Consider the following 72,089-nt stretch of genomic DNA (forward strand, 5'->3'; position numbering starts at 1 on the left):
CAGAGATAGAGACGTACACAAACAGACTGATAGATTCAAACATTCAGACATATGTATATAAAGAAATATATATAACTATACACACATAAACATATATATATATACTTATTTATTTATATTTATTCATATACACCCACATATTTATTTATATACGCACAAAGAGCGAATAAAATATGGTATTTAGTTACAGATAACCATGCTGATAGAATCATACGGAGATAGACAGATATATTGATAATTGCACAAGGAAGTGTATATCATTTGATTTTTAGGTGATCTGACCCGTTATTTTAGTTCAAATTATTTTCTAGTTCATGTGAAAGAGTACTAAATACATATATTGTTATTTTAGCAATACAGATTGCTAGATAATATGATAGTATATCCTTTGATTTCAAGGAATTATTCCTCTAACCCGTCATATCTCAGTGCAAGTTATTTTTGAAGTTCGACTCAAAACGTGACAGACGTACACACAAAGTTATTTTAGTGATGTACATTGTTGTCCAACCCCCGCTAATATTTTACATTAGCATACATCTAGTTACTCATATGAATATGTATGAATGTTGTTATATGAATATGTATGATCGCCCTTATACATATAGAAATGCATGAGTATGTACAGGAATATGGGAACGTGTATATGTATAGGTTATATCGGTGCATGTGCGAGAACGCACTATTTTGTGTACATGTATGCGTATTAATTTCAATAAATCATAAGAAGATGCACACTAAAAACGCCAATGGATAAAACATTTCATAGTAAATATAATATTTTTCACACACAAACACACAGATACACACAGTACCACATATTTGTAAAAGATATACATAAGGTACAGATACACACAAAATACGTATCTGTATGAAGATTTCTTTCTTTGAAATTTCCACACATGCATTCACAGACACGCAGATATTTAAAATATTGATACACGTCCAAGATGGCACTGACCAGATCGAAATCAACGACAGATTTTTAACTCAAGTGACAGAATTTTGAAGGAAATCCCGACACACTAGAAAAAAATTTCTTCCGGAAAAAGATTAATAACATCCTCCTTTTCATAACATTTTTAAAATAATTTGTTTAGAAAAATCAGTTTTCCACTTGAAAAACTGTAATAAGTAATTTTCATAGACTTTCAAGTATACGTAAGCATATATATATATATATATATATATATAATATATATATATTATATATATATATATATACATATATATATATATGTATATATACATATATATACATATATATATACATATATATATATGTATATATATATATATATATATGTATATATATATATATATATATGTATATATATATATATGTATATATAATCGAACATCAAATGTAAGAATAACAAAACAACAGGAGGACGCGCACATGGAATGTATTAGTTCAAACATTGCTCTTCATCAGAAAAGAAAACGGAAAAGTAGAGAGGGAAAATATTACCAACAGCATATATATATATATATATATATATATATATATATATATACTTATATATACACACACACATACAATAAACCAGTCTTTTTCCATAATGCCTGGCTATCTTTGGCAAATGCCTGGATCTTGAGATTATCTCCCCTCGTCAAGTGAAGCTTGTCGTAAGTACTATTTGACAATTATGATGCATCCTTAACTATCATAGGTCCTCTTGGGGCGAAGATTATTTTGATAAATCAAGAATTCATGGTGCATGATGCATCTGCATTAATCTATGTCGTATGAGCGCGCGAGCGCGCGTTTGTGTGTGTGTGCGTGCGGTCTGGCACGTACCAAAATGGCACTGTTCTAGATGTGGGGGCAGTATTGCTTTGTAGGTTGCACTTGAACTTTTTAAGAGGTTAGCATTTGTTAGGAGTTGATATATTCTCTGTTTCTGCAGAAATAGGCCAGCATTTTGTGAAAATGTATTTGTATATATATAGTTGTACATAACATCAAACGTTCTTTACTATTTCTTCACAAAAGGCTCAGTATTATTGAAAATTAACCTTTTGTTGTATTCGGACACTTTCAATATATGAAATTATTTATATCTCACATTTAATTATCACTATTCCAGATAAGATTATCTTTTTACATTTATAATCCTATTAATCATAGCAGCAGCATTTTTCCGAAGTGCCACAAGCAAAACTCCGTGTACTTAAAAGTTCTTTATTCAGCTTAAATCTATTGATTCCAGTAGAGTTCAGAACCAGACCATCGTCTCAATTTTATGATCTTAGAAAAAAACACTGATTAATGTTTCTGAATAAGTGACTAATGTTTCAAGGAGTTATATTACTAAATTTGATTGTTCAAGCTGTTGTTTACAAAAAGGAAGCTTTTTGACAAGTATTCTTAATCTTGCCATCATGTTGTTAAACATTTTAATTGCAGAAGATAAATCATGTATCACCTTCAGTTGGCTTTACTTGTCGGTCGTAAGTTCCTTTAATCTTCTCGGATATGTTTATAAATACGAGAAGGGAACAATTTTGAAATAGTCCAAAACTTGTTTCCACTTGAAAGAGATGAGTAATTCAATAATGAAAGGTAATGTCCAGCCAAACCATCTGAAAACACTTTAATACAAGAAAATGTAGAGCAGTAACCACTGTCACATCCAACATCTGATGCTTTGACCAGAGATTTCACATATCATAACAATAACCAATATAGTCTGTTGTAGATTAGATCAGTGTAATATATTTAATGCATAGAGAACTAAAAATATTAACTACAAATAATTATGTGGTAAGGAAACGCAAATTTAGGCGACGAGAAATGTCTCTAGCAATTGTTCAAGAAACAAAGGGATAAAATCCCAGATGTTTCGATATTTTTTATATTATCAGAGAAGGACTGCCTTCACCATACTTGTCAAAGTAGAGAATATTTTATCACTAGGTAAATGACCGAGTTTGTACATTTGTTAACATAACAGACAATGGAACTGTTGCAAGTATAAATAATTCAAGATCTGTCTCAAACGGTTGTTGTAATCGTCGAAACAATATCCTGAATTTGCAAAATACGTACGCTTTTTAGTAAGTTGATTGACAATGCTTCTACATTTTTCAGAACTACGAAAATTGCAGCTATAAACTATTAAAATATAGCATTAAAATATTCCATACAATTATAAACACATTAGTGCAGGAAGTTTGTGGATGCTATTTTTATACAGAGCACAAATGCTTTTCTTTTCTTAACAGACAGAATACAACAGCTGAAATATTACAACAATAAGCTCAACTATGAACTTTGACATATTCTGGTCATGTAAAATTTTTACGTCAGACAGAAGACGAGCAAAACTACATATATGCATTTCTTTTGACAAAGCGTATAAAATGTACAAGGAATTTGGAAATTATGTTTCGATTAAGAAGTGATGAATGGTTGAAACATGGACGTTAGGAACAATTATTCTTCAGCATTAAAATGATAATATTATAATCTGCAAACTTGGAAAGCTTCAAGAATTTAAAAGAAAAGCTATCGTAAGTTTGCAGGGTTATCTATCTCTCCTTCTCCCTCCCTCTGTCTGTCTCACTCTCCCTTTCTCTCTCTCTCTCTCTCTATATATATATATATATTATCATATTATATATTATATATATATATAAGCAATATATATATATTATATATTATATATTATATATTATATATATATATTATATATATATATATAAGCAATAGAAAGCTCCAGCCAAGTCACAAGTATATACTCACAACCAACTTTTATTTCCTGTCTTACAAGTGTTCAATGTGGCCACCACCTGCAGCACGTGCGACATCAGTGCGATAAGAGAATTCCTCCTAGACGCGTATCAACATATCACGATCCACTAAGTTGATCGCTATTGTTATTCGATGCTTAAGTTCATCGAGATTAGTGAGTAGCGGTGCAACATAAACGCAATCTTTTACATATACCCACAAGGAAAAAATCATACAACAGAGATCAACTCAGTGGATCGTGATATGCTGATACGCGTCTGGGAGGAATTCTCTTATCGCATTGATGTTGCCTGTGTTGTAGGTGGTGGCCACATTGAACAATTGTAAGACAGAACATAAAATCTGATTGTGAGTAAATACTTGTGACTTAGCTGGAGTTTTCTAATGCATTTCCTTATTAAAATACTGCATAATGAAATCGCTTCATTCCTTTTGAATAACCCCGTACATATATATATATATATATATATACAGGTGGGAAGCAAAGTTTACAATGAACGTTAAGTTGTTTTTTCTCAGCAGGCACTAAGTCAATTGTTTTGAAACCTAGCATATATTGATGTCGTAATCATACCTAACACTATTATCCTTACCTTTTCAGAAACTTTTGCCCCTATAAGTAATCAGGAAGGCAAATGTCAAAGAGTGTGTGATTTGCTGAATGCTCTCGTCACACCAAAGGAAATTTCAAGAATAGTTGGAGTGTCCATAAAGATTGTTTATAATGTAAAGAATAGAATGACTATGAGCAAAACTATTATGAGGAGGTCTGGAAGTGGAGGAATTAACAAAAACTTACCGAAGCTTTTATTAAAGTTCTCAAATCCAAAATCCTATAGGATCCAACCAAATCCATGAGAAAAATGGCAATTGAAATTGAGGAAGTCAACAAGACCATTAGAAATGCAGTAAAATAGGATTTGAGGTTAAAATCTTACACGAGAACACCAAAATACTTCTTGACAACAGCTATGAAGGAAAAGAGATTGGAAAGGTGCAAGAAAATTATTACATGGTTCAAAAAAGAGTCCTCCATTGTAACGATCTTTTCAGATGAAAAGATCTTCAGTGTAGATTCTGTTCTGAACTGCAGAAATTACAGATTTATTGCAAAATCAACAGCAGAAGTTAAGGGGACATTCAAAACAAAACATTCTGCTCAAGTTATGGCTTTTGGTGTTGTGGCTTCCGATAGAAAGAAAGTGCGTATAAATCTCTACAAATCCGAATAAAAGATCAATGTTAATACTTACTACAAGACTCTGAGATACCAGGTATTGCCATGGCTTAAAGCAACCTACCCAGATGGTAATTATGTATGGACACATGATGGTGCTCCAGCACACACAGCTAGAAAAATACAAGATTTCTGCAAATCCAACTTTAGCAATTTTTTGCAATCATGTTTATGGCCACCTTCTAGCCCAGATCTAAACCCTCTGGATTATGCTATTTGGGGCGTTTTAGATCATGCCACCAATAGAACATCACACAGTAATGTCGACTCTCTTCAAGATACTATTAAAGAAGAATGGGAGACTTTGTCTCCCGAATATTTGAGGAACACTTGCGCAAGTTTCAGGAAGCGTGTGAAGGCAGTTATTCAGAAAGAAGGGGGACACATAGAATAAAAATATTTTCTGTTATGTAAATTTTCTTGTGGAAAATAATCTCATGACTTTCAATAAACTAACTGGTCCTACAATGTCTTTCAATCCCTGCCGCTAAATATTGTAAATTTTGCTTCCCCCACCCGTGTGTGTAATATATTATATATAATATATATATATATATATATATATATATATATATATCTATATATATATAATATATATATCACATATATATATATATGTATATATACAGGCACACACAAACACCACACACACACATATATATATAGTAATATATATATATAATATATATATATATATAAATATAAATCTTTTATCTTTCATCTTTTATATGTTTCAGTCATTAGACTGCAGCCATATTGTAACACCATCTCGAAGAATTTTTGGATCTATTCAGTTTGACTTACAGATTTTTAAATTACTTTTTTTAAACTAAATACTTCAGATACTGGTAGAATGTGTCATGGTAGAACAGGATTTACTCTTAACGTTTTTGACAAAATTTTGTATTCTAGAAGTTATTTCGTGTTAAAGTTGTCGTATTTGGGAAAGTTTAACCCATCAATGACGTGTATTCAGCTGCAGAAAATTACTGCTGCTATTTGCGATCAACTTCCGGGTCCATTCACAAAACGATGATTCTCCGATAACAGAAAAATTTAAGCTGAAAATCACCCCAAACATTACCCTTCTTTAATAACCAGAGATGTTTTTATAGTAACATATATGGAGATGTGTCTATCTATCTATCTATTATCTATATATATATATATATATATATATATATATGCCACCTTGAGCATAATCCTATGAACCCGGAAAAATTTAAAACAGAGAGTTTCTTACTTGAAAATAAATGAGTTAACATGTGACATTATTGACCGAGGTTATCGTGGTCTTTTCCGTAGGCTTTTCTTTCCACAGATAAACCTTATCTGCTTCCCACTTTACACTTTACATCATGACATTTCTGTGATACACGATCCCTATTGATCGTTTTCCTTTTCTCTCTCATTTTACGATCCCTTATGATCGAAAGCCTACCCCCTTTTTATTTTTTTTTTTTTTTTTTTTTCTCCCCAAAAAGAAAAGCTCTACTTTGTCCCCTATATATTCAGCCCTGTGTGGCTAATAATGAAACATTTCTGTCTATCTATCTATTCGTGTTTGATAAGTGCCAATACACGAAACTCTCAGCTTTTGATTAACTCTCTAACTTCTGCCGATGACATATATGCATACATATATCTCATCACACAATCGAACCAATGAAAGAGCTTCTATCTGGTCTATTGACACGCTAAAAATAGCAGCCAAAGTATCCCCCGCCCTAAATCATTCGCCCATTGTACGTAATGTCCTAGATTATCCCTAAAAAGACGGTTTTCTGAAGGCTGAAATGACTTTGAAGATAGGTTTGCTGTATCAGGGTTGATTTGAGGCTAAATAACAACAAAATTATTACTGAGACAGACCAACCACGTTGCCTGTATGTCGTTGGATGATCTGCTAGAAAAAGTAGCTATGACACATTCTACTGGTATCCGAAGTTTCAAAGTGTTAAGTTAAAAAAATAATTAAACAATCTGTCCGTCAAATTGAATAGATCCGAATTTTTAGTCGAATGAAATCGACTCCGAAGCTTATTTTTCTTGTAAACCTGGTATTTATTCTATCGATCTCTACTGCAGATCCGCTAAGTTACGGGACGTAAACACACCAATACCGGTTCTCAAATGATGGAAAGGTGGCAAAAATAAACACAAAGATGCATACACATATCTATCCATATATATATATATATATATACACACACATACATACACAACCACATATAATATATATATATAATATATATATATATATATCTATATATATATATATATATATATATATATATATATATATATATACGACGGCTTCTTTCAGTTTCGGTCCACCAAATCCACTCACAAGGCTTTGGTCGACCCGAGACTATAGTAGACCATGTGGTTGGGAAGCAAGCTTTTTACCACCACCACATACATATATACATTATCACACACACGCATACACACATGAACACACAATATACATGTATACAGATAAATACATATATATACATCTACATATATAGATGAATCAGTACATCAATGCATACATACATACATACATACATGCATACATACATACATACATACATACATACATACATACATACATACATACATACATACATACATACATACATACATACATACATACATAGACACATACACACATATAAAAGGAGAGAGTGATAGCAAGATAAATTTTCGGACAGATAATGAAAAATAAAAAAAGATCAGAGACTGACATATAGACAGATTAGTTGAGATACAGCCAGAAGAGTGGTGAAATAGATAGATAGATAGATAGATAGATAGATAGATAGATATAACCCTCATAATAATATTCATGCATGCATTACTAATTTGGTTTTAGATTAAAAAATCAAGAGTATCGTGTTAAAAGTTGATCAAATATTTAAGCATTTGCTGGGTTTTTGTGCACTAGATTTTTCTCTTTCTCTCCATCATATCTTATTTTACGTTTCTTCTTTTTCCATTTTCTGTCACTTTGTGTGTGTGTGTGTCTCTCTCTCTCTCTCTCTCTCTTTTTCATTCGATCTTTCTCTTTCACTCTTTCAATCACTCTCCCTCTCTTTTTATTTCTATCTTTTCTGGTCTTACTTTCTTCTTTTAAAATCTGATTTAATACATTATTCTGTTTTTGCTTTGATAAGCAATAAATTTTGATGACTGACATAAATTTAAGCAAAACAGTCAATATTTTGTGACTAACGCAAGCTTGCGGCCGTATGTGATGGAATGAGTGTGTGCTTGTATATAGCGTGTTTGTGCAAGTATGTTCATGTACACGTGCTTGAGTGTGTACATATGTATGGATTGTGGGTGTGTGTGTATGTATGTACGTACATATATGTGCGTGTGAGCTTTCGTGACTATGTGCGTCATTTACTTTCTGTTGCTGTGAATGATATTTTTCCTGAATTAATGTATGTGATTGTATATCGTCCTTGTGTTCGAACTTGTTGAATTCTCACATAAGCTCCCCCTGTCGCAAATAGAATCTAACAACCTTAAGTCTCCTGCGTCTTAAGGCCGGTTGTCAATCTCAAAACATGCCACTAATGGTTCTTCTTCGAATTATTGTTGGTAACCTTTTGTTAAAATCAACGTTTTTTTTTTACTTTCATAGGACTTGGGAGTTATTTTTAGCTCTCACCTAACACATAGTGCAACTATAATATATAGTTAGTTATTAGGCTATCGTTGAAGATCAAAAGTATAGAACGTACTTGAGCTAATATCATATAGCTTCAACATTCCTACATGAAACCTTTGAATATCAAATGGTCACAATATATTGACAAACAAGGCAGTTATTTTCAAAGTTCTCTTGGTCAGTATCGGGGTCATAAACCTTCGTGTCTTCGGCAGTTGATCAGATTATCTTTTATCGTTACTTTTTTATCTGCTTCACTCATTGGACTGCAGTGATGATGGGGCACTGCCATGAAGGGTTTATTGGAACAAATCGAGTCCAGTACTTAAGTTTTTAAGCCTTTTACTTGTTCTATTAGTCCCTTTTGCCGAAATCAATACCGATTATCAAGCCGCGATAGGGTACACATACAAATACAATGACACACAAACACACACACACACACACACACCACACACACACACACACACACTAATATATATATATATATATATATATAAATATATATATATATATATGTAAATATATATAAAGAATATGAGGGTTTAGTTCAATTGTGATGTAAACGAATAGGTACGTTGTGTAAGAGCTATAGCTGGTCGACCCTTAGGTTCCAAGATCCCAGCTAAGGCAGTTGCTAGAGATCTGTATTAAGGTTCTGGTATAGAGAAAAAATTATAACTCAAGCAGAATGAGTATCTCAAGTCATTTAGAATAATTCTATTAGGGTAAGCTGAATTTAAAGTCTTAAAGCCGTTTCTGGGATAACCCAAGCGGTAGGTTAGTATGTCCACGCACTGGGTATTCCGTTGTAAGAAACAAGATATGAATACTTTAGACAGGGAAAATTTACAGTTTACAAGGAATAAAATTCAGCTAAGGAATAAAATAGAAGAATAAAGAGTAAAAGTAGTTAGAAGAATATAAGCAGGGGAATAATGTTCACAACCCTTCTTTTCCCACACGATATGGATATTGGCCGGTACTCCCATGAATGTATAGATTCTTAATTAAAATTCTAGATAAATTCAGGCGATATTTTGGCAGTATTTTGAATTATGTATTCATATTGTAAATGTGTATACAGAGCGAGAAAGTAAGATAGACATAAATGGGTTTTGTGAGTGGGTGTATAAAGGATAGGAGAAAGAAATAAAAATAAGACAAGAGGTAAAAGAGTAAAAATAAGAATAAAAAATAAAGATATAATGAAAGTAAATGTAATGAAAGTTATATGATAAATGTTTTTTTTTTTTGTGAGAAAGCAGAGTAAAAGAGAAAGAAGTAAAAATTAAAATGTGATAAGATAATAAAAATAAAAATAAAAAGGCCAGCTATTCTCTTGTGGGATATGCCTGAAAGCAGCCTTCTAAATATTATGCATAATTCACCGCAATCACTAAATAAACAACACGAAGATTTTTCTACATGTCATAGATTCTATCACACCTTTAAATTCTGCCATAGGTCCAAATGCAAACAAATTCAACACCCATAACACATACATCCATAGTTCTATATTTAAGAGATGAGGAATTATGTACATTATTTACATTTGACGGATATTTGTCCTCATCTGGTTGTTATTATCATTATTATTATTATTATTATTATTATTATTATTATTATTATTACAATTATTATCATCATCATCATTATTATTATTATTATTCAGGCCACTGCCTGGAATCAAACTCGGAATCTTGGGGTTAGTAGCGTGCGCTCTTAATAATAATAATAATAATAATAATAATAATAATAATAATAATAATAATAATAATAATAATAATAATAACAACAACAACCACAACAACAACAACATCGAAAAATACCTTAGGAATGAGAACCCAGGTTCGAAATTTCCCCAAGACCCCTGATGAAGGCTAGAGGGAATATTAGCCGAAACGTTGTGTTAACAACAAAGATGAAGACAAATATCCGTCAAATGTAAATAATGTACATCCATTCATGGTCGTTACAAGATATATGTATGTATATTTGTGTGTGTATATATGTGCGCTTATGCGTGTGTATGTATGAGTACATGTATGTATATATGTGTATGTATGTATATGTATGTATCTATGTGTGTGTGTGTGTTTGTGTTTGTGTGTGTGTGTACACTTTCTTTTTTCCTCTAATTTATCAACATAAATATCTTGGAAGCTAGCTAGATTTCCTTTTCTTCTACCTCTTTATCAACATAAGTTATCTCTGAAGCTACTCTTTTATTTATTTGTTCGAGTTATTTGACTACAGCCATGCTGTTGCACTGCCTTTAAGGGGACCAGTCGATTAGATCGACCTCCATACGCAACTGGTACTTAATTTATTGACCCCGGAAGGATGAAAGGCGAAGTCGACCTCGGCGGAATTTGAACTCAGAATGTAAAGACAGACAAAATACCTATTTCTATTTCTTTACTACCCACAAGGAGTTAAACACAGAGAGGACAAACAACGACAGACAAACGGATTAAGTCGATTATATCGACCCCAGTGCGTAACTGGTACTTATTTAATCGACCCCGAAAGGATGAAAGGCAAAGTCGACCACGGCGGAATTCGAACTCAGAACGTAGCGGCAGACGAAATACCTATTTCTATTTATTTACTAACCACATGGGATTAAACACAGAGAGGACAAACAAGGACAGACAAACGGATTAAGTCGATTATATCGACACCAGTGTGTAACTGGTACTTAATTTATCGACCCCGAAGGGATGAAAGGCAAAGTCGACCACGGCGGAACTTGAACTCAGCACGTAGCGGCAAACGAAATACCTATTTCTTTATTACCCACAAGGGGTTAAACATAGAGGAGACAAACAGGGACAGACAAAGGGATCAAGTCGATTATATCGACCCCAGTGCGTAACTGGTGCTTATTTAATCAACCCCGAAAGGATGAAAGGCAAAGTCGACCTCGGTGGAATTTGAACTCAGAACGTAACGGCAGGCGAAATACGGCTACGCATTTCGCCCGGCGTGCAAACTATTCTTCCAGAATAATAATTTTTTTTATTTCTAGTTCTAATTTTTCTTAGTTTTTGATTCTAGATTCTAAGTCATATTTTTTAATTTAAAATTTTAATTTTAATTCTTAATCATTTATCCCGTATAATTTAATTGCTATTAAGCTTCAAATATAATTTTAAATATCCGTACTAACCACTATATTATTGTCCTTTGCAACCTTACCTAGATTGGCTTTCCACCCCAACTTTACTGAAACTTAAACGTTTGACCTCTGACCCCAATGCAATACTGACATATCTCTATCATTACCCTTCATTTAATTTAATTTTATTTTTATTCTTATTTTACCCTTTTACCCTATATTATTTTTATTCCTTTCTCCGGTCTCTTTCTCCTCTCTGTCACACACCCGTTTATGATATCTCTATCATTACATTTACGTTTATTTTATTTTATTTTCTTATTCTTATTTTTACTCTTTTACCCTATCTTATTTTTATTTATTTCTCCTTTCTCTCTCTCTCCTCTTTCTTTCTCTTCTCTCTCTCTCTTGTATACACCCACTCACAAAACCCATTTATGTCTATCTTACTTCCTCGCTTTATATGCACATTTACAATATCTTATTCCTTATAAACTGTGAATTTTATTCCTTGTAATCTGTAAATTTCCATTGTCTAAAATATTCCCACTTTGTCTCTGATGACGAAATACTCAGTGCGTGGACATACTAACCTACCTCTTGGGTTATCCCAGAAACGGCTGTAAGACTTCAAATTCAGCTTACCCTTATTAAATAATTCTAAATGATTTGAGATACTCGTTTGGAATTTTATTTTAATTCTCTCGCAAGAAGGCCTAGTTGACGATGTGTCCTGTCTTGCCTTCGAAACACGCCTGAGTTAACTAGCGACAGCTGATGACGGTGGATTTTTCCTTGTGTGGCATGTCCTGTACTTGTTTTCTTGTTGTAAAATTTTTGTTTTTCCAGTTTCTACGTCCTATTGTGGTGTCCTGTACTTACGTATATTTATTTATATATGCATGTATATATACATGTAGATGTAGGTACGTACATATATGTTTGTATGTATGCATATATTTTTATTTATTACACACACATATATATATATATTATATATATATATATATATATATATGACTGGCTTCTTTAATTTCCGTGTACCAAATTCACTCAAAATGTTTTGTCGTCCGGAGCTAGAGTAGAAGACACTTGCCCAAGGTACAGCTCAGTGGGACTGAACCCAAGACTACATGGTTAATAAGAAAGCTTTTTAACCATACAGTCACGTCTATGCCTATATATAGTCAGTTATATGATTTTGATATAAATCAATTCAGTGCCATCGAAGATTCTGTCATGAGTACACAAGTATACAGCTCCGACATAGTCATAATATTATTCAACCATACAATCCAGATATCACAACGATATTTTGCAAGAATTGTATATAAGACAAACCCATAATCTCCAAGGTCACAAAGGAGTCCTTGTATAGAAAGAAAACCAGAGATATAAAAATCAATTCCACTATAGTATGATAAAAACTAGAGTACGATAATTCACCTAATGGTTAGTGTGGCAAAAACGTTAGCACGCCGGGCGAAATGTGTAGCCGTATTTCGTCTGCCGTTACGTTCTGAGTTCAAATTCCGCCGAGGTCGACTTTGTGTTTCAATTTCGGGGTCGATAAATTAAGTACACCAGTTACGCACTGTGGTCGATGTAATCGACTTAATCCGTTTGTCTGTCCTTGTTTGTCCCCTCTGTGTTTAGCCCCATTTGGATAGTAAAGAAACAGGTTAGTGTGTTGAATTCATGATCATAAGATTCCGATTTCTATATGTACCACAGAATCCTGGAAACTAGCCTTAAGTACCTAAGGCTCGGGAAGAAATTTTGATCCTTTTTTGGTGGGTGAGAAAATTACAAAAAGGAAGAATCATACTCTATTAGCTGAGATAAACAATGAAGGGCCTCAGTCTATCTTGCTAGAAATATTGGCCAACTTTTGCCATCTTAAACGGTAAAAGGAACATTGTGTAATGTAGTTCAAAATATGAGATCTGAGATTAAGACAAATGGGCTGCCTTTCATCTGAGGTTTGCTTAATTAGAACAGTAAAAGGAAAAGAACAATGAACACTATAACGTGAGCATAGAAACAGATTTCGAATAGAATCGCACACAACCCAAAAAATAAATTAACATTTTCGTATTGGTGTGTGTGTATGTGTTTAGCTTTATAAACGCTCAAATACATATATATATAGATATGTATTTACAGTTCTATATTTAAGAGATGATGAATTATGTACATTATTTACATTATTTTCAATTGGCGGATATTTGTCCTCTTCTTGTTTATTGTTAACACAACTTTTCGGCTGATATACCCTCCAGACTTCATTAGGTGTCCTGGGGAAATTTCGAACCTGGGTTCTCCTTCCTAAGGTATTTTTCGGTGCTGCTGCTGTTGTTGTTGTTGTTGTTGTTGTTGTTGTTGTTGTTCTTATCATCATCATCATCATCATCATCATCATCATCATCATCATCATCATCATCATCATCATCCCCATCACCATCACCATCACCATCATCATCATCATCATCATCATCATCATCTTCATCATCATCATCATCATTATTATTATTATCATTATTATTTATAATAGACAGAGAACATCACTGAAAAATACGAAAACTAAAAGAAGCAGCACCTATGCCGGGACACAACAATCTCCTAAGCAGACCGAGTGCAGATATGAACAGCATATGGGAACCGGTATGAAGGATGGATAGGAGAATATTAGATTTATAAGCCCTAAACTTCACTCCATAATTGCCCACGGGGATATGGCGTAGTGGTTAACGCGGGCTATTAATCCTAAGATTACGAGTTCCATAATAAAAATAATAATAATAATAATAATAATAATAATAATAATAATAATAATAATAATAATAATAATAACATCGAAAAATACCTTAGGAATACCCAGGTTTGAAATAGCCAGGTTCGAAATTTCCCCAAGACACTTGATGAAGGCGAAAGGTTGTGTTAACAACAAGAAAGTTGAGGACAAATATCCGTCAATTGTAAATAATGTAGATATGTATTTGTAAGTATGTACGTATGTATGTGTATTTGTACGTATATATGTGTGTGTGTGAGTGTTTATGTGTGTGTGTGAGTGTTTATGTGTGTGTATGTATGAATTAAAATATTGAAATGTTAGTAGTTGTGGTGATGGCCATCCTTGCTAGTTATTCTGAAGGTCAGCCGTTAGTTATTAACAATAGCTTTGTCATTGATGGGGACTTTTTGTAAATAATGTGGTGGTGGTGGTGGTGGTGGTGGTGGTGGTGGTGGTGGTGCTGGTGGTGCTGGTGCTGGTGCTGGTGCTGGTGGTGCTGGTGCTGGTGGTGCTGGTGCTGGTGCTGGTGGTGCTGGTGGTGGTAGCAGTGACAATGGCGAAAGTAGTTTTAGCGTTGATCGCACTTTAAGTGTTGGATTTTGACAGCCTGATGAGTAAGGGGAAATAGCTTTGGCTTGAACGTGTGATGTTTTTATGTGAATGAGTCTGAGTGTATTGTCTTAAAGATCGCAAGTCTAATTACATCCCAAACAAACTGTCACAACCACTTTAGCAAACATAGCGGCTTCAGAGGCAGAACTGATGGGATTATTGCTTAGACAAAGAGAGAAGAGAACGAGAGACGAGTGTAATTTAATAAAACGGACAAATTTCCATCTCAATGTAATAACAAATGTTTTCTCCCTTTCAAAGGAAATGTTGCATGTCGTAGCAGTAACGTCAAGACTACATTTAAAAAGTAGTGCACTTACACAAATATAATGCATTTCTATGATTTCTTACATAAAATGCATGTTTATGTCATTAAAATCAATGAATAAAAACAGAATTTTTCTAAATATTGTACATTTTTCTAGTGTTTATTGCTTTTTAAACAAATATAATTAAAGAAAAATCATAATAAACGCAAAGTATCCTTTAAGTATGTATTTGTTTTTCTCGGCGTGCATAAACGCAAACACACACACATACACACACATTCACACACACATACACACGTGTATGCGTGTATAGTGTGTGTGTGTGTGTGCGTGTGTATGTGTGTGTGTGTGCGTGTGTGTGTGTGCGTGTGTGTGTGTGCGTGTGTGTGTAGTGTGTGAGTGTGTGTGAGAGAGAAATGTTTAGGTTGATATATGTATAATGATGTTTATATCTTTATTTATGAATTAGGATATATATATATATATATATATATATATATATATACACATACATACATATATATGTGTGTGTGTGTGCGTATATAGATATGTCGATATTTGTGATTGTGTATAGCATGCGCTAAATTATCTCGTGTGTACACGGACATATGCGTATATATGGAGATATGTTTATGCCCGTTCATGCAGTATATACACACATTCGTATATGCTTGAACATGTGTTTGCTTATGCATGCATGTATGTACGCATGTATGTATGTATGTATGTATGTATGTATGTATGTATGTATGTAGTATGTATGTATGTATGTATGTGTGTGTGTATGAATGTATGTATGTATGTATGTATGTATGTATGTATGTATGCATGTACGTGTGTATGTGCAGATGGGTAGGTACGTACGTATGTATGTATGTATGTATGTATGTACGTGGAAAACAGGCCTGGAAAACGATTATTTTCTCGTTCAAAAAGCATTTTGTGCAATCGACTTTCTGGTGAACATTTTATCATTTTAGACTCATAGATGAATGCAGTTGTCAAGCTTTACGTATGAGGAAGTCATACTGCTTACTCAAAGATCGTTATAAAAGTCATCACACATTTGTAATACATATGTTTCGATAGACCACATTTACGGATTTTCGCCGAAGATCTTTTTAAAACAGTACTATGAATCTATGCATGTATAAACGTCTTAATATTTATAAAGAAAAAGACAGAGAGTGAGAGTGAAAAAGGAAAAAAATGCGTAAATAGGAAATTTTTTTAATAGAAAAATGTAACAAAACGCCTATGTACATGTGTGTATGCGAGCGTGTGTGCATGTGTGTATTGCTTACGTCTATGCGTGTGTGCGTGAATTCATATCTAATCAAATCCATAATCATTGATTGAATGGTGCAGGGTTCATATCCGACAAAAAGATCAAGTCACCTAAGCTTTGATGACTTCACCCAAAACGCTCTGGAAAATGTAGGTCTTTTATGCATGGAAAATACAAGAATTGGTAGTATCGCAAGTGAGATTTCCTTCATTTGGTACGCTTTGTTTATTCTTTAACCCTGATCAGCCGTCAACGAGCACATTGTTTATTAAAGATGTATCAGTGATGACTCGTTTGGTTAATGATATTCAAATCTATGTTATCTGGCGCATCATTCCTTTATTTCACAACAGAGTGTTAATTCAGGGAGATTTAATAGCTATTTTAGCAAGCCATACTACCACATACAATTTTTCTCATTAGGTCTTTTACCAACAGCCAACAAGTAAGTGAACCAGAGAAAGACATACAATAAAACAACGCAAGTCCTGCATTCAATTTAAACACAACACTTATGGTAAGAAAGTTCGGATAGATGAACTACTTGACTATCCTGTCTTTGCTAGCTTGCAATATTGCAAACAGCTGCAATATTTATGATGTTCCCGTGGCTTGAGTTAACGAAATTAAAGTTCCTCTGCTGGATTACGCTTGAAGTGTAATATGCTCCGACAGGTTAAGATGACTTAGATAGTCGAGTCACTCAAGTTGTGCCATGATATGTCAAAAGCTTATAGAACTCTTTTTATACTTAACAAAGGCGTGTCATTATTTACAGGAATTCTTTACCAAAGTAAAATTCCATATGCTTCAGTTTTAAATTGTTAATATATAACGGGTTAAAATGTATAGTAGTTAATTAAGTTATATCTTCATTTTGAGACTAAATTAACATGTCATTGATTAATAATATAAAAATTGCTAACGTTTCTTAAGAGCTAAATTAATTCGTTGTTAAATTATTTATTCTTATTCAAATAGTAATGCTCGTGTAATTTAAATCTAGAAACAAGCTATGATTTTAACCTCCATCTAAAGTAAAGATCTTCAACCTATTGTAGCTCTGCACAGCTTTCTTGAGAACAACATTTTATAAAAGACCGTGCTTCTTGTTTTTCAAAATGAAACAGTTATTTCAATCAAGCATAAGTTAATTTAGCAGAGGAGTTTATTATTTATATTTTCTTATGGCATCTCTTCCACTATGTTCCTCTCCTGTGTTAAGTTTTGGTGAAAATCATTAAATAAACCAAAGACTCAGAGATCGAAAATATATTACACCATCGAAATTCGTCATAACAAACTCACTGATAACTCAACGAGAAGGGCTTTCGTTTATATTTTTGAAGCATAAGTATTTTTATTTCTAATAAAAGTTACGACTACAGTAAAGATTCACCACCGATAACACTCTTTGAGCTCACAACACTTGCAAGGGGGCGCTAGTATCTGAATTAAAAAATGCAAGTGTAAAGAAGGTGGTGAGCTGGCAAAATCGTAAGCACCCAGGGAAATATGCTTAGCAGCATTTTGTCCATTTTTACCTTCTGATTTCAAGTTGCGCCGACGTCGATTTCCATTTCATCTTTTCGAGGTCGATAAAATAAGTACCAGTTGAACACTGGAGTCGGTGTAATTGGGAGCTCCTCCTCTGAAATAACTGGTCCTGTACCAAAATTTAAGAGCAAAAAATTACATATTAATACCTACGAGGAGACATCTATATATTGATATAGGTTTCAAATTTTGGCATAAGGCCAGCATGCTCGGTGAGAGGGGGATAAGTCAATTACATCGATCCCAGTACTCAATTCGTACTTATTTAATCGACCCCGAAAGCATGAAAGGCAAAGTCGACCCCGGCGGAATTTGAACTCAGAACATAAAAATGAACGAAATGCCGAAAAGCATTTTGCCCGATATGCTTAACGATTATGCCATGTCGCTGCCTTTATATATATATATACACCCCACATACACACATACATATATACTTGAAAACATATAGGAAAACTGTTGATGACTCATTTATTCAGTCAAGTTTAATGTATGCTTCACAACATCAAATTTTTAACTAGAAATATATTTCTGTATGAGTCAGTCTATTAAGGCTTTGAGTGGAGCAGTTTCTTAAAAATTGCTGCTATTTCCCAATGTTCAAACCCGTGGATATATTACTATTATCAATTATCAATTAAAAATGTCATCATTAATATTGACATTTACAGATCTATACGCATGCAAGCACTTATACTAATATAACTGTGAGTGGAGGCTACCTTGAAAGTCAATTAAGTGGCTTCAGTAGACGATACTGTCGTTTGAATAGGACAAATCAACTCACAAGCAGTATTAAACTACAATAATATATTAGAGAACGAAAGAAATAAAGGAGAAAGATAGATAGATAGATAGATAGATAGATAGATAGATAGATAGATAGATAGATAGATAGATAGATAGATAGATAGATAGATAGACAGACGGACAGACAGACAGACAAACAGACAGGCGGATATACAAACTGATGGATAGATATTAATATGAAAGATAAACTCGAACAAAAAACCTTACGGGAAAAATTATCATTCACTACATTCAATAAAAGACGAAATTAACGAAAAGAGGATGGAAAAAATAGCATGCTGGTAGGCAAAGTAAGACATTACTTTACATTAACAACAAAAAAAAGAGCGAAAACTCAAAATGAAAGGAAACTAAAATAAAGTTAAGAGGGGACAACATATTTCGTAATTGGTATCTTTAAATTATCTTTTTCCCCTCGTTTCCCTCTTTTCTATCGTTATCTCTTTCAATGTTAACGTTCCTTGTTCCACAATAAAAGCTAGCTACTTTGTAAATATAATTACTTCAAACATAATTTGAAATTACATGCATAATTATTTTCGTTTTTATTGAAGAAGAAGAAGAAGAAGAAGAAGAAGAAGAAGAAGAAGAAGAAGAAAGAAGAAGAAGAAGAAGAAGAGAAGAAGAAGAAGAAGAAGAAGAACAACAACAACAACAACAACAACAACAACAACATCGAGAAATACCTTAGGAATAAGAACGCAAGTTCGAAATTTCCCCAAGACACCTGATGAACGCTGGAGAGTATATCAGCCGAAACGTTGTGTTAACAACAAACAAGATGAGGACAAAAATCCGTAAAATGTAAATAATGTAAATAATTATTGTTTGTAAGCCTAGTACTTATTCTATTGGTCTCTTTTGCAGATCTGTTAACTTACGGACACATAAATACACTATCATCGGTGGTCAAGTGATGGTGGGCAGACAAACACAATATATATATACATACATATATATATATATATATATATATATATATATACACGACGAGTTTCTTTCAGTTTCCGTCTACCAAATCCACTCACAAGGCTTTGGTCGGCCCAAAGCTATATCAGAAGACAATTGCCCAAGGTGCCACGCAGTGGGACTGAACCTAGAACCCTGTGGTTGAGAATCTAGCTTCTTATCATACAGCCATACCTATCTATCTATATATATATATATATGTGTGTGTGTGTGTGTATGTTTATTTATTTATAAGCAAATTTGCTGCTGAAAATGCATCTAAATTTGAAAAGCTTGTAATTGCTTTTCAATTTCAAGGAGAACACTTCTAGACAAAAATCGGGCACGGCGATGGGAACGAGGGTAGCCCCTACTTTTGCCAACCTTGCCATGGCATACATGGAAGTCCAAATATATGAGCAAGCAAATCCAGGAACACACGACTAGGAAAATTCTTGTAAGCAAACACTTAGATCAATGCCTCGTAGACATAAACCCGAAATACAAAATCTTCCCTCTCTATCAACGCCCCGAAAACACTTAACCCAATTCCGCTTAAATAAGGAAAACGTACTCATTAAAAATATAATCTGCAGCTGAATATCCTTTAGAAAGAAAAAGCACCGAAGAGAAAAAAGACTCAAGTTCTCCACCAAAAACAACCAGGAGCTACAAACAATTTTAAAAACTTAAGTAACAGTCTTACACCTGGGTTTCGAAACCGCAATTCCAAATCACCATACAAACACTAGTCACCTATCTCTATACCAATGAAATTTTACAAACGCCAGTTGTAAATCAAAACCGCACTTCAGCAAATACAAGATGACTCTTTAAGAGAATCAACCAACCGGAACGACATGTGACCGTACACCACAGGGCCGCCAACAAGGCAGAACGACAAAGTTGAACACCGGAAAAAGAACACGTCAACAGTACTTTTCCGCTCCCGGAAAAAATTATAAATACACCGGATTCCAAAGCACACCACTACGAGCGAACGTTCCTACACACGACGGAAAGAGGATCAGAGAAATTGTAAACCAAATCCCTTTTCTTACTATCTTCATTTCTCCCTTGTTTATTTCCTTCTTAACTCAGAATGACTTAAACTTTGATGATATTCATTTCTTGTCGATCTCTACTAACACTACTGAGCTTTGTACATTTAAACAAATTGATGCAAAGTTTTAATATGAACGTTTAAACTTATAAACATTGAAATTTCTAAACATGTCTTACTAATTCATAATTCTAAATTTGCCTGTTATGAATATTTCAATTTGTCAACATCGAAACTTTTAAAGATGCTTTTCAAATTTATAATTCAAATTTTTACCATTGATAAACAAAAAATATTGTTGAACTAGTTTGGTATATATGTAAATAAATTTGATTTATACAATTACAAGTTTTTCAAATTTAGATGCATTTTTAACAACAAATTTGTCTATTTTTTCCTGCGAGGAAATATACCCCCTCTTTTGTTATATATATATATATATATATATATATATATATATAATATATATATTATATTATATATATATATATATATATAGATCAATAAATGGTGGGGTTGTGTTGACCGCACGTGGAGAAATGATAAGCAAGGAAAAATTGTAAAAATGCAGAATGCTCGATTGAAAGAAAATTTTAATGAAATGAGAAAATGAAAAAATCTCATTTCATTAAAATTTTCTTTCAATCGAGCATTCTGCATTTTTACAATTTTTCCTTGCTTATATATATATATATATATATATATATATATATATATATATATATATATATACACGTTTATTAATTCGTTTTGCAAGATTCTTGATTTGAAATCGTGTGTTGAAACAGATATTCTTGTATTTCAGGATGGTATTTATTTCTTTTTTGCCAAATAAACACACGCACTATATGTTTATTATTCACTTTCGTCACACATCTGTGAGCTCTTCAGTGACTCTTTTCGTTTTCGTGTGTGTTCTTGCTCCACTTACTCCATTCTCTTCTTCTAAGATATGTATCCTTATGTGCACATGCGTTTGTGTCCTTGTTTGTGTGTATGTATGCGTGAGTGGTGTGTGTGCGTGTGTGTTTGTGTGCGCGTGTGTGTATGCTTGTGTGTGTGTGTGTGTGTGTCATAGTTTTTAGCACCAATGAGGCCATCTCCTCAGCCCCATTCTCTCACCTCATTGTGCTGCTGCTGTCCTAAGACCTCAAAAAAAGAAACATTCTCATAAGTGACTTCGTGATACTGATGATGAATGTGTATCGCATGTGCAACCCTATGGAATTAAAAAGGCACATACAACACTTCTCTGGTTAAAACCAGAGGGACAGGATTAGAGTGTACAAAGGAGCCAGGACTAAGTCCAAAGCCATCATAGATAGTGATGCTAAAGCGATCTGCCCGCTGTACAGGAGTAATTCCTAAAACAGCACAGAAAGGACCAGTAATAATATAAGGCCAACACTTGGTACGACAACAAAAAATACCAGTGTCATATCTTTTTAGGAAAACATTAAGTAAGGCTAATCGACAAATTAAAGTAGTAGAGAGGCCTAGTGCCCCTTTAAAACCCTAATCTGCAATACCTGTCCCTTTGATAAGTCCCCCTGTACGGAGTACAATTGTGTTCTATGTAGGATGAAACCACGGGTTAACTAAGTTTAGAAATATAGTATTAGCTTACGATGTACTGAGGGACGGTTGTAGAAACATGACAACTATCTACATTGGAGAGACTGCACACAGCATAGGAGACTGTATAGGTGAACATTGGCGAGAGCTCAAAGAAGGGAAAAGCTCGTTAGTGCTCTACCAACATACTCAGGCAGAACATGGAGGCTCAATTAATAGCATAGAGATTAAAGCACTATTGACACATAGAAGTGACACGACACCTAGACAGACCACAAAGGATACACATATAACCGTAGACAGACCGTGCCTAAATAGAAATCACGAATGGAACAGTAACACCCACCATTACACCACATGACTAAAGACCGAACGGATGAGAAGAGAGAGGGAAAAAATCGTAAATAATACACAGAATCATACAGGATAATGCACACACAATAGACATATATGCATTTACTTGTGTTACTTATGAGAAATAGAGATAGATGTATAAAAATAAATAAATAGATAAATAGATAAATAAATATATAGAGATATATATTTGTTACATACCTGTGATAAATATAAAAAAATAGAGAGACATATAATAAATAAATGAAACTATATAAAGGACATAGATACATACAACATACGAAGCGAAGTCATACACACACAAGAAATTTCATGGACGGCCATAACAATGCCAACAACACAATTAACAACGACAGCAGCGGCCGTGACAACGATGGCTGTAACAACGACAACTACCACGATGGCAACACCGTGGCGAACACACGTACCATATTCCTTTATGGGGGGTTTAAGACAACAGCAGTACAATGGGGTGAGAAGTTGAGGTTGAAGGGAAGGCCACACTACTGCTAAAAAATGTGACACTCACACAAGCATACACACACATACGCACATACACACGCGCGCGCGCACGCACACACAAAGACATAAACGCATGCGCACATAAGGATACACATCTAAGAAGAACAAAATGGTCTAAGTGGATCTAGAACACACAGGAAACGAAAAGTGTCACTGAAGAGGTCACAGATGTGTGAGGAAAGGTTTCCGGACTATGGACATGAGTTAAAATAATAAAGTAAGAACAGCAATAAACGAGTGAAGAAAAAAATATATTGTGCGTGTGTTTATCTGGCAAAAAATTTTTTAAATGAACATCCCGAAATACAACATTATATATATATATATATATATGTAGGAGCACTCAATCGGTTACGACGACGAGGGTCCCAGGTGATACGATCAACGGAACAGCTTGCTCGTGAAAATAACGTGCAAGTGGCTGAGCACTCCACAGAAACGTGTACCCCTAACGTAGTTCTCAGGGAGATTCAGCGTGACACAGAGTTTGACAAGGCCGGCCCTTTGAAATACAGGTACAACTCATTTTTGCCAGCTGAGTGGACTGGAGCAATGTGAAATAAAGTGTCTTGCTCAAGGGCACCACGCATCGCCAGGAATCGAACTCACGATCTTACAATCGTGAGCCGAATGCCTTAACCACTGAGCTACTTCCTTCCAAAGCAGTGGACTTAAACAGCTCATTTCCAGGATTCTCTATTATATATATTCTCTGTGGGCGGGACCCCAGTCTGTTACAAGATTACTAACATTTGTCAGCTGATGTGACCTGATGTCCAGTATTTCATTTCACGTCACATCAGTGGAGGCGCAATGGCCCAGTGGTTAGGGGTTATACACAGAGGGGACAAACAAGGACAGACAAACGGATTAAGTCGATTATATCGACCCCAGTGCGTAACTGGTACTTATTTAATCGACCCTGAAAGGATGAAAGGCAAAGTCGACCTCGGCGGAATTTGAACTCAGAACGTAACGGCAGACGAAATACTGTTAAGCATTTCGCCCGGCGTGCTAACGGTTCTGCCAGCTCGCCACCTTATATAAAGAGTACAGCAGGGGTCACCACCATCCCTGCCGGAGCCTCGTTGAGCTTTAGGTGTTTTCGCTCAATAAACACTCACAACGCCCGGTCTGGGAATCGAAACCACGATCCTACGACCGCGTGTCCGATGCCCTAACCACTGGGCCATTGCGCCTCCACTGATGTGACGTGAAATGAAATGCTTTGCTCAACGAACACAACACATCGCTCGGTCCAGGAATCGAACCCACAATCCAATGATAATGAGTGCAACGCCATACCAGGACCTGCTCATACACACACATACTATTGTACATGCCTGTGTGAATGTATGTGTGTGTGTGTGGTGTGTGTATGTGTGTGTGTGTGTGTGTGTGTAAATTGGTCCATATAAATTTTAAAGTGAGTGCTCGGTTTTGTAAAAACTTGTTATACAACATCGGTTTGACGGGAATCTTTATAAACTTTGTAGTTTTCGTTGAGTATGATGACAACGACGAGTAGACCCATGAAGAAAGATGTTCTGCCCACTTTTTTTTTATAAAAGTGATAGGCTACATCACCCAATGTGCTTCCTTTTCTAAGTCAGTAGGGTGTGACGTGAGAGCGATTTGGCTGCTAAATCTACAAACCCATACAACCACGAAGGGATACACATGTTATCTCATGTAGAAAATATAATTGTATATGCTTACGAACAAATGCATTCCAGCCTTGGCCATCACAGTTTTGTGTGAGTATTCTCGGACTACACCAGCCAATACTTTCTTTCCTTTGTGAAGATTAGAGTGTGATTTAAGAGATGTTTTGTTTCTAGTTCTAGCAGCTTTTGTGAAACATAGATACCACCACTTCGGAATGTGCGTTGATGCTGTTGCTGTTACGAATAAACAATTATTTTTGTTAAATATTCCCTTTATTTTTATAAACTCTAGTAATGGCGATAAAACAATTGAAAATACAGTGGTTGTAAAATGAATGCTATTTTGTCCTTAACAACGCTAATTTTCTATCAGTTGTATGCTTTATTACATTACTGATAAGATGTATAGTTAAACATTTTTTTAAAAAGAAAATCCTGCTGCATTGTCCAATATAATGACTTCAAATTAATTTTGAAAGTTCACTGGCGTCTTGTAGACATAGTCAAACTCATTTTTATTTATTTTTTTGAAACATTGGGCTTAATGCCAGTGTTTTGGAATAGCCTTACTATTAATGCGATTCCACTGAGGACGAACATTCGAACTCAGAGAAACAAAATAACTGGAGCAAATTTTGCAAGGCACCTCGCCTACGCTCTGACATCTCCGCCAGTCCACCGTCATGGACTGGAAGTTTATTAATAGAAACGTTGGTATTTGAACTCATAGCGCAGGGAGCTGAAGCAAATAACGATGCTCAAAAGCCTAAGTTAATTTGTCGCCTTAGAGTCTTCATTGCATGTAGCTATTCTGGTAAATTCTAAAAGCAATTCCAGTGTGTTTGCCAGCTGCACAATGTAAAAAGCATCGAGGCATACTAAGGTTTTAGAAAAATTACTTCGAATCAACAAAAGAGGCAGGTTTTAATACTTCGGGAATGCTACGCTCTTTCTTTCTCTCTCTCTCTTTCTCTCTCCCCTCTCTCTTTCTCTCAATGTCTCTCTTTATTTCTTTATTTCATTTCTTCTTAAATGAACAAGAAACCTACAACTTTAATAGGAAATGGTAATAACCAATCTTTCTTGAAAGACAACGCTAGAATTGTAAAGAAAGCTGTTTGAATTAAGGATTCAAATCAAGTAACAATCTTGATTTGACGAGTATTTACGGACGCGCTTAAGATAAATAAATAACAACGGCAACCGTATTGAATTCTTGAGCTTTTTAATTAAATGAAAGATAAGATTATTGTAACTGAGTCAATTCATTCTAACTATCCATGGTTTATACGTAATAGGATTATCCTGCCTTCTTGTCATTATGCCTCTGATAACGTAGCTAGATAAAACATTCAGTCGCTATTACTTTCGTATAAAACCAGAACTTATATTGGACATGGAAATTATTCTTATTAATAAAATCATAACTTTATTGGTTTAAAGTGCAAAAGATTGCCATAAATATTCATAAGCACTTGAGTAGAGAAAGAGGAGATTTTACACTCAGACAAAATATCTAATGGTATTCGATCATTTTTCTGCTTATCCCCATCAATGGTAGCAAAGATTTATTTGCAGTATCGCGAAGCTGTAGCCAAATTCCAACCACTTGGGATTTGTACGAGATTACATTTTCTCGAATGATTTTTCTTCTTATTTATTTATTTTTTATTTTTTCCTTTGCCAAACTTGTTTGATATATTGTCAAAGGAAGACATAAAGATTACTTTTCAGGCGAAATGTATGAATAAGTTCAAATGATATGCGTTTGTCTGTATACAAATATAAATATAAATCTATGTATATGTCTATATGTATGAGTGTATGCATGTGTACATATATATTTATGGATGTCTCTCTCTCTCTGTGTCTCTCTCTGTCTCTCTCTCTGTCTCTCTCTCTCTCTGTCTCTCTCTCTCTCTCTGTCTCTCTCTGTCTCTCTCTCTCTCTCTCTCTCTCTATATATATATATATATATATATATAGGAAGGTATAATATATATTAGTGTATAATGTGTGTTCGTATGCATATATATATATATATATTATATATATAAACCAATATGCACGCATACACAAACTTATGAATATGTGTGTGTGTATTATGTATATATGTGTGCTTGTGTGCGTATGCGTGTTATTCTAACATACGCAGAATTACTCACATATACAATCGTTATCTCAATATTTGTTTTTCGTGGTGACATAGTCTATAAAAGTTTGTTTGTATATTTCTCTGTATGTCCAGTTTGCATTGTAACATGTGACTTAATTACCTAATATTTATTGATTTCATTCCAAGTTATTTTCGGGATGTCTGCATGCCTCCAATTGCCTGTTACCATCTCCCAACCATTTATTACTCATGGAGAGATGTTCTTTTGCAATAACCATATCACTAGAGTTGTCCCTCGTCTAAGAATCTTAATAGTCGCTATCCAAACATACTTATATTCAATTACTCTAATCTGCATTGTCGACATTGTCTAAGGATTCAAGAGCAGTTGATGGTAGAATTGGTTAAATTAAATGCTGAAAGCAATAACTGCTACTGTTTATTTAAGACAGCAAACTGACAGAATCATTAGCACGAAGGCAAAAATGTTTTGCAGCATTTCACCCGTCTGTGGGATGACGACAGCAGCTGGGGAGCTGACTGGAACTTGAGGCTGACAGGAAGAGTAAGGGGCAGGAGTGACGCGCGCGCAGGCAGGGGAGCATTGGGCCTTTTCGATTTGGGTAACCGAGTGAGCTGGACGTGTGAGCGCTTTGTCAAGGTAGGGGAAAAGCAGTTACTATTTTTAGTTTTCCGGTCGGGCCACGTTGAAGGGCTCGTTACCGCCGGGGAGGTCTGCGTCGACGAAGAGAAGGTAGGTGTCTTTATTTCAAATCTTCCGCATGTACCACACCGTTTTTACGTTCTAAGTTCAAATGCTACCAAGGGACCCAAGTTCATCCTTTGGCGTCGATAAAATAAGAACTATTACTCAACTGGGGTCGATGAAATCGACTAGTCCTCTCCACCATAATTTCGGGCCTTGTGCCTATAATAGACAGAATACTGTCTAAGGATTTCAATCATCTGATTTTATAGGGAGTTACCTCCCTACATTTTAAAAATCAGGCATGGTTGTGTGGTAACAAGCTTGCTTTCCAACCACGTGGTTCCAGGTTCGGTCCCACTGCGTGGCACCTTAGGCAAGTGTCTTCTAGTATAGCATCGGGTTGGCCAAAGCCTTGTAAGTGGATTTGGTTGACGGAAACTGAAAGAAGCCTGTCGTGTGTGTGTGTGTGTGTGTCTTTGCATCATAGGAAAGGTGAGTGGTGGGGGAGGACGGGGAGGGGGAGAAGTATGGAGAGGTGGGTGAGGGATAGGTGGGAGCGGTATAGATGGGAGGGGGTAGGTAGGAGGGGGATAGGTTGAAATGGATGGGGAGTGAGAGGTGGTGGTGAGTGAAATATGTGATTTTTTCTGAACTAAGTTTTTCCTCCGTTACTTACTTTGGCTGTAACGCTTTCAAGTGATTAGTCGAAGGGAAAGGCGAAGAGCAAAAGAAAAAAGAGAGCGAAAAAGAGGATAAGATGAAGAGTGAAAGAGAAAGAGGGAGAATACAATGTATTAAGTCTATAAAATTGTGAAGGAAATATATTAAGTGTATATATAAAGTGCATTAAGTAATTATTGTATTCCAATTTCCTTAATTATTCTATGATTAGCAGATGAGTGACTATCATTTGGTACAGACACAGCACAGGTTACATTCTAAGTTTTTTTTTTTTTTTTTTTTTTGGAGAGGAGGTAAAGTTTTCAGAAATAACTCAATAAGTTTAGCATTAATTCTGTGAAATATTCAGGGGTCCCACTTGTCAATATTATTATTATTATTATTATTATTATTATATTATTATTATTATATTATTATTAAGGCGGCGAGCTGACAGAATCATTAGTATGCCAGGCAAGATGCCTAGCGGTATTCCTTCTGTCTTTACGTTGTGAGTTCGAATCCCACCGAGGTAGACTTTGCCTTTCATACTTCCGGGCTCGATAAAGATAAGTACCAGTTGGACATTGATTTTGTAGTAATTGACTTACAACTTACACACACCCCGAAATTGCTGGCCTTGTGCCAAAGTTTGAAACCAATATCATATTACTTATTTGAGCAATACTATAAACTCTACTAAATTATATGTCCTTTTCCACAAATAAATCCAGGCCCCGTGCATTCTCTACGCAGCGTGTGCCAATTTTCAAATTTCGTTCCTAAAACTAAGACACGAACAACATACCAGATCTGTTAGATGAGAAAGCATGCTTCTCTACGGCTAGAGTGTCGAACAAAGAATGCATATATAAAGTCGGTTTTCACACTTTACATTGAGTAATCAATGTCTGGAATGAGCTCCAATAATTTATGACATCACAGCTGGTGAAGTGTTTCATATTTTTGAGTGATTACCTTACTTCCTGCGAACAAAGTAAGGATCACATTTTGAGATACAACTGGATTTCCTTCCAACATTTTACCGAGAGCACGTAATCTATAGTCAATACTCTAGCTTCGTTCATTTGTGCATCAGAACCGACGGTCTCAATATGTTGTTGTTGTTGTTGTTGTTGTTGTTGTTGTTGTTGCTGCTGTTGCTGTTGTTGTTGTTGTTGTTGCTGCTGCTGCTGTTGTTGTTGTTGTTGTTGATGTTGTTTAGCTCGGCGTAGTATATGACTGAACAAAAAACTAAAGTGCTACTCCGTCGCCTACGACGGAGAGGGTTCAAGTTGATCCGATCAACGGAACAGCCTGCTCGTAAAATTAATGTCCAAGTGGCTGAGCACTCCTAAGACACGTGTACTCTTAGCGTAGTTCTCAGGGATATTCAGCGTGACACAGAGTGTGACAAGGCTGGTCCTTTGAAATACAGGTACTACTCATTTTTGCCAGCTAAGTGGACTGAAGCAACATGAAATGAAGAGTTTTGTTCAAGGACAAAACTCGTCACCAGGAATTGAACTCACGACCTTACGATCGTGAGCTGAATACCCTAACCACTAAGCCACGCGCTTTCACTGAACACATATATACAATCAAATGTAATCCCTTCTAGTCATGTTCACTCCGTTTTTCTTTCAAACATGAAATTTGTATCTCTCCTATCAAGACAGGGTACAACTTAAAATAGATTTGGCTGCTATTTCTTGCAGGTCTATGCTCCCGTTTGTTATGTCTGAATATAATGTTGAGAAGGTACGTGGCAGAGTTGTCAAGAATTGGCTATGTGCCTCATAGCAATGAGTTTCGTCGTTACGCATTCTGAATTAGAATACTACAGAAAGTCAGCTCTGGTATTAATCCCTCAATAAAAACGGGGAGATTAAAAGTAGTTCTAATATTCCAAGGATTATGCACTCGGTTAATTTCCTATCAAAGTTGTAACGTTGAGCCAATGTACGAAATTAATATACTGTCCTGAATCATGAATCATTTTAATAGAATAAATGACATCTATCGACCAAACAATAACAAAAATAAAATTGATAATTTTGACATTTATAATATAGAGAATCTATTTGCGATATGGAGAGAACTTTATTAGTTGTTAGGCACCGTAGCATTGTTTTTTTAGCTTCCGTTATTTATTTCATATGACTCGCGATGTTTTCTCTAAGCTTTGCATTTATGCACACGCTTACGTTTTACAATTAGCTAAGTGGAAAAACTGGACACACAATTTTTTTATGATGAAACTGAGTTTCTTAAAAAGGTTGCTTGCATGGATGCCCACATACTTAGCAAAGAAAAACCAAATTTGCACACAAGTAAAATTTCCACAGACATCCACAGAGAAAATTATAGGGTACATGTATCCCTTGTCGTATGTCGCATAGCTAACTCTTGAATGCAATGTACTTTTATTTTCCATACGTTCCAATGAAACTCTTCAAGATTGAGAAATCAGTGCCACTTTCTAGAATTCGGTCGATTTAGACGATTAAAATAGATGCATAATGCAATACTTGCGATAATCTTAATTAAATGTCATTTAATTATTTTATCACTACACACATACACACACATGTATACATATTTCCTTATGTGTTATGTATAAAATATAGCTACAAATCAGTTCTCAACATTCTTGTAAAATGATTGATTATAATAAATTTTGGTAGAACCTTTTTAATTAAGAATATAATTAAAATATCGTAAACATCTTTCACTCTTTATGACAAGTAACCTTGATGTAAAAATGACATTTCTGAAAGGCTGATAGTATTCTATTATCAGAGGAATATGCTGGAAGTAATAAACCAAAATCAAATCTTTAAGAAAATATGATAATCCATTGTATTATAAAGGTGGAGGCTATAATTTTAAATCGAATGAATTATTAATTGCTTTATTCAACAAAAAATGAAAAGAAATTATAATAGATTAATAATTCAAAAAGACAATTAGCAGTATAAAAGATTCTTTTATTAAATAATGGAGGCCAGTGAAATATTTAATAAAATCAAAACAGCAATATTCACCATTATGTAAGAAAAAAAGCTATCAAATCCAATCAAAATTCTCCAACAATATTCAATAAGCTTGCAAAAAGATTTTCAGGGAAAATCACCGAATAACTTATAGCAATTATTAAGTAATAATGAAGTTACGCTTGTATGCCCCTTTTTGCAGGTCTTTCCTTAATAGAAATATGCCAGTTTCTATTAGCTACTGACATCACAACATAAATAGACAGGAAACGATTAACTAGCAATCCTTTTTGTGATTTTATTTCTTCTTAGTAATTATTATTTTGCTTTTCATTTGAGTTAGCGGGATAATCAACATTCTTCTAAAGAAAAAATTTTCGACTAAAATAGAATACTTCCTTCTGAACTGGTTAATGGATCTAATCTCTAAAAAACCTAAGTTCCTATAGATGTTTTGTGTGGGCGCCTAATGTGACATATTTTGGGGAATTTTCTTTACATATGCATATCTATTGTCTTTTGAGCCAAATCTTTAATAATGTAGGGACTGGCCTTTTCGTGCGGATTACGAATCAAAATTATTATTCATAAATAAGTATTCATAAGTTAAATTTAACTTACTAAGCAAGAAAATGCTTGTATGTGTTTGTACTGGACTTACAAGAAATTCAAATAAAATCAGCCCAAATTACTCTCCCCATCGACTTAAATAAGTTAAACAAGCTACAAAAGAAATGTATATATGAAAAATTCAAAAGTCGGTCGAAAGGTGCGGGCGTCATCAAACAACAGCAGAAGTCATGAATCAGCTTGAATCTGTTTACAAGTACTCCATGAAAATTAACGACTCGAAAAAATAACACTGGCGCACGCCATAGCAACGATAAATACAGGAAGTACCATTTACGGTATATCTCTCTTTCCAAAGTCACAAGACCGGCAGAATACATTTACAAACACACCACACAATCTGGCACATATAAAATGATAGGTATCACTACATTGCAGATATTATTTAAGAGTTCTATCCAGAGATACACCAAATTGTAAATCCTAGCCAATGAGTTTCCAAATGTTGTGCTGTTTATAAATCCAATAGAACATTAGTGAGAGAGGTTTTTAAAAGATATTTTTATTTACAGGATATAACTCAGTTAATATTTAACTACCTATTATTCGTAAACGAGTCCTGTAATATAAACTTTCTCACATTTTTACATGGTTAATGTATATTCCAATATACAATTTATTGAATATTTTTAATACGTTGTGCATTTTGATTTTTGTTGAGTCTTTTTTCTTTTCGAATAGTTTTTGAATAAGTTCATTTTCCCAACAGTACGCAATGAGAAAATGTCCTTATTATAATTTGAAACTGATAGAAAATGACATCCACATTTATAGAAAGTCTGATACGAATAGGTGAAGAAAATTTGCATTACAAAAGGGAGCTCAAATAAAATTGATAATTAAATTAAATAGGTGAGACATATTCCTACATAAAGAAAAAAATTAAGAAACTAATAATATTCGAATCAGTATTTATGAATATTTATTGCATTATTTCTTTCACAATTGCGTTGGTGTTTGAAAATAGATCTAGTTGGAAGAAAATATTAACTTAAAGATTTATTTATAGATTTGCAATGAATGGTTTTATCTATAAGACCCTGGGAGTTTTATTAAAGAAGTATAATGGATATTATGATATTTGATTATCAAAACTGAAAGGCAAATAACTTAAGTATTAAGAATAAAGATGACACTTAGCGAAATAATTCCATGCTCAATTCTTAAGAATCTTAGAATAATTTGACTTCTATTACATTTGAAAAAGTCGTGTGTATTTAAAATTCCAAAATGCACAAATAGGCCAAGTCATGAAAAATCTTTAGAATCAGGTTTTGATATTAACGCTATATATGCCTTTATATAATCACAATTAGATATCATTTTATACGAATTCTATGGATAGTTTTGTGCGCTTCTCACATCTTATCACTCATCTTTATCGCAGACGAGGAAGTAATCTCTCAAACGAAAGGGAACAAGAAAGATATGGTGAAAAAGGCATGAATATTCGAGTGCGTGCCCAGCTTTTCCAATTATATGTTGAATTCACTTCAATAATATACCTTATATCCAACTAACCGGCAATTCAAAGCTTCGGTGAGGAAATATAAGCAAATTTATCTTGATGTACAATCTCGACTTTAGTTTTATTTATTTTCCGTAGTTTCTGAAATTACGGAACAGACTTCATGTAATCAATCAAATGGGACCTAATATGAAATAAACATTGGGGCCAATGTTTTGAGTGATATCAGTATATTTGTTGAAAGGATTAATGATAACGAGAACCAATGAGCACTACAAATAGAGATATTAAAGAAGACCTATCACAAGCTACAAATGGTCTATAGTTGAATAGATAAGATAGCAATTCAGTGAATTTCTACAGCTTTAGGGTTTTGGACAAGATACATTTACCTGACTCAATCTGACTCATAAAGTGTGAGATGTCAAGTGAAAGGTATTTCCGTAAATAATAGAAAAGGAAAGATAATTGCTAAAATAAAATATTTCTAAATTATATCAATAAAGTTTGAAAATGCCAATGTTCTCAAAAGACATTGCCCTGCTCGAAATAATAATTCCACGCGAGGAGAACTAGAAGTAAATCAAATTTTAATTTTATTGAAATAGGTTCACTTTTTGCTGACACAACTTTTCAGCACTGAAATGTACATACATAAATGGAAAAACAGTAACTGTGTCTGATCTAACAAATCATGTTTCAACTTTAGCAAATCTTTGGTTGTGAAAAATTGGAAGAAACTTATTTATCGGATTTGTTATATGACTGCAAGTTTTTCTATACTCTAAGTTTCAAAAGTAATTATCAAGTCACACTCCTTCCGCTACATGACGAACAAGCTGGAATCGTATATGGCGGGGGAAAACTCTTCCTTCCATCTCGCATTTTTTGTTTCCTTTTTTGTTCTTCACTACCTAGCTGACCGAGCCTATATAGTAACTCCATCAGTAAAGAGATAATGTACTTCCAGTCAACAAGTCCGATATGAAATGTAAGAGTATAAGAGTATGTTACGAAGTCCATCGGATTAATGATTGGATGACACAACAATTAAGTGAAAGACGACAACTCCTGAATATTGTAAAAAATAAAATCTCATTCATTTTGGCTATATTCGAAGAAGCAGAAGTTTGAGAAGTTTGGGAAACGTTATCATGGAAAGTAGAGTAGAAGGCATTAAATCAAGAAACAGGCAAAGAATGCAATACATTGACAATATCAGGAGCTGTTCGGAAAAGTGTGACAAGGCAGCTGGAGAACTCGTGCTTAATCAGGAAGACCTTCGTTATAGTGTCAACAATGCGCTGCGTTCGTATGATACGTGACGACGTGTACTAGAGTACTTGAAATCAATGATAACTCCCTGACCGCCTGTATGCCATAACCAATGGTATAATACTTGACTATATAAAATATGTATACAGTCAACAGATGAGATCCAGAGAGTCTCAGTATAGAAGACACTTAGCAGTGCTCAAACTTGGACTTAAAACACCTTTCTTCTTTAATTTTCTGTCATTTGTTCTCTGTGTAAGTTGGACCTATTAATATAAATATCTATATACGTATAGATAAATATTCACCGTCTGAAAGTCTCCACCTTTTGCTTTTTCTCAGTTTGCATGTATATATATATATATATATATATATATATATATATATATATATATAAATATTTCATACCCAAACTGTTATATTTAATACATCTAATTTGTTTATCCACATAATTGCCTCTTTCTATATGTGTGTGTGTGAATTAAGGCTGCTATTGGTTTCTGACACATGCTTCATCTCTCCACTCCTTTGCACCTGCTCTCTTTATTGGTTATGTTCTCTTATTCCTTTCTATTGAAGAGCGTAGGCTCGAAATGTAAAAGTCATTTTCCCTTTCTCGAGCGTCAAACTAATATACCTGCTTGATGTTCATACACCTGTCTTCTTTTGTTTTTATTTGAATTTCAACCATATATATTATATGTGTATGTGTGTGTATGTATGCATGTATTTATATTATGTGTATGTGTGTATGTGTGTACGTGTGTGTGTACATATTGATGTCATAAGAATAAAAAAGTTTGAGAGAGCGTGCGGCAATTCGTTTTTAACGGCTGAACACAAAGTAGAAGGTTGTATACAATAAGCGTGTAAAATTGGGTTAAATCACTATGGATAGAAAACAATTCGAACCCAAAATCTTAACGCTGCGACTTCAACAGTTAAAAAATAAACGAATCCTTTCACATTCTCTCGACGTTTCTAAATTCTTATGACGTCAACAACCTAGAATTCTCGCTGGTAAGAATATAGTTTCTAAAACGAATAAAGAAATTCGAACGATTACTCTGGGCTAACAGTAGGACGTTAGTCACATATGCATGTATGTATTTCATTATTCCCTTTTATTTCTAGATTTCTTGCTAATGGAGAAAAGCCGGTCTCTAACCTAGATCCAAGGCTACTTTATTGGAATTCCAACATCAACAGGGTATTTTTGTATGCATGTATGTATGTCTTTATTTAGTTATATTTCAAGGCTCCTTGCCAATAGAGAAAGAATCAGTTGATAACCTAGTTTCAAGGTTCCTTTACTGGAATTTCAACATCAACAGGGTATTTTTGGATGTATGTGTGCATGTGTGCAGCATTCAGACTTTATGCATGTGGTGATTTGTATGTATTCTCATGGATAGAGTTGCATGTCTAGACATATTCATATACACTTAAATGATAAACTCTGGGGAAGTTTTACAGTGATGGCTTGGATCTATAGCCTTCGAATCAGCTTTCTCATTTCTGATTTTGAGAAGCCTAATTTCTGAAGATTGGTATTTAGACAGTGGGTTACATATCCCAGTTCTCCAATAATTACAGGTATAAACATGAACTTGTGATCCGGATAGACTGGCTGTAGATTCCTTAATAGTTCAGTGTACGTATTTTCTTTTTTGTTGCATTCACGTGTGTACGTATGTATGCATGTATGTATGCATGCATGCATGTCTGCATGTATATGCATGCATGTATGTATGTATGTATGTATGTATGTATGTATGTATGCATGCATGCATGCATGAATCACACAAAGAAGAAAACATCATTCCCATTGAAAATATTCCTGCAGGCTCTACACTGTATATAGCCCAAGAACCTCAAAGATCTTAATTCGACTCTATCTGTTGTCTGCCTTATGCTTTATTCGCCATGCCATTTTAAGCTCGAATTTTATTCTAAAATATATGTATTTTAGAATATATATTTGTTTGTCATTGCTCTAAAGTTCACGAAGCTGCGTCTGCATAGCAGGAAATTGAAAAATATTGCAGATATGGTAGTCTATAACCGCTGAATCAAACACACTATTATTACACTTTTAACTTGTTCAAACCAATTCTAAATTATCAAGTGAATATTGGTAACGATACTGCAGCTATTTTAAAGAATGTTTGCTCTTTTCTTAACACGATCTAATTTCTTTTTATAAGTTTGCAACATATAATAGATACCTGTTATCAACTGCTTATTTCTTTACCCTTTTAGATTTATCGCAGAACACTGAAAAAAATCACATTATTTTTCAGACTGAAAATGTTGGAGATACAAAGAAAAAGATTGTAAATGTTAAAAATTACTTGAACGAAAGTAAGGTATAAACAACATTTCTACGAGAAGTGTTTTTTTTTTTTCCTGAGTGAAAATAAAAAGTAGTAATAAATATTGAAGAAAATTCCTTTCAAATTGTTTCCATACCATTTTATTGCAACGGAACAGAATACAGGTTTTATTCAAATACCAAAGATGCCTTAAAGTATGTCTTGTCGGACTGAGAATTAAATGTAAAATTATTGATAAAAATTATATTGGTAATCTTTGTAATGTGTTTTCTTCTTTCAGTTTTTTTTTTCAGATAACTTTGGTGAAAGAAATATTTTCTGACTAATAAAAGAGGATAAATTTATGAGAGAGTGCAATGATCTGCTTATATTCAATGTACAGTAAGCAATTATTTAAAACTTATTTTTTAATAAAAGTATATGATATATTTTTTAAATATTTAATAGCTGGTAAAATGGATTTAGTTTCAGATTGTATTCTTATGTATTTGAAAGATTACATGCTTTTGCTATATGATGGTTTTTTTTTTATTAAATAGCTCAATTATACCAGAGAAAGAACATACTATCTTCAGAAATGATTTTCAATACCAACACTACTGAAGCATCAGCGGTTAAAAAGAGGTTCCGTACAATTTGTGGCCTCTGTATAGTTTTACTTACTGCGTGAACCCAATACTTCATTTATCCTGTAACATGTTATTTTGTAGAATGATAAGAATACCAGCCCGTAATATCATATATGTAGTTTAGAAATATTTTTATAATGACGTATATGAATGCAGAATCGTTAGATCGCCTTTACATTCAGAGTTCAAAACCCACCGAGGTCACCTGTACCATTTATCCTTTCCGGTACGATCAAATAAAGTATCAGTCAAGTACTGGGTTCGATGATATATCATTTTTATAGTCACATTTACATAATCCAAAATATTTTTTCTTATATGGTTCGCCTCCTTGATTTCTCATTGAATGCTGAAACAAACATGCGTTGGAAGTTCCTAGTATCGAATGATAAACATTTCCCTGATAACCGTATTTATAAGAAAACTTTTTAATAGACGTTCCACATAAGTTTCTTCGAGCTACTGCGCCCACTTCAAAAATCAGTATCACACGTAAGTTACACCCAGCACCCACTTCAATATGTAATTTTAGAAACCTAGATACTTGCCCCATCGATAAGGCATGCATGGTTATCTCATACAAGGAAACGTCACCTCATTTTTACCAAACAATGAAACTGGAATGAAAAGATATTGGATTATGTACAAGTGACTTTAAAATAAGGTGTACTAAACTCCAATTTTCACTTCGGCACCTAAACAAGAAGAAAAGCAATAAGCTGGTATGTCACATCTGGGACCTAAATGCCAAAAACACCCCACACACCATCAAGTGAGGCAACTATAAACGAAACACGCTATACATTAATGGATCAAACAGGTTCCAGCTCTGTATAACGGAAAAAATATTATTTTTGAATTTAAGAACTCCAGTGGATACCTTGGTCAAATGGCTTCTATTATAACCTCATGCCGACCAATGCCGTCCGAGTAGATTTGGTACACAGAGCTGAAAAAAGTCCATCGAGTATGTATGTGTTTGTCTGCGTACGTGTGTGTGTGTTTCTGTGTGTGCGCATGTGTGTGACATTGTGTTAGTCCCCCTCCACCGCTTGACAACCGGTGTTGGTGTGTTGCCGTTCGGCAAAAGAGACTGATAGAATAAGTATCAGGTTATAAAAAAATTGAATACTGGGGTTGATTCGTTCGACTAAAATACAAGGCAAGCCACAATATGACCACAGTCTAATGACTGAAACCAGTAAAAGCTAAAGATAAATGATGTGGACAAGTTTCTACTATCGAACTGGAGACTCTACCCTACTCCAGATTAGGCTAATTTTTGTAACCCTTAGTTTCAAGGTTTTCTCGTTTCTTTCTTCTTTTCTTCCAGCTTTTCCCGCGTTCTACCTCTTTCTTTATCGCTTTCTCCTAAAAAGCAGCCATGTTTATTTTGAGCTTGAAAGATTGCAGGATACCACACAGATTTCTATATATGACTGGTAGTCAATAATAACTGTTTAACTGAATTGATTCACAGTTCAACGGACAATAATCTGCAAAATGTATTTGTAGAATTTCACAATAGCATCACGGTTACACACGAAATAATCTTGGCCCTCTTGAGATCTCCTGTCTCAAGAAGAAAATTATTTAAAAATATAACATTCTTTCACGGGCTAACTTTCCACGGACTAATTCTACCATATATACATATGATGTACAAATAGAGTTATACAAATTTTAATTGGCACAAGGACTTTGCAATAACCGTATAAATATACATATATATATATATATATATATATATATATATATATATGATTTAATAAACTTTTGCTTGTCAGTTTATTTGCACCCCCTCCATACACACACATGCATACATACACACAAATACTCGTACACACAAGTATATATATATATATATATATATGAGTTCAGCTGTCTTTAGTAACTGACTATGAGTAATGTGCAACCCTTTAATTAACACAATATCTTATGCAGAAGAATATCTGGTGCCAATCTGGTTACTTTCTTAGACATTCATTACTTCACATGTAAATGAACTTAGATCAAATTCCCTTGACTTACATTGACTTACAACTGTTCTCTGGAAGTAGATTGGCCAACTTCCAAGCATCAGTTGCCAGTTTTCAAATGTATTCATAGCATAGCCAATTTTCATTCTGCCTCGAATGATAGGAAAATTCAAGGCTGGAAATATTTATGTATTGATACCTCCTGTACTATATCTTGATGTTTTTCTTAATTATTTAATTGTTTTTAATGGATCGCTAACAAAAATACTCTTCGTGTTTTCTCTTTTGTGTATGTGTACGTGTTTGAGCTTTCAATGATTTTTTTCTTCAAACATTTAACACATTTAATGTAATTTCTTACTGATTCTGTTTTATTTGTTCGAAATTGAAGGGATGTCTATTTTTGTTCCAAAAGCATATTTTTATACTAATTAACCGGTTAATCTTATATAATTATTTATTTATTCACCATCTGTGAGTGGAATGTTTCATATTCTGGCAATCTTATGGACATCTCCCACGAGATGGTTTTAAATTATTTTCTGAGACGACCAGGAACCTCTTCAGTTCCACAATAAACTCATTATTATCTTTGTTATTGGTGTTATCGATGATGGCGACAATTTTTATGCGTTTAACGTAAAGTCAACTTTGATAATGCCGGCCTATAATTAAATGAATTTGACACATACATAAGAAACCATATTTTCTATCTTATGGGTATCTATCTCGCCACTGTATTATTTTACATATTAGTCTATACAAATGATCTGAGGTTGATTTTAATTCTGTTTCTATCAGGTCGGTTGACTGCATAGAGAAATCGTCAGATACGTTGAAGTAATTCTCAAATGACTATTCATTCATTGCCAGATATGCTAAATTAAAAAAAGTGTTCTAACTCATTGTGCTGAAGTTAAATATTTTAACAAATTGATTAAAACTTCTCTATAGATAATTCAATCCCAGTAGAATTATAAAGCCAGTGGTAGAAAGTAAAATATTGATTTATTTATAAATTCTCAGGTTGTAAGTTTAAATCCAAAGCACCAGTTTCTCTGGAAATCTAAAACGTACATTTTCATACTCATACCAAAATTTACTTGGCATAAGACGTCTTTTGTGAATGCTACCTGCAGTAAATAGCCAACGGTATACATAAATATCTTAAACACACATCATCCTTTAAACGTTATGGAACTAGAATTCAAGCGACCCGACTTTTCAAGTCAGAAAACTAACATGTATGAGGAAAGTTCTCTGTTGCAGTTTTCCTACTTGCTGTTCTCACCTGACTCAATATCAACTCCAACCGAGCAAACCTTTGATGAAGAAGATTCCCGCTGTGACTGTCTCGTCATTTTATTTCAGACATGATACAAATCTAAATGAATAATAGAAACTTTTCTCTTTTTTTAAGATGCCTGGGTACGATTTGAAGGAAATTCAGCCAATATTTGAAGCAGTTCAAAGAATTGCAAAGAGGATCACTCGTTCATTCAGATTTGTTGTAGTTTCAAATGAACGAAATAACATTATTTTCCAAAAGAATTATATCATTATGTGAATAATATCCCAGGAAAAATTATCTTTATATTCCATTACATTATTTATCTTCTCTCAATGAATTTGTCTATCACGTTCTCGTCCTGATACGGCAATAACACTGCAATACCACACAGGGTATTTTTATTTTGTTCTGTTTCTTTCTGGGAGATGTTTCTTCCGCATCCCGGACCAAAGTACCGAGCGATTTCTCATCCGTATTCTGTTTATTTTGTTTTTGTTTTGTTTTTATTTTTTTCTGTAGACGTCAACTTCCTAACATTCAAGTTGGGTAAGGTGGCGAACAGGCGGAATCGTTGACACACCCGACAAAATGTTTAGTGGCATTTCGCCTGCTTTTATGTTCTGTTTTCAAATTCCACCGTGATCGATTTTGCATTTCATCTTTTCGGTGTCGATGAAATAAGTACCAGTTGAGCATTGGGCTCAATGTAATTGACTTACACCCCTCCCAATATCCCTGGCCTTGTGCCAAAATTTGAAACCAATTGGATATCACTAAAACCAACTTCAGTAACCTGTAAAACCCTAAAAAGGAGATGTGTACTGCACATCTTTCTTCTACTGGCTTAAAAAGCAGTAAGAAACATTTCAATCGCATATATAAAGTATTGATTCATTTACTGCGAATTGTCAGATCGTTAGAATGTTGGATAGAATTATTTACAGTATTTGTTCCAAACCACAACATTCTGAGTTCTAACCCTGTCGTGACATCTTTTGCTATTATCACTTACAGGTTGATAAATAAAGTACCAGCCCTGTAAATGGCTCTGTTTCTTCTCTCTTTCTCTGTCACTCCCACACACCTTCACATCGTAACTTCACCAATCCACTCAATATCCCTTTGTAGACACAGCAAGAATGAAAGAACGAAAAATAGGCCAGGATAAAATTCGAAAAAAACTGCGTATTACGAAAAAAACATAAGGCATACTTCTGTGCCATGAGGGAAAGAAATGCTTAATGTTCTCCTGTTTCCGTTACAAGAAGGAACTGTGTGTTGATTGCTCTGAGTAAATTTCTTCGCTAAATTGCATAGGAACGGCTTTATTGCTTTTATCTTGTTTTAGTTAATGTACATTGTTTTATTTTAAATAGTACTCACTTAGTAGCATTGTATTCGTAACCTAAATGTTATCCTGTTGTCCATTAGTTCAAGTCATTTCCAGATTGCAACTGTTGAGTGTAATTCACAATTTAGCTATCTAAGTGTTAAACGTTTGTTTTTATGCGAAAATATTCGAAAATATCCAATATAATATGTGAAATAAAAATCTATTTAGTGGTAAGATACCCTCCCTAAAACATTCAATTAAAATGTGCTTTTCTTTACAGAAAGGTTATGTAATCAGAATGCTTAAATGAAAGAAGTAAAAGCGATTTACTCTGAACAAAACACAAGAACGATGTTAGCATGGTGGATCAGAAAAATGCTGCATTTAGATGAACAATGAAGCTTAAACGTGTCGTTCGGTCTAAAAAACGTAGAGGCTAAATCGCCATGCTGTAACACTCAACCATCTTCAATGTAGCAAGATAAAATTGATAATGTAGTCCTGGTTTTACAAAATCTTTGATCCTGGATCTGCTCCAGCAGGAAGTACTTGAGGTTAAATGGCAATAACTACAACAAAGTGTCGTTTATTAGACAAGGGCAAAATACTTCATGTTCTATTAGTGTTATATTTTTCTGCAACAAATACAGATTACATTATGTACTCAACCCAGCGAAATAAGTGACGTAGGAAGTTATTGTTCACCACTACAAGCAACAGAACATTGAATGAGTAACAAACATTTGTAAAATTTCCCATAACCCAAAAATCAAACTACAATGAATTTGTATCCCATCTAAGAAGACAGTAAAGTCTCAGCAGAAAAATACTTCGACAACAGAGATGTGCCCAGTAATGTTGCTGGTGATGATGATTGATGCGAGTGACTGTGGTCTAGGTTGATAAAAAGACGCAAATTGATATTTGATCAACATTTCTCGCATTTAATATTCAGGTATAATAATCAGAATTTCAAGCAGCAGAGTGATTTGAATTAGTAGGAGACAATTCATTGCAAAATAAAACATTGAACGGCATACTTTTGAGCCATTCGGGACAAGTGATGCTTAAATGTTGTTGTTTTTTTATTTTTTGCTTTCATTATGCGAATAATGCTGTGTTGTGCGAATTATGGGAATAGCGTTTATAGTTCTGGGGTAGAATTCTTCAATGGGTAAAGCATGTGACTTATAGCCTCGTATTTTATCCAAGAGCAGTATTTTTCATTCAAGACATTTAAATATGTTTCATCTCATGTCACAGAAGCATATTTTGCTATTACTATGTTTAATGGCTATTTTTCTCACATTTTGATATTTTTATTTCGACACAGAATATTATTATTTCACACGCACAGGCTAAATTTCTTATATGTGTTTGCTTTTTATTGTAGAATTGTTGTTGTTACTTGAAATTTTCTTTTTTCTTTTAATCTGTCATTTCATAAACAAAGCAACTGGAGGATAGAATGAACCATTAAACTCGTTTCTTTACAAGTTAAAAACACAGTTATTGAAGTGTTTTTGTCCTAAAGCAATGAAGAATCAAAGAGCTGCTCCAAATATATTTACCAATAACGTGTATATGGAATAAATATAGAAATTTAAAGCCATAACATGTCACAAACTCTTTAAAAAAACAATGTCGCCAGCTTCAATTGACTTGTCATCAAGTTACTTTCAAATATCAAAAGTCTAAAGAAAAGCTATTAAGTGAGAATACTCCAGACTGCAGCTTGTACATAGAAAAGGACATTTTCTTAATGTCTATTCACTCATTGATTGAAGCTGAATTCTCAGATCAATAGGCTTTTACAGTCCAATACTTATTTCAAACACTTAATAATCTTGATGCGGGGGAACAGTTTCTGCTGATGTTGGGGTTACTGAAGTCTATTATTGCAAATATTATTATTATTATTTATGTTAATGATATTCCTCACGCTGATGGTTGAAGATTTTTACCACATATTTTGATGTCTTAGTCTAATGGACTAGTGAACACAGTTCGTAGGTTCAAAACTTACCAAGGTTCAGAGATATGTTTTGTGTAACTAAAAAAGAAAACACTCCGCTAAATTTGACGGTAGACTAGTTAAAACTAGGACAAGCACACAGCAGTGAAAACATTTCTCTCCAACAAATAAACCGTCCCACTCACAAACTTGGAAAGAGACACGACACACAGACACACACGTACGTTTATACATAGAGGAATGATATATATATGTCATCATATATATGTGTGTGTATATATATATATATATATATATATATATATATATATATATATATATATACATATATATAGTGACATATATATATCGTTCTGTTAACGTTTTGGCGTTCAGACTAGTGTACTGGCATAGATGTGGCAACATTTGAAATATTGTCTAGGTATATGCAACTGATGAAGACAAATCAAATCTACGTTGTCAAACGTATTTGAAGAGTCTGAAACCGGTCCTGCATTATCCGATTCTAGGTTTTCCATTTTTCAGATGTTCTTCCTAGAGGTAAGACTATTTTTTTCCTGTTTGTTGCACACATGCGTCTTTGCTAGTATATACGCAGTGAAGCTATACAATAGCGTCGTATTTATTACGATTGCTATTTTCCAGTAAATTTCGGTGCCTTGTTGTACCATTTATTTACTTTATATATATATATATGTATATATATATATATATATATATTATATATATATATTATATATATATATACATATATATATATATACATATATATAATATATATATATATATATATATATATATATACTAGCTGACGTACCCGGTAATTCCCGGGAAAGTGGGGCTCATCCCTTGGTTCCGTCCTCATAATTGTTTCACTAATCCAATAACAACAACACAAAGTATGTAACCCTTAAAACGGCTATTGTGCATTTACAGAGAATACGGAACTGTCATACACAGGATCTTGTTTTTAGGAATTCCCAATAAGCTATGAATGCCCATATTGTGAAGTCAGTTATGTAATAACATGAAATTAGTTACCGATAGTAAGAATTCAAATAAAGTAGCCCCGAAAAGGACTTTAGTTCGTTCCCAGTGTATATAGAACATAGGAGGAAATACTAATAAGGTATGAACACAAAAATCGTGAAACATGTTACATAATAACAGGCTAATCAGATATGAGATAATAGCAATTCAAAGTAAATAACTCTGAAAAGGGCTTTTGTGTGTTCCCAGAAAATATTACCTTCAGCGACGCTAGGGTTGGGATATTTGTGAATAGGTAACTAATCGAAATAAGTGGATCTATTGTTTAGAAAAATACTATTTACTTGTTTAAGGGTTGTACTGGGTAAATTGTGAAAATATCTCTAACAGTTCATATATTAAGAAATAAGCATACTCAGTTTCATTATTACCAATTAATTTAGGAAAATAAATGGGTTATTTGCCTTGCCTATATATAAGGAACCCTTCCAGGGGCCCTATTATCAATTTTTGCAACAATCTGAGTATGCCATAAGTTTCCAGACATAGGTTCTACTCACGTGTCAAGTTTCATAAAAATCGATAAAACGATGTAGGAGGAGTTAGCGAACAACTCCACAAACACAGCCACAGACAGAATTCCCCACATAGGTCGTAGATATATATATATATATATATATATATATAGCTATGTACATATGCATATATTTATATATTATTTATATATATATATATATATATATACATGGACACACACATACGTAAGTATATGTGTATGTATGCTTGCTTCGATGTTTTGACCATACCATGTTTTCTGTCTGTTCGCCAGTTGTGTAGCTTCAATTGCTAATTGCATTTCACAGCTCTTGAGCTCTGTCCCTCTGCTGAGTAGGCAGGAATGGTAGTTCAACATACGTACTTCGTTTTTACATAAAATTGGAACTAGGAAACAGGGCATGTTTATGAAAACTTGTTTGTATGAATGAACTTTATGTAAATTCGTTTATCTGAGACAACGTAACTTATGTATAACTACCTATTTAACTTATATGCGAATTCGTGTAATGCAATTTAGCTTAGACTTAAATACATGCGCTTATGATTCCAAATTAGCTTATATACAAATATATGTTTCAAGATAGAAAATAGCTAATACATAAATACAACCTCTAGTAAGAGGAATTTAACAAAAAGTCCATATAGGTGTGTGTATGTCTCTGCGAGTGTATGTGTGTGTCTTTTTTTTTATCATAAGTCTCTTTATTTGACTTACATTTTACCTCTTCTCTCTCTCTATCTCTCTCTCTCTATCACTCTCTCTATCTCTCTATCTCTCTCTGTCACTCTCTCTCCCTCTCTTTTTTATTCTGCATACTGTTCGTTATCGTCGCTTTTTCTGCACGCCAAAGGTTCCTCTGCTACCTCTCACCCATTTTAAAGGCGCACAGCTGAGACTTCTGTAAAACTTTTGAAATGCACAAAGCTGGAAAGGTATAAAAATTTCTCCAATATTATTTATATTGATTCTTGAAATTAAATTTCTGATGATAAAAGTAAATTTCTATTCGCAAAATATTAGTTTTATTTCAAAGTGTGAATAGAAAAAAACACAAGCATGTAATTTTTTCCCTACTAACTGCTACAAAATATATTTATTCAACGACTTTTTCCATCTTTCATTTGTGAATAAACTTTCGTGGAAGCTTAATGAACCAATAAACCTGAGAAAAGGCTCAAGGCATTTGACAAATTATTTTATATAGGTTTCTTCTTTGAGAATCCGATTACGCCCTATAATACCTATCGAAAAAATAAATTCTGTTTTGTTAAGTTGGTGTGGTTTACTTACCTTAGTTGGTAAAATAAAATATGTGAAAGTTCATGTGGTATATCTTACCTGTTATGTGTGTGTGTGTGTTTGTGTGTGTGTGCGTGTGTGTGTGTGTGTATGTGTGTATGTATGTGTGTGTGTGTGTGTGTGCGCGCGTGTGTGTGTGTGTGTGTGTGTGTGTTTGAATGTTTCTAGCAAACTGCATGCCTATTTGTTTCGCTAACCTGAAACGAGAGGTGCATTATGTATTAGAGCAAAATACTTCTCTTCACTTAGCTCCAAGTCACTCAGCTGTAAAATGAATAACCACACGACTGACCGGAGGCCGGTTCAGAGGCTAGTTGTCATCTCCGTCACATATACGTCATGGAAATCAATAACTGGGTCTATGTAACTTAGCACCCGAAACTTTACAGTGAACATGTCCCGTCATTGGAGAAAATCTATCTTATTTGGAAATAGGTGAAGGCTGGTGACAAAGAGACCATCGTGATGTAAAAAATCAACTACAACAAATTTCGTCTGACCTGTGTGAGCATGGTAAACAAGCTATATATATATATATATATTCTGGTGTTCCATTTTGCCGAAGAGCGTAGGCTCGAAACGTAGAAGACTTTCTCACCTTCCTGAGCGTTAAAATAATACACCTGTTTGCTGTTTATACACCTAGCTTCCTCTTTTGTTCTTTTGTAAATTCCAACTATATATATATGTGTGTGTGTGTGTACATACATATGTATGTACCTATGTATCTAGGTATCTATGTATCTATGTATGTATGGATGGATATGGTACACTCTAGATTGATAGATAGATAGATAGATAGATAGATAGATAGATAGATAGATAGATAGATAGATAGATAGATAGATAGATAATGACCCAAGCGTGGCTGTGTGGTAAGAAACTTGCTTCCCAAACACATGGTTCCAGTTTCAGTCCTACTGCGTGGCACCTTGGGCAAGTGTCTCCTATTATACCTTCCGGCCGACCAAACAACTGGTAGACGGAGACTGTAAGAAGCCCGTCATACAGATATATATACATTTATGTGTGTGTATATGTGTATGTGTGTGTCTTTAGATGGGTGTTTATCCTCCCCTCGCCGCTTGTAAACCAGGGTGTGTGCGTCAATGTAACTTAGCGGCTCTGCATAAGTATGGCCGCAGTCAAAGGACGGTGTCCACAAAAGTAAAGTTATGGTATCGGTGGAGGCACGTGGCCTAGTGGTTAGAGAAGTGGACACGCGGTCGTGTGATTGCAGGTTCGAATCTAAGACCGGGTGATGTGTGTGTTTATGAGCGAAACACTTAAGCGGCACAAGCAGACGGTAATGGCGAATTTCTGCTGACTCCTTTGCAACAACTTTCTCTCACTCTGTTCTTCTGCATCTAGCGGTTCACCTGCAACAGAGCTCGTCGTCCCGTCCAGGTGAGGAATATATAAGCCAATGAAACCTGGATGGCTCAAGAAGAAACAAACAACTATGGTATCGAGAGATATTCCAATACTATAGTATCGAGTAGCTTTCAGCAAGAAATGTGTGTGTGTGCTTGTGTATGTTCGTGGATTTGTGTCTAATTTGAAAACCTCAATTTAGTAAGTAAAAATTCTAAAATTTGAATTTATATGAATTTTCTAGACATTGTAGAGTTTAATAATGGTTTCTTTTTTTAAGTTAAATTTATATAATTCCAACTTACTTATAAGCAGCTTTCTTTCTTATAGTATAGATGTCAATGTATATATAAGTTTGCATCCCTATCTGTGTTTATGTGTTTGCGTTTGGAATATCTATTGAGTTTCGAATAGCTATTGAGGGATGTATTTTTGATTGCGCATACGAATCACTATATATGTTTGTATGGAAAATATCTTTTGACATGTATACAAATCTATAATTGTGCTTGTATACGAAATTTAATCTGTCAGCAATGGTATAGAGTTCTGATTGTACGTGTATATGTTTAGTGAATGACATTTAGTGCAGTATACTCAGATGGAAGCTATATATATATATAATTCAGCACATGTGTGTAGAGCTCAATCTGCTGAGAAATGTATGCGTTATATATATATATATATATATATATATATATATATATATATATATATATATATATATATATACATATATATATATATACATATATATATATATACATATATATATATATATACATATATATATATATATACATACATACATACCTTTTTGTACGGGGTGTATACTTTCAACCTCCTTTAGAGCTTCTTTTTTCTCTCCCATTCTTTCTCTCATTCATAATGTCTAAATTTCTCTCAGAAACATGTGAACGTCATCACATTAATTCTCGCTGCTTCACTATGTCACACTCTTTCGTTACTTACCGTTTTTCTTCGTCTTCATATACACGATAACGCAAAAATATATGCGGCTATACATGTATGTGCATGTATGTATGTATGTGATGCACAGATATATATGTGGGTGCATGTGTTTGTAGGCATGTATACCACACACACATACTAACATATATATATATATATATGTACACTTACAAACAAGTATATATATGTATATATATTCTATATATATTAAATATACACGCACACACTCACAGGTGCATAATTTATATGAGAATGCGTAGGTTATGTGTGTCTATGAGAAAGAGAGAGGGAAATAAAGAGAGAGAGATAAAGACAGAGAGGAAGTGAGCAAGTACATGTGTGAACGTGTGCATATGTGTGTATCTGTTTGTGTGAGCAGTCCTTTGTCCAAGCGTTATATGTTCAGTTTACTTCAGTTTTACTATTCATTCGCAGCTTAAAAATTTTTATTTGAATTATTTTACAAAATTAAATTTGATAACATATGTAATTAGTTACAATTAGTTATCTTATAAACAAATATTGAAAGCAGTATTGCGATATGTTTGCCCTGAGCCTCAACACATGCAGTATATATATATATATGCATATATCACGTGATCACGTGAGCTACTAGACCATCAGATGTTGTTACACATCACTGGTCACAATGCGTTCGCATTGTTTTAGCCTTCGAATGACGCCATCCCGCTGGCTAAGCGAGCAGGCCAATATGCATATATATGTTTCCTTATTACCCACAAGGGGCTACACACAGAGGGGACAAACAAGGACAGACAAACGAATTAAGTCGATTAAGTCGACCCCAGTGCGTAACTGGTACTTATTTAATCGACCCCGAAAGGATGAAAGGCAAGGTCGACCTCGGCGGAATTTGAACTCAGAACGTAGCGGCAGACGAAATACGGCTATGCATTTCGCCCAGCCTGCTAACGTTTCTGCCTGCTCGCCGCCTTATATATGCATATATAGCACTACAAACTCATGTATGTATATATATATATATATATATATATATATATATATATATATTATATATATATATATGTATATATATATATATATTTAATGTAGGATAAAATTTTTCGAAAAAAATTTTTATTAATGGCGAGCATATTAAACAATACCTTTAAAGGTTAAATTTATAAACAACTTATAAATGAGGGCAAACGAAAAAGATTTCTAATGCCAAATATGCCGAAATTAGACACATTGTCCATTACCATTATAATTTTTCACAATACGCACGCTAAATATATATATATATATATATATATATATATATATATATATATATATAGACATATATTATACAAACATATATTATATATATATGTCTAAATATATATACATATATATATATATAATATATATATATATATATCTAAATATATATATATATATATATAATATATATATATATTATATATATATATATATATATATATATATATACACATGCGTGTGTAGTGTAATAAATGCATGTATACATGTATACCTGTGTGTATGATGTATGCATGTATATCTGAATACATATATACCTGTATATAGATATCTGTGTACGCATGTACATGCATTTTAATATTTCGCTCAGGCGTTGGAAGACTAATAACCTGGTGTAGAAGTCAACGTATGTACGTTTCAGAGCAAAGTATTTGATGGATAAAGAGCGGTAATAAGAAAAAGAGTTTACAGAAAATTCAGTGGTCATGTTACGAACTTCATTGACTAACCACTGTTTCTGCTACAAGAAACAGTGGACTCTTATCTGAGTGCCTAAATAACATCCTTTAGCTTTCTCCGAGTCTCGAAACCTGAAGTGCAATTTATTCCGGAAAATGAGTAAAAGTTTTGTAATACACAGGGAAGGCAATAGCGCTGAGAAAGTCATTGTATGTATATGTATATATGTGCGTATGTATGCGCGTATGTATATATGTGCGCATGTGTGTATCTTTTATTTGTTTGTGTCAATGGACTGCGGCCATGCTGGAAAACTGCCTGGAAGTGTTTTGGTGAAACAGATCGGCCCTAGTACTCGATATTTTCTTTCTCCATTCTTTTACCCTGTGCGCGTAAGCGAAAGCTGGGTGTTGTAATCACTCGTTGTTTCCTATTTGTGTGTTTGCAAAATTACTGGAAAACCATTGAACGGGTTTTCACCAAATTTGGCAGAAATACTCACTGAGGGAATGGCTCGAAATGATGAAAATTTGGTCTATGTTTAAATAGATATGCGACTCTGTGTGTGTGTATGTGTGTGTGTGATTGCGTGTCCCCGAGCGCGTGTATGTGTGTGTGCACAGTGATGGATTCGAGAGTTCTGTCTATTTACGAGTTGATTTCTTAATTTCACCGGAGTATAAATTCATATAAGGGTGATACTTAAAAAACTTAATTCAGTTCAATTAAAAAGCATGGGTAGCAACGCATTGTAAGCTACACTATAAGTTTATCTGTGCACATTGTAAGCCACACTATTGGTTTTTCTGCCATACTATAAGTTTATCTACGCGCAGGGTATGCATCGCCCCACCGATGCCTTTTTTTTTTCATTTTTCTTTAGTCTGCTATTTATTTTCTCTGACCTTTTCTCCGAATCGATAATTGAAGTGGCGTTGACAAACCAACGGCAGTTGACAAGCGGTGAGGACGAGATATATGAGCACAAAAGCACACACACATAAATGGATATATATATGGGGGGGTGTATACATATATACACACACATATATGCATGCACATACATATCTATGTAGCTAGGTAGATAGACATATAGGTAGATAGATAGATAGATAGATAGATAGATAGATAGATAGATAGATAGATAGATAGATAGATAGATAGATAGATAGATAGATAGATAGATAGATAGATAGATAGATAGACAGACACACAGTATAATGACTGTTGATGAGCTTTTAGATGACTTTTAAGACCATGATTTTCCCAATCACTTTTGTTCGTATCTAGTTTCTTCAGGTTTTCTTTCACACAGTCTTTATACCTTTTCCTCGGCTTATGTTGTGGTCGCTTACCAGAGTTGAGCTCACCATTAAAAAAAACGCTTTGGCAAACGCTTGTCTTTCATTTTAATAACATGTCTAGTCCATCTCATTTGAGCCAAGATAACATGTTCAATTGAACTGCAACGTGCCATGCGCAAAACCTCTGTAACTGATATGAAACAATCCCACTTGACTCCCAAGATACGTTTGAGGCACTTTTGAAGAAAACTCTCCAGCATTTTTGTGTGACGCTTGTAAGTGGTCCAGATCTCACTTGAATAATAAGGACAGACAATACACACGATTTGTCTGCATGGAAATACATCTGACAGCCCTTACTCGCTTTTCGAGCTTTCCAAATGCAACACTTCCCTTCTCTATTCCATAGCATATCTTTGTATCAAGACAACCTGGCAGTGTGCAGTATCAAAAAAAAAATCCTTGTGGGGATTTTTTTTCTCCGGCTCTGAGTTCAAATTCTGCCGAGGCCAACTTTGCTTTTCATCCACTCGGAGTCGATAAAATCAAGTACCACTCAAGTACTAAGAGCGAAAGTATCGAGTAAATCCCTTCCCTCAAACCTGCTGGCCTTGTGAAGGCACGTGTCCCTACGGTTGGGGTATTGAACACAAAATTGTAAGATCATAGTTACGATTCCCTGACCGGGCTGTGCATTGTATTCTTGAGAAAAACGCTTCGTTTCACTTTGTTCCAGCCCACACAGTTGCAAATGAGTTCCAGCAGTGGCTTTGGTATGCTCTCAAGGACTGCAACAGGGGAATCGGAATCAGATTTCGGACATTTGGTCGTATTTTTAATTTGACCCGGTTTAACTGCAAAGCAAAACTTTCAAAATACTTGTTAAAGAATTACTTTATGTTAATGATGCTGATTTGTTGGCACACTCAGAAGGGGATATGCAGCATTTCATGGACAGATTTTCCACTGCATTTGTACATTTCAGACTCACAATTTATTTTGGGGAAAACCAAAGTAATGTTTACCTCCGTGTCAGGACAAACATTCTGAACCAAACATGTTTGTGAATGGAACAAGTTTAGAAGGCGTTGACATCTTTGTTTACCTAGGAAATACACTGTCAAGAGACGGTTGTCTTGATGCAGAGATATACTATCGAATAGGGAAGCTAAGAGTTGCATTTGTAAAGCTCGAAGAACGAGTATGGACGGTCCAAAAGCTTGCCGCAATAAACTATAGAAACTTTTAATGTCTTTCCTGCCATAGGCTGCCTGTTCTTCCTCAGACGAATTTCTCCACCAAGTGTGTTTAAGCTTCCTGAGTTCTTTTTGTAGGTCTGCTTTCTGAGACTTGCACAATTATTCTAGCTGTACTTTTTTCTTAATGTTTGGGTTAAGAGCCTCTTCATGAGTAGATCTCTTTATTGCTAAAAAAAGCATTTATCACCGTATCATTGGAATCAAACCAGTCTCGGTGTTGTCTACTCTTAAAATCTAACATCTCTCATCCCATTTTATATGTTCCATCACGGTAAGATTGCCATGAACCTTCAACATGAACATTGCTGCATCTCTTCTGAAACAACTGCAAATCTTGTTCTTTTAGCTGCTCTACATCAGTTTTCTTTGGTATTCGTACACGTGCACTACGAATTTTCTTACGGATCTGTACTTGATCTTGGCCTTAACCATTTTGTGATCAGTATCACAACAGCACCTCGCAATACTCTGATACTGCACAGACCTTGTAAGTCAGCTTTCCGAGTTAATACCAAGTCAATCATGTGACTTTGCTTTGATCTTGGGTGAATCCAGGTAACTTTGTTTCATCTTATGATGAAAAAATGTATTTCCAACAATCAACCCTAGCTCAGAGGACATTTGGAGTAGATGCAACCCATTGTTGTTCACCTTTCCTATTCCATAACGCTCCATATACATATATATATATGTATATATATATAACAATTGAGCAGAGAAGTGAAATATGCACGACGTGTTTTCACAGTAGAAGACACTTACCTAATGTGCAACCCAATGGGATTGAATCTGATACCACGTGGTCTTAAGGCAAGCTTCTTAGTCTTTCGCTCATTCCTACAGCAATGCAAAGATAGCTAGACAAGATAGATAGATAGATAGATAGATAGATAGATAGATAAATAGATAGATAGATAGATAGATAGATAGATAGATAGATAGATAGATAGATAGATAGATAGATAGATAGATAGATAGATAGATAGATAGATAGATAGATAGATAGATAGATAGATAGATATTGAGAGAAAGCGAGAAAGGTAGGAAGATGTACGCACATGCACTCAAACTACGTCGAAGAAAAAAAAACGCAAAAATTTGTCAACACTGAAACAAGACGAAGCAAATGAGGGACCAGAATTATTAATCCCAACGTTCAGTGAACTAGACTTAATTGTTATATTTCACGCATTGTACCTCTTTGTAATGGGGTTTGGAATGATAATAAGGGAGGAGAAACAAGGAAAACATAGTAAAACGGAGAAAAATACTTTCTAGTAAAATCCCATGGGGATTTAGTCACTCTGAATGCCATTGAGTGTATGTGTACCTCTATGTAATACATATCCATTTATATACGTTGATATATGGCTGTTTATATCATTAATTCTTCACTTAGAAGCGCGTTATCTCTACCGGGTTTCTGATTTAGACATCATTTATTGATGACTTACGTTTCTCATGAGCCTCTGGGACTCATAAGGCTGGAGTTTCATCTGGCTTTCATTGCGTATAAGTTACTGAGATCACAACCCTTACTCCGAACAAGACGCTGGTTCACTGCAGAGTTAAGTTTATAGCCACTGCTGGAACTCATTTGCAACTGCGTGGGCTGGAACAAAGTGAAACGAAGCGTTTTTCTCAAGAATACAATGCACAGCCCGGTCAGGGAATCGTAACTCTGATCTTACAATTTTGTGTTCAATACCCCAACCGTAGGGACACGTGCCTTCACAAGACCAGCAGGTTTGAGGGAAGGGACTTACTCGATACTTTCGCTCTTAGTACTTGAGTGGTACTTGATATTATCGACTCCGAGTGGATGAAAAGCAAAGTTGGCCTCGGCAGGATTTGAACTCAGAGCCAGAGAAAAAAAATCCCCGCAAGGTTTTTTTTCTTTTTGATACTGTCACACTGCCAGGTTGTCTTATGCCAGAGAAGAAGGAAAAAATGTCGAATATTCGTTTTAAATTTTGGCACAAGGCCATCAACTTCGGGGGAAGATGGAAGTCGATTACATCGACTCCCAGTACTCCGCTGCTACTTATTTTGTCGACCTCGAAAGGATGAAAGGCAAAGTCGACATCGGCGGAATTTGAACTCAGAACGTAAAGATGGACGAAATGCCGCTAAACGATTTTGCCAACTCGCCTACTTAATACTAATATTACAAATCAAAATGGCCAACGTTATGTTTGATGATTTCAGGCTGAAGCTTGCAGAGAACAATAAAATTTGCATGAATCACTGGACCCATTCCTTTCTCATCTAGATAAATATAAAACACCATTTCATTAGGTAATAACAAACCATAGCCAAAATTTAATAGAAAATTATACTATATTAGTTTGTTTCGAGTAGTACTATTAAGTCATGAAATTTGTATTATATGTCACACTATTAGATATGGTTATAGTTTCTAAAAGTCTGAAGAGTAATACAAAATTATATTGATATGTCTTTGCTAGTATACTATAAATACTCAAAATAAGACAGAAATGTGTGCGGTGTCTGTAGGCGGCATATGTATATACGCACGTTTGTACATTGTGTGTATATACGCACCTCTGTGCATATGTATGTATACATATATATATATGCGTGTGTGTGTGTACATATGTATGTATATATATATATATATATATATATATATATATATATATATATATATATATATATGCCTGTGTGTGTATGTGTATACAAATATACATACGTACATTTATATATCTTTATATATATATGCCTACACACACATATTTACAAATATAAAATCCTACAAGATACAACCGTTAGCACACACACAAACACACATATATGTATATATATATATATATATGTGTGTGTGTATACCTGTTTACATATATAAATATATATATACAAAAATATATATACAAACATATATAGATATATATACTTATATGTACATACACACATATAAACAAGCACATAACCGTCCATATATACATATATATATATATATATATATATATAGAAGCTTACATACATTATATTTACATATACATACATACATACATACATACATACATACATACATTCAAAGAAACAGACATTAATTGACATATACAGAACTAAAAGGTAGTACAACACTGCTTACACTTAATGCTAGCAGCTAATTTAATTTTAAAAGATAATGAAAGCAAAAATGGCGAAAAAGATGACAACAAATAATTCAAAGAAACTGATTTGATATCATAACCGAACAAAGAACGGTACATACGTAGATGTGTGCGTGTGTGACGCGCGCGTGTGTGTATACATGAACATACATATACATATATATATATATATACACACACATACATATATATGTATATATATATATATGTACACACGCACACACATATATATATATATATGTGTGTGTGTGTATATATATATATATATATATATATATATTATATATATATATATATATATATATATATAAATTTATATATACATACGTGTGGGTGTACGCGCTCGCCCACACATGACTATGCATATGCATATGTTCCTATAAACATATATGTATGAACCTATACATAAGTGTGTGCATCTGTAGTTCGCGTCTAGAAATATCGTTTTGCATCCAGGAGGTACCATCGTTGATAGTTAGGAATTAGGCCGAGAGAAAGTGTTATTTACATACATACATGCATATACATTCGTGTGGAATGCAGAAAATGTAAGCTTTATATAATATTGACACTTCTTTTTGTCAATGTTGTTGTTATCCTCTAGCTTACTAGTTATATATCCATGCATTACTCTTTGTTTGGTATGATACCTGCTTCCCCTCCAAGCGTCTGTTTAGGTAGGCCAGTCCAGCTTCCTTAGGGTCACATATTCTCAGAGTACCTGCACAGTAGCTCTCTTACTCTGAAGATGTTGTTGCTCTAACATTCAGTGTGCATAGAATATACTCGTTTTATTCTTTGCTGTTCAGCAAGTGTCTGAATGATATATTTATGTTAGTTATGAATGCATACAACATTCAAAGGCTGTTTGAATTGACTTTATGTTTCTACCTCCATCACAGATCCTATCGGTGTTGCTATTAATGTGGAAGCTGCTAGTAGTAGTCAGTACTTTTCTAGTTATGATGCCCATGCTAGTGTCTCTACTCATTGCAAATGAGGCTGAGTTATTAGCAAGGAGTTCGTATATACGTATATCACGACACTTCCGCATGATATTTAGCTTAGATTGAATAAAGAAACACTTATCCGCTTTATGTGCATCTGTCCGTCAGTTCACAACTAATCTTTTGAAATACGGCAACAAGAAATAATACTGAAAGAAGGTTGGAAAGAAGGTTAAACTGTCGTCCCCAGTAGAGATCGTGGAAGATATACCATTCAGAAACTACTTGCCAACATAAATTTGACCAGACACGCGTATCATTTGAGCACAGCTCTTGAGCTTTCTGTTTCTCCCATATTGAAAGCACTTATAAAGTCACTGAATATGATAAAAATGTGACGCACTCTTGGATAATCTTTTCCTTAATTTCTTCTTAGGTGAATATCATATGTTGCTCCTACAAGATTTCAAAAAGGATTTCCTCTGATATGTACATAGTGGTTAGGCTGCTATACTCACGATCGCTAGAACTTGGATACGATTCCTTGACTGAGCGGTGCTCTAGTTCTCCATTCGAACAGGGGAGAATGTTGACCAGGGCGCCTAGCCAGCGGGGTGGCTAAAACAATGTAAAAGTGCCTTGTGAACAGCGATGTGTGGCAACATCTGATAGCTTGGTCGGTCACATGATTTGTGTGTATGCGTGTGTGTGTGTGTGTGTGTGTGTGTGTGTAGGGTACGTAATTGTGCATATGTAAGCATTGAAAATGTTGATGATTACAAGTGTATATCTGAGTAATATATATTACTCATGTACGTAATTGTATGCGCTCGTCTACACGACTGCATGTAACCCCAAAATATACACTCGTTAAGCCTCAGTATGTTTCTGTCTGTGTGCCTGCTTGGTTGTTTTTATTCAAGCATACCTAGAAATACATACAGACGCACAACACACACACAGACACACACACATACGTACATGCATACATACATACATACATACATACATACTACATACATACATACATACATACATACATACATATATATATATATATATATATATATATATATATATATATATATATATGAGATATCACTAGACGAGTCCTGATGGTATATTGGTCTTATAATGAATATATTTATGTTAGTTTATGAATGCATAAACACGCAAAGATAAGTAGAAATGTCAAGTTTAGTGCTAAGATATTTAGAAAGGAGAATGCGTGAATAAATGGATTTATAACAAATTAAAATTCTTGCCAATAGTTCTCGTGTCATAAATCTCAAAGGTAATCAGAAGGAAATAAGTACCTTTATTATCTTTATTAGACTTCCTTACTATTAAGGATGAATATCAATATCAGCGGAAGCTAGACACCAGATTAGTAGAGTTTATTGGAAATTATATTGCAGTTTGTCTGCTTGCGACAAAAATGGCACTCGACGGGCGCAAAACACGAAAGCTGTCTTGTCAAAATGCTTAGGATTATATATTGATATGTCAGAGAGTAAATATCATTTGATGTGCGTGCATAACAAAGGTTCAACGAGGAAGCAAATCTATACTTAGGTTTTTAGTGGTTATAATGAGTGCGAGCAATTTTAGTCCAGATGAGTGTGAGAAGTTACCCGGAAGCAATTTTTCCTATTCTTTATCCAAGCAAACACATCACTAACAATTTTTTTCCCCATAGCATAGCTGAAAGAAGCGTTTAAATTTTTGGTCAAGACGCTCATGACGAGGTTGCTAGTGTAGCCAAAAGTGCACAAACTCCAATGCAGTCAATTTTTCTCCTGTTTTTGAAGGCTAGATAGCTTTAGTGAAAGTCATTTTAAATGATCACCAATCGGGACGTTCGAATAACACAAACTTTAAGTGCACCAGTACCTCTCAATACACTGGCCATCATTGTGGAAACCGTTGATGTCGAAGGGCATCCTGTATGGGATAGCGTCTGGGAGAGCCGTGTCGGCCTTCACGGGTAATGTCACTATAATGGTGTTGAATACAATCGTTGTCGAGATGGTCGGAACTATACAGACAGAATAGAAAATAGTAACAGAAAAACATGCATTAACGAAGACAGTTTGATGATTCAGCAGCTTGACACCTTCAAAGTCGAATCATGGCTGTCTAGCATTCTGAGTCGTTGAACTGACATTTCTGTTCAGGTCCTAGAGGATTTTAGTGCCTGAAAATTGAAATGGAGTTACAAGGTAGCTGATAAATGACAGAAAGCTATTCATAGAATGTCATGCAGATGTGACGAACACATACATCGACTCCTGTATTATTTTACCACTGTTTCAAGCATTGCACGGTTTTCATTGTATTTAACTAGTTCATATGTGGAGAGGGAGATACTTCCTTCCAACAAATTTCATGAAAGTTGTGAGTGTGATGAATGCTAAACATGTAAATGGATGCACTCTCAATATCTACCTATAGACTGGAGGAAGGCCTTTGCCCTCGACAGTAACGTTACATCAGGGTCTGAAGCATTTCTTGCTTGAATATAGATCGCTGTCTTTCTGTATACTGGGATGCTTTATTTGTTTTCTTCAAACTCTGTTTTATTCTACTTTTATTCAATCTTATTAAATAAGGAATTCGATAAGATATTCAATCTTATCAAATTAATTACTGGTGGATTGGCAGTCATCAGAGCGTCAGGTAAAATATTTTGCGGTATTTCAAATCCCACTGATGTTAACTTTGCCTTTCATTCTTTCGTCTTTCGGGTTCGATAAAATGTTCAGAAATACCGAGCTAGTTAAGTCGATGGTACCCACTATATCTCTCCTCGCAAAACTGTTGGTTTTGTGCCTGAATCTGAAACCCGGTTTCAAGTCCCGCCGGGATCAAGTTCACGTTTCAATTTTTCGTACTCGATAAAATGAAGCACCAGTTAAGAACAGAGATTGTTGATATCGACCACAGAACTGTTTTGTATCTTATCATCAAACACCATACAAAAAGGCAGCAAGCAGACAGAATCATTTAGCACGCCGGGCAGCATACTTAACGGCATTTCGTCCGACTTTACGTTGTAAGTTCAACTTTACCCGAGGTTGACTTTGCCTTTCGCTTATTCAGAAATAGGCACCTGTCGTGCACTAGAGTCTATGTAATTGACACCTGTCGTGCTCTAGAGTCTATTTAATTGACATCTGTCGTGCACTAGAGTCTATGTAATTGAGTAGTCTTCTCCCCAGCAATTTCAGGCTTGTATGTATAGTGTAAAGGGTTATTATTATTAACATATTTTACTTTTTACAGATTTTATAGATTTATTTTTATTATTATCAGATTTATTTATTTTACAGATTTATTATGAAGCCTGCAGTTTTTGCTTTCAATCCAGAACTCCTCAGCCGCTGATGAATTGTTACTAGGTCTACATCAGCATTTTGGCTTCGGGGAATGTATTGTCCATGCAGGGGCTTCTGGCTCCACCACTCAATTTGTTTCTGCCCGTTCTTTTTTGTAATCTGCTTGATTCCTTTTGCTTGCTTGATTTCAAGTTCCTCATCTATTATTATTATTATTATTATTATTATATTATTATTATTATTATTGTTGTTGTTGTTGTTATTATTGTTGTTGTTGTTGTTGTTGTTTTATCATTATATTAGTATTGTTTACACGCAAAACCCTCACAACTACACACATTCAAACACATACACACACATTGTTTTTGCTTTGCGGTTAATAAAGAAATCATTATTATTATTTCTGTTATATTTCGGAATGGTCATTTTGCCAGTTAATAATAATAATAATAATAATAATAATAATAATAATAATAATAATAATAATAATAATAATAATAAAAAACATAACTGAAGACAGCCACAGAAAGAAGAAAGGCCTCAGTATGGCCTGGATTGACTACAAAAAGGCGTTTGATAGCATCCCCCACACATGGATCCTCGAAACACTAGCCATTAACAAGTAGCACCAACAATCATAAAATTCATAGAGCGCCACAAACAGCCAACATGATGTTGTCGAAAGAGCAGCTGCTGAGCAACAATCTTTTTTGTGCATGGCACAAAAGATTGTACAGCAGCTGACCTGGCTTCATCAAACCCAAGCCCGCAGGTGGGACTACCCACTATATACCAGACCACCACAGCAAACAGACACAGGATGGACACCGCCGGCAACAACGTACACCTCACCTCGATACTCCTACTGAACATCAGAGGACTGCAAACACTCAGTAACAGGACAAAGATCCTGTTCCTGAGAGACTTTGTTGCATGCAATCAAGCCTTATGCATAGCACTTACAGAAACGCACCTGAAACCGGACATAGCAGATGCGGAGTTACACATACCAAAGTATGCTGTACTACGGACCGACAGGACAGAAAGGAGTCATGGAGGTGTTGCTATGTACATCCGTGAGGACCTCACACCCCAGGTCCTCTTGCCATACTCAAACTCGGTGTGTGACACACTAATTGTACATATTAGGCAACTTGATGTAGTTGTGTGTGCTACATATCGCCCTCCAGATGCCCCAAGCCATGTGGGCAAGTTTGAAGACTGCCTTATAAAAATAGAAGAAATTCTAACCACATTAGAACAACACATAGGTGTGCTTCTTATGGGAGACTTCAATCTGCCCAATGTCAGAGGGCCTTTCTCTCCCAGGAATGACAAGATGTGAACGAGGACAGGCGAGGTCCCTCCTGAACCTCACAAACACCCTGTACATGGAGCAGGTAATACTCCAACCAACCAGGGCAGGTAACACACTGGATCTCTGCTTCACAAATGACATGGATCTCATCCATAATGTGAAAGTGACACCGACACTACTCTCGGATCACAACATGATAGAGCTGACCATGTACGGGCCAAAAGAGAGCACGGACATGCAGCCTACAAGAAACCCTCAAAATCTTTCCAGCTTGAACTACCATAAGGCAAACTGGAAACAAATTGAGAAAGAGATCCTCAAACAAAACTGGCCTAAATGTCTCTCCTCGCCAGACATCGACGTGAAACTTCAACAATTCATGTCTGTAATGCAAGCCATATGCTACAAATGTGTCCCAGAGAGAAAGGCCAATGTACACAAGAACAAAATCCCCAGAGAGAGGAAACTTTTAATGAGACGGCGTACGAAATTTTCAAATCGCCTAAACAAACAGATTGAAAGCAGTGAAAAGTCCCGCCTAAAAATAAAACTGTTGGAAATCGAAAAATGTCTGCAACTCTCCCATGAAAAAGAAAGAGCAGACAAAGAAGCCTGGCTATAGAAAACATAAAATCTAACCCCAGAGCTTTCTACAGGTATGCCAAGAAACGGCTACAGTGCACTGTAGAATAGGGCCACTCCTCGAAAAGGATAGCACACTTACAGGAAAACCAATGAGGCTAAGTGAAATACTGAATGAGCAATTCAAGAGTGTTTTCACTCCACCCCTTGGGCATCTCCAAATCACCAATCCAACTGACTTTTTTACCACTGCAGATATAAAATCAGAGGCGGCGACGATAGATTACATCGATATAAAGGAAGACGATGTAACCAAGGCTATAGATGAAATGAAAACAGACTCAGCTACTGGCCCCGATGGATTCCCGGCAATCCTCCTAAAAGCATGTAAGAGAGTCCTAGCAAGACCACTGCAGTTCCTCTTTCAGAGCTTCCTTGCAGCTGGCAAACTTCCAGGAAAACTGAAGGAAGGTAAAATATGCCCCATTCATAAAGGAGGTAGCAGAGCGGAAGCCAAGAACTATAGACCTATCTCTCTGACCTCACACATCAGCAAGGTCATGGAACGAATAGTCAGAAGGAAGCTGATTACCTTCCTTGAAGAGAATGACTTGCTGCCCGACACCCAACATGGTTTCCGACCAGGGAGAAGCTGTTTAACTCAGCTCCTACAACACTATGACTGGGTGCTGAAACGGCTGCTCAACCACTCAAATGTGGAAGTGATATATCTCGACTTTGCAAAGGCCTTTGATAAAGTCGATCATGGAATGATATGTCACAAACTGCGTGATCTCAACATAGTTGGAAAACTGGGAGAATGGCTTCATGACTTTCTGAAGGATAGAAGTCAGGTGGTAGTAGCCAATGGGGCCACCTCCATTAACACACAAATAGTGAGCGGTGTTCCGCAGGGCACTGTTCTGGGACCACTACTGTTCATAATGGCCCTCTCCGACATGCCCTCAGCCACGCAGAGAGCCACGATCACAAGTTATGCAGATGATACAAAAGTTTCACAGGCAATACAGAACCCTGAGGACACTAAACACCTGCAATGTGAGCTGGACGAAATATACAAGTGGGCTGAAAAGAATAGCATGCAGTTCAATGCTGGAAAGTTTCAAGCTTTATACTATCAGCATGCAAAACTGAATGCAATACCCAATGAATACACTGGACCCGGAGGGATTGCAATCCCAGAGGCACAATCAGTGCGTGACCTGGGTATTCACATGAGTGATGCCGCGACCTTTCATGTACATGTTGCTAAACTGACAATGAAATGTAGACGGCTGGCTGGATGGATTCTTAGAACCTTTAGAACAAGAGAACAAGAAACCATGATGGTCCTCTGGAAGACACTTGTCCTAAGCCACTTTGACTATTGCTCTCAGCTATGGTCACCATCCAGTGTCACGTTGATCACAGAACTTGAGGCGATCCAACGAAGCTACACAAAGAAGATAGCCTCTATGCAGAATGTAAGCTACTGGGAAAGACTCAAGAGATTAAAATTATATTCCCTGGAGCGTAGGCGGGAAAGATATGCCATAATATACATCTGGAAGATCCTGGAGGGAAGTGTCCTGAACTTTGGCATCGAGAGTTACGCAAATGCCAGAACTGGGCGCCACTGCGTGGTGCCTAGGACTCCAAACCTGCCATCAAGATGTAGGACAAGATTCTGTGATAGCCTGGGCTTCCGAGGCCCACAGCTCTTCAATATCCTCCCGAAGAACCTGAGAGACCTGCATGGGGTGGATACAGATGTCTTTAAAATGAAGCTGGATCTCTTCCTGTCAGGTGTCCCAGATGAACCAACTTCACGGCAGGAGGGGCAGATGAGGGCAGCTGCATCGAACTCTCTCATGCACCAAATAGCAGTTGCTAGAAAGCCCCCATGAAGTGAAACCAAGTAGCAACACCAAATGGCGGTGCCCCAGCATGACCACAGCTCATAAGCTGAAACTAGAATCAATCAATCAATCAATCAGAGCACTCTATGAATAAATGGCAAACAGTCCTACACCTCCAAACAAAAGAGGGACTCATGAAAACCAAAGACATCCCCATTAGAAGAGGAATATTCCAGGGAGACACGCTCTCTCCACTCCTTTTCTGCTTGGCACTGTCACATCTATCTGATATGCTAAATAGAACTGGATGCGGATATAAATGTTACGGCAAAACGATCAGCCACCTTTTATATATGGATGACCTAAAACTATACGCTGCAAATGACAGACAGCTGGAAACACTATTAAAGACAGTTCATGGATTTACCAAAGAAATAGATATGAAATTTGGATTAGAAAAATGCGCCAAAGTAACCATGAAAAGAGGAAAACTAGTTAAGAGTAACAACATCACACTAGATAAAACCAATGAAATAAAAGAATTAGACCAAAGCCAAACTTACAAATACTTAGGAATCCATGAACTAGATAAGACACAACACACACAAATGAAAGAGAAAATAAAAAAAAGAATATTATAGACGAGTTAGATCAATACTAAACACAGAGCTCAATGCTAAAAACAAGATAATAGGTATCAACACTTTAGCTGTCCCAGTTATAAGTTACAGCTACAATATCCTTAACTGGACACGAAATGAACTGACCAAAATAGATAGGAAAACAAGAAAAATAATGACAGGATCTAGGATGCATCACCCAAAATCTGACATAGAAAGACTATATATACAACGTATAGAAGGTGGTAGAGGCCTTATACAGCTGGAAAACTACTATAAAATAACCACCATAGGACTGCAAAAATATCTACTTCAGAAGGAAGGAAAACTGATCCAGATAGCGGCAAAACACGAGCAAAACAAAAAACTGTTCTCAGTATTTAAGGAAGCTGACAAATACAAACAAGAAAGCATACCACCTAATAAACATGAAGAAAAAGAAGAATATGAAGAAACAACAAAAGCTATAAAACAAATGAAATCCAAACTAAAAATAGAACAGCAACGAACCATGATAAAACGATGGCAAGAAAAGCCCCTTCATGGTAAATACTGCACTAAACTAAACGCAAAAGAAATAGACAAAGAAAAATCCCAGCAATGGTTGAGAAGCTCAGGACTCAAAGCAGAGACAGAGGGATTTTTAATTGCAGCACAAGACCAAAGCCTCCCCACCAGAAATTACCAAAAACATGTAATGAAAAGAAATATTACAAGTAACTGCAGAATATGTGGAGATGGACAAGAAACAATAAATCATATTATCTCTAGCTGCCCAGTCCTGGCTAAGAAGGAATATATTCACAGACATGACAGAGTTGGAACTTACATACATTGGAAGCTATGCCAACATTATGGAATAACAACAGAAAAAAGATGGTATAGGCACACACCAGAAAAGGTCACAGAAAACGAGAAAGCAACCATACTCTGGGATATGCCGATACACACAGATAGAGAAATTAAGGCCAACAGACCAGATATAGTTGTCAGAGACCATGAAGAAAAAAAATGCTTTCTAATTGATGTATCAATACCGGCTGATGACAACGTGTCTCTAAACGAAATGGAGAAACTCTCAAAATACAAAGACCTGGAAATAGAGGTAACTAGAATGTGGAATCTGAAAACAGAAACAATTCCTATCATAGTAGGTGCATTAGGCATGATAAAAAAATATTCAGACAAATACATAACAAAAACACCAGGACTTACAAACACATATAACATACAGAAAATTGCACTACTAGGCACTGCACACATCCTACGCAGAACACTTTCCATACAATAACCATCAGAGCATCACAACAAATCACAGCACATACCCAAGGCACACAGAGCTGCGCTCGGTAGTGAAGTGAAAGCACGCTATAAAAATAAAAATAAAACTACTGAATAATAATAATAATAATAATGATGATGATGATAATAATAATAATAATAATAATAATAATAATAATAATAATAATAATAATAATAATAATAATAATACGGCGATCTGTCAGAATAGTTAGCACATCGAGCAAAATGCCTAACGGAATTTCGTCTGTCTACGTTCAGAGTTCAAGTTTCGCCAAGATTAACTTTGCCTTTCATCCTTTGGGGACGATAAAATAAGTACCAGTTGTGTAATGGGTTTGATGTAATCGACTATCCTCCTCCCCACGATTTTTCAGGCATTGTACCTATAATAGAAAGGATTAGTGTTGTTGTTGTTGTAGTCGTTGCTTATTGAAATTATTATTGAAATCATTATTATTGATGTAAGAAATCTTTATTGACATATATTTCCCTTTGCTTTCTCTTTCTATTGTTCGCAGATATGAAATACCTGACAGTTGACCAAATGTGTTCTATTGATTAAGAAATGTTTGAAAACAACTGTGCCATTTTATGAAACTGGCAACAAACTATTATTTGTCAGATATTTTTAACCTTCTGTTTTAGGTACACTTATAATACTTGGAGCTTTTGACCTGCTATTCATGTAACATGATTTGAATTGAATAAATCAAGTAATAAAGAAATAAAGACATTTTAAAGTTTTGTAAAAGATTTCCGAGACAGTATCTTAAGAAAACCTAGTTTTTATCATTTTTTGCTTCATTTAACTCTTTCATCGTTCAAGAATTCAACGTACAAACACTGCAGCCTACATAAACGTGTGTGTGCGTACATAGAGACTCAAGTACATACGCTCACACAAAACATCATATAAGCACAAACATTCGCTCCATTCAATTTTAATTGGCAGCAAGTTACAAGGGCAGTTTGTAAATAGTCAAATCAGTTTATGTATGTATGTGTTTATACGTGTGTGTATGTATGTGTGCGTACCCGCGTATGTGTGTGTAATATATGATATAAGATATATAATATTTAAATTTATAATATATGCATATATATATATATATATATATAATTTAAAATCTTCAAGAAAATATTATGGAACAACAATTCTTTTATAGAAAGATGAATCGCCAAGGAGATGAAACTATAAATAATTGCGATTAAATATTGGATTAATACACGTCTGTGGTGCTTACAGACATGTAGGTTCGACTCCCAAGGGGTGGCCTTCGATATTTTTTATACAAAATTTTGTTTTAAGCCAATATTAACACGCTATTATTTATAGCTTTACTTCTTTCATGTTTTACTGCCCCCCCCCTAAAAAAGAGTCCAATGAATAAGTGTATAATATATATAGACGCAGGTGTGGGTGTGTAGTAAAAAGCTCGCTTCCCAACATGGCTCTGGGTTCAGTCCCACTGCGTGGCACCTTGGACAAGTGTCTTCTACTATAACCTCAAGCTAACCAAAGCCTTGTGAGTCGATTTGCTTGGCGGAAACTGAAAGAAGACCGTCGTATATATATATATATATATATAATAAATATTAGGGAATAAATCCAAATTTACAGGGAAAAAATCAGAATTAAAGAACATTGACTCTCTTCGTCCCCACTATACAGTTTTAGTCAGTTCCACTGACCCTACGATGCAGAATGATAGTGTTTACATGTATTTACATATGAAAATAATGGATAGTGGCGCTGACATATGATTGACAGAGCAAATAAGCGAAGCAGCATTAATCATATTATTTTCACATCCAAATCTTCTTACTGCTTAATGTTAAATAGTATTTTCTATAAGCTCCAATCTTTCAGTACCAACCACAAGCAACTATCTAACATATTCCATAACATTAGTGACACACCAATCTTCCCATCTTAAATTATTATGTTGTTGCTTTTTACGGCATTGTTTCTTTGTTTTTCTAGATTGTTTTCAGTTTTTTTTTATTAAATCTTTTCTTAAATAACGTGGAATTGATTAAAGAATTTTCAATTTATCAGTATATCTTCTATTCTCAGATTTAACCAAATAGAATGGTAAAAAAGACATCTAATTATTATGTGGAAAAATAAAAATTATAAACTAGAAAGAGTGAGAAAGAGAGAAATATTTGAAGATTTCGAAAACATTTACTGCAAAAGGAGATAAAAATATGCTTCAAAATTTATGGCCTTCATCCTAGACAATACTATTTTGGTCTTTATGATAATAAATTTTAATTAAAACACAATCAAACGATATTAAGTTAAATTACACATAGATTAGATTGAGGGAAAGACGTAGAGAGGTGGAGACACGGAGATATGAGAGAGAAAAAGAGAATTAAAGAATCACAGAGGTACAAAGATTGAGAGTGAATTATTAAAATTGTTCAGTACTTTCTTTAACACATCTTCGCAATCGCCTCAAAGATACTTGTTTTAATTCTTCTCCTTTGTCTTCGAAGAACAATCTGATATTTTTCTCATAAATACATTTTAATAGAGTTTATTTGACAGTTTAAAACAGAAAATCTCGGTATAAATTTTAAAAGTAATAACAACTTAATAGAATATATTTCCTCACCAAAAATCTGCACATATGATCCTTTTGATAAAAACAAAATTGAGAAACTTCAAAGTTTCTAATGCTATTAAATCTATTTTTCATATGTATGTGTTTCTGATCGTGCTAAAGTATGTGTGGGCTATGTTTTATATTGCATTTACATACTTCATCTACGTATGTACGTACGCTCACGTATTTGTGCATACGTATGCATTTCTTCAGGTTGTGTGTTTGTATCTGCATGTATTTCCGTATGTGCATACGTGGGTGTATAGTTTCATCATATGTCAATATGTTTATGCTTACGCATAAGTGTGACTATGTGTGCTTCTAGTATATTGAGCATTGTATCTGTTTCTAGACTGGGATTTTTTTCGAATACTAACAAGATAGGTGATGATGTGTCAGAAAAGAAATAACACTCGCTGACGTCTGAAAGGAAAAGAAGTTTCTCTGAATAATCAGATATTCAAAGAAAATATCTAAATTCTGAAGATTCTGGAGCTGCAAATTTCAGTCAATTGCAAGCATATCAAATTATAAGCATATCTATGGTCTTGATAAGATCACGCCTGTCACTCTTTCATTGATAACTGGAGAAATAGTAAATGTATAAGATGTTAAACATCTAACCAGCTTTGTTTTGATCGCCAGTATCTTTTTAAAAAACTGTCTAGATCGAATGATCTTATAAGGAAATAAGAATTGGAGAATACGAAACACAATTTCTATGCATATATTTTTTTATATTCTACCGAATTGCGCATATTGAAATCAAACGAACAACTGTTATATCGTATGATATTAGCCATCATGATAGAATCAGGCAGACAATGGTCGGTTAATAATATTTTACTACTTTGTCCTCAGAAATGTATTATATCTAAAGCGAAGACAGCTCTAAAATGGCTTATGTGGTAGGAACAACTAATTGATGTAAAACAACATTCTACAGTACCTAGTCAACAAGGGAGTTTCTACGTCGTCCCTCCACCTGCTAGAAATAAAGGTTAATATCCATCAAATCACATCCCTTAAAAGAAGAAACGACACATTAGATAATGTACATCAATATATCTTTAAAATGACAGAATATTCACAGCTTAGTTTTTGTATCTGAGACTTGTTAAAGTAAAGTAGAACATTGCAACACTGTGCACTTGATGAGAGTATAACGTCAATTTACGACACTAAGTTCAACTCTTCACTTTAAGTATTTTAGAAAATTACCTATTCTGGCAAGGTGACATGCCATCATTGATAATTACCTGGTAATTTGCACAGTAATCCCTTGATACTTTGTCATCCCCTGATAATCTGCATGAGGACAAAGTCTTCAAAGATAATCTCAGTAGACAAAGCATTATGGAACTTGCCAAAATGATAAGAAACGATATGTAATATATCTCTCTTTTGAAACTACGTATAATGACTATCGTTCTTTTTTATAACGTTAACGGAGCTGAATGAAAAAATACTGCAAAGATAGTCTTTACTTGCAAGTGAGTATAACTTGGTAACATGCAGCATACCTTTGCTAATCATTTTATGCGCCTTTGTAGTCACGAGCAGATATGAACATGTTACTCTTGTTACTCTCACCCTTGACTCAACAGAAGATCCACAATTTGACATTTGGAAGAAGAGAGTGCTGCACGGTATCCAGTTAGTACATATCTACAACTGACTGTACCTGACTAGTAATACACTAACTTCTGTCTTACTGTCGCTGGTAGCTCCACAAGACACCGACTAGAACTGTCGACTCTCGACCCTCTCTTGAGGGGTGGTCTATTTATAATGGTAGTCCCTACTCCTTTTTTACCGGGAAGGATATAAAGGTTCACTATACAACAAACTAAAACAGCAAAGCTGAAATAACGTGGAATATCTCGCTTTGCTCAAAGAGACGGAATACGTTCAGGAACTGAACGTCCGACCTGGTCAACATCCACGCATCAATGCTATGCAGCTTTCCTGTATATATATGAGAGAAGCTCAAAACGAATGTTTCGGACTATAAGACAAAATATCAGTAGCTTAAACCCTATTAACAGCAAGGTGTAATGTATGAGACACATATAGTTACCTCGCATTAACATGGACTTGTTATCTGTAAATAACAATAACTAGATATTGCTCATACATGTAAGAAGTGAGAGTACGTATCGTAGTTGTGTTTGTTGTTTATTTTCAAACAGGCCTTCATCCAACATACCTACAACCAAAGGGATTTATATTTCTATTACATTATCTAATACGTTGTTTTTAAATCAGTAGCATGTGGTTCAAAGACTTA

At 34.8% G+C, this 72,089-nt stretch overlaps 1 long non-coding RNA gene across 1 annotated transcript; it reads right to left on the reverse strand.

Moving 5' to 3' along the window:
- Positions 1-14,149: 14,149 nt before the first annotated feature.
- On the reverse strand, positions 14,150-30,141 carry LOC118763236. The gene is made up of 3 exons (XR_004998986.1): positions 29,996-30,141; positions 22,960-22,964; positions 14,150-14,172 (listed from the first exon to the last, which is right to left on the reverse strand). It is a non-coding gene; the product is annotated as an uncharacterized LOC118763236 (long non-coding RNA).
- Positions 30,142-72,089: the final 41,948 nt, after the last annotated feature.

This window comes from Octopus sinensis, linkage group LG4 (genome assembly GCF_006345805.1).
Source record: "Octopus sinensis linkage group LG4, ASM634580v1, whole genome shotgun sequence".
Lineage (NCBI taxonomy): Eukaryota > Metazoa > Mollusca > Cephalopoda > Octopoda > Octopodidae > Octopus > Octopus sinensis.